The sequence below is a fragment of the Haliotis cracherodii genome, unplaced genomic scaffold (assembly GCF_022045235.1).
Source record: "Haliotis cracherodii isolate W230 unplaced genomic scaffold, xgHalCrac1.p SCAF_40, whole genome shotgun sequence".
NCBI lineage: Eukaryota > Metazoa > Mollusca > Gastropoda > Lepetellida > Haliotidae > Haliotis > Haliotis cracherodii.
In genome coordinates this window covers 2,544-74,632 of record NW_027266298.1, presented here as the reverse complement: position 1 = coordinate 74,632, position 72,089 = coordinate 2,544, and the positions used below count along the sequence as shown (strand labels likewise).

General features: G+C 40.9%; 2 protein-coding genes and 1 pseudogene across 7 annotated transcripts; 1 reads left to right on the top strand and 2 right to left on the bottom strand.

Moving 5' to 3' along the window:
* Positions 1-1,699: 1,699 nt before the first annotated feature.
* Positions 1,700-3,303, bottom strand: LOC139441412 (uncharacterized; annotated as a pseudogene).
* Positions 3,304-20,853: 17,550 nt separating this feature from the next.
* Positions 20,854-49,228, top strand: LOC139441439 (fibronectin type 3 and ankyrin repeat domains protein 1-like). 6 transcript variants are annotated; one of them, XM_071222351.1, is made up of 8 exons: positions 20,854-21,080; positions 33,290-33,340; positions 34,178-34,216; positions 36,105-36,494; positions 39,840-39,938; positions 47,474-47,530; positions 48,003-48,059; positions 48,496-49,228. In XM_071222351.1, the coding sequence occupies exons 2-8, from the start codon at positions 33,322-33,324 to the stop codon at positions 49,095-49,097; spliced, it is 1,263 nt and encodes a 420-aa protein (XP_071078452.1). In that variant the 5' UTR covers positions 20,854-21,080; positions 33,290-33,321; the 3' UTR covers positions 49,098-49,228. The 6 variants fall into 6 exon arrangements, with proteins under 6 accessions (XP_071078452.1, XP_071078453.1, XP_071078451.1 ...); XM_071222352.1 differs by having other exon boundaries at positions 20,854-21,085; XM_071222350.1 differs by lacking the exon at positions 20,854-21,080 and adding an exon at positions 24,969-25,049.
* Positions 49,229-49,550: 322 nt separating this feature from the next.
* Positions 49,551-54,544, bottom strand: LOC139441411 (enamelin-like). Its single transcript, XM_071222330.1, has 2 exons — positions 54,031-54,544; positions 49,551-49,654 (listed from the first exon to the last, which is right to left on the bottom strand). Exons 1-2 carry the CDS (start codon positions 54,542-54,544, stop codon positions 49,551-49,553), a joined length of 618 nt encoding a protein of 205 aa, XP_071078431.1.
* Between the last annotated feature and the right edge of the window lie 17,545 nt (positions 54,545-72,089).

Genomic DNA, 72,089 nt, shown 5'->3' with positions numbered 1-72,089 from the left:
AAGATTCTCAGTGAATTTGTACTTCAACATGAATATCATATGTCTATCACTGTTAGGACATGCACTTGCCAATGATATGAATTATTGGTAATTTAGATTTCAAACAAGGGCGCTTGCTTTACTTTGCTTGCCATATTCGGGTGCGTCCATATTACGATTAATGTGGAAAAGTAGTAAACTTATAATACCAGCACTTTTATCAATGCCTGGGCAGTGCATAGATCTTTTGGATTTGGTGACTTTAAATACCGTTGGAAAGACAATCAACTTGAGTTGCATGTTATACAATTTGGTTACACTGTGTGAAGAAATAAAGACGTTGCAACACTTTTAACTTTTTTTGTAACCGCGACGTCAGCACAGTGCGGCACTGAGCGGTTTGCAAGCTGACTGACGTCCAGGCACCATGAGGGTTAAGGCTTTGCTTTTCAACAGTCGCTCTCACGCCGAAAAAAATGTGCGCCAGTAGTTTGACTGTATATTCCTTGTCACAACATCTAGTGTAAATATATTGCTGGAATATTGCTAAAAGCGGCGTAAAACAATACTTACTCACTCACTACAAAATTACTGAGAGGTGAAGAATATTAAATTTCCTTTTTGATGGTGTAAATGTAACTGCAAATAATAAACCAGTTTTATAAAATGACACTTTGAAGTGTTGTCCGGGACTATATTTTGCTTTGAAAAACTGTAAATTTCTCTGTTTTTATTGTACACCGATAAAAGTACTGTGCGACGATTTTTTATATTTAGAAGCTTTACGGAAACTGTGAGCAAACAAAATACTGCCTAATATCTGAACGACATAACTACATATCAAATGGAGTTATATGCATATGTATAACGACATACATTCAATGCCCAAAATAGCGTGCCGTGAATAACGAAAACTGATTTTTCTCTATGATGTCAAAAGGCGACAGAGAGGTAACACGCGTACAAAGAAAAGGGGGCATAACTCCGCTAAGCTTAGCACTAGCTTATTCTACGGGAAACGTTAATTTTGTAGCATGTATGTCGACAGTTTGGTTTATTTGAAATTTCAAGCCACGCATTTACGGAAACAAAACATACAAATCATGTGCGTGGAATGTTGATGCTTTTCTTTTCCAGCAATAAGAGATACTTCAAAATCGTCTTTATGTAGTTAATTGATGCATATGACCGTTTCTGGTCATTAGCTGACATTATTAAACCATTCATGTGTAATCCGATGTCCTTTTTTTCTCAAGGACTAATTTTCTGATTTTCTTGGTGTATACAAAAGAAGAACTGTGCTGCGGAGATCGTAAATAACAGCATAATAAAAAATATGTTCTGAATATGTTTATTCATGAACAACGACATCTCAATTTAAATGTAATGTGGCTGAATTCCACATTGTACTGACAACACTTTTGATTGTTTGGATGCTCATGTTCACTGGAAATATTTTGAATAGTTATATTCGGTATTTTGAATTAACCCAGTCCCCCGTGTGTTTTATTAAGTCAGTGCACCGCACATAGCCACATGTGAAACGTCTGGTAGCAAAGTCAAAGCAAAATCGGAGTAGTGTGTCGGCGAATTTGCATCAAGGCTGTAGTAGTTTTCAACCGGTTAATGGAATTCAATGTACAGGCGTAGCTCTGGTCACTCATATATTTTGTGTCCCAGGGCTCAAATCTATTCGCGTCTGTACCGTGTTCCACTGACCTCAATAATCTGTTGGATGAAGGCACAGCTCTCTACAGTCACTTGTAGCACGGGTTGCGAGCGGTACCTTTGATCTTACCCGTGCTGTATCATGGTAGTAAGAGCACGGTTTGTTAAAGATCATTACCATTGGCTCATGCCAAGATCAGCAAGCCCCGCCTACTAGCTTGAGAAATTTCAAACTTACAACAATGTTTCTATAGTGTTGTACACAGTGTTCAAGAATAATAACGTAAAAAAAACACACAAAAAAAACCCCAATAGAAATGTTTATAACTTTATTAAGAGATTACAATGTAACTGTCAACTGGACACAGAACGCATTTTGCTAAGGTTAAACTTGATTAGATTAAAAGTTAAAAACACAGTTAAGGTAATAAATTGGTTGATTTTCTTTCTCACCGTTCACAACTGCGTGTGGCTTGAAATCCAATCTAGGATGACTTGGCGTGATCGCCTCCGAGTCTGGGGCAAGTTTGATTTTCTTGGGTGGATCCAATACGTTTTCAATAGATGACAGCATTTCCTGCGACGGTCTTTTGTACTTTCTCACTGCCTTTGTGCTTCTGTGGCCAGTTATACGCATGATTTCCTGCTCTTCGATGCCCTCTTCATACAAACGCGTTGCACAAGTACGTTTCCCGGAGTGGTTCGTGAAATATCCTTCTATTCCAGCACTTTCACACATTTTCTTCATTAAAGTTTTAAGATTGTTCACACTGATCACTTGGCTGCTATAGCGTAGGTTATCATGTCTTTCTCTGGCAGTGGTCGCCTGTAAAATGGTCCAGTGTTACCAATTTTCGACAGGTAAGTATTGTACAATCTCGGCAGATCCCCGGTTGTATGATGACGTATGTTCTTGGCCTCCACTGAACGGTGATAAAGACCGCTTTTGTAATTCTTCGCCGTCGTCCCTCTGAATTCAATATAATCTCCGATTTGATCTTTATCCACGATTATCTGTTCAACTTGTAAACGTCTGTGCTCGTCACATGCACGGAGTCCAAAGAGCTAGCAGTTATAATAGAAGACAGTGTTGAGTAGTCTCTGTGAGGTACTGTCTCCAAACATGTTCTTCTCCCAAAGTGTGTTTTCGGATTCTTCAGTGATTGGTTCGGCTTGTTTGGTTTTGGTTCCAAGACCCTTTGCAGTCAGTCTTTTAATTTCAGCATCCAACACTTGTCTAAAACGCAAACATTCCAATTGTTTTATATCCAAGAGGTTCACGTGAATATTTCCTTCTTCTCACATGTTACGTAACAGTCCTGTTACAATTTGAAATAATGTTTTTGGAGGATATTCATCTCCGTTTTGTTTTCTTGCTTCAAGAACAAATCTTGACATGTAGGTGTTTACATCATTAGCAGTAAAATTCTTCGACGCAGGCACTTTCATTTGTCGAGACCGAATATCTTTACATTCATTGAAAACTGGTAGAGCCCAATTTGTGTTGCTGCGCGTGTCCTTACTTTCACTGTCTTTCAATAAAGATGCTATGTGTTGTTCAGAGACAGACTTAGGGAAGCGTTTTGAATCATTTTCGTCCTTATCAAACGGGTCGTAGTCGATCTCAAAGTTGCCGCTATCAAGATCAATATCCATGTCTTTGCTTTTAATGTCAAATACATTCAAAGCCTGCGATAACGTTAGTTGATCTAGTGCAAAGTTTATTTCGATCACCTCTGCAGCTTGAGACAAAGTGATATCATCAATTTCATCAGTCCACATGGTTACACTTCGAACGATTGCTTCAAAATGACGCAGTTTTTTCGGAACGGTTCGAAGGCTGAAAGCATGTGACGTCATATTCAACGTCACTAAATTTTACACAAACTCGCGCAATTTTGGAATGACCGTCGCAACCCGTGCTACAAGCACAGCAAAAAAATACAGTTTCCGGTATCCGGATACCTGCCGGATACCACCGGACACTTACCCAAAACGCGTCCAGGTATCCGGTGGCAGATACCTTGCCGGATACCAGATCCGTGGTATCCGGCATGGACACCTCACCTGAAAGTATGTCACCTAGAATCCGGGTATCCGGCACCGGATACCTCACCGTATACCTCAATCTGGGTGTCCAGGGATCCGGCACCGGATACCTCATTCTGAGTTTCCCAAAACATGTCACAATTTGGGGGGTGCATTTTGTTCAATTAAGTGTGAAACACCTAAAAATATATTGGAAACTAACCATGAAAATTGAACATTGCTGAAGGTATCCGGCAGGTATCCGGATGCAATTTTTCGAGATGTCTTTCTCCTAGTAAATAATGTTAGCCTGGGCATAGCAGATACCTGTAGTAATATTCTGTGTTATTTTGGTTGTAAATATCCCCTTAAAGTTGAGATCTATGGGCAGGTACTTTTGGTGAAAACATTTTTCAAATTCATATATATTTCATTTTAGATGTTCAGCATATCAAATGAAAAGCATTCAGTCCTGGTATGATGGTATCCTTACATTTCATCTTCATATTCCCAGTTTGTTCTAGCTTCTCGTGGTTGAAGCGCTCAATTCACCACATCGGTACATTGCTTGGTGTCACCCATCATGATATTGTTGGAATTTTGCTCATAAAGTGACATAACACCATATTCACTCTGACAAAAAAAATGAAAGTCATTGGGTATATGCTCACTTGGGCCTTTGTTCATGGTGAGATTAAAAGATTTTTTTGGAACTGTATCAGTACTTGTTATATCTTGACAGACGAGTTTCATTGAAGTTTTAAACAGAATATCATTAACCCAAATGGGTGCATCCACAGAAAACACCTAATAAAGTACCGGTACATAAAAATATCAATGTAATTTTTCTACTGACATGGAACTAAAAACTTCATTCAGTGAGCTGTATTAATTGTAGGAAAACATTCAGGGCATTAGTATATTTGATATATGTTAGCACCTATGTTATGAATGATCAATATCATATTTCCTTAAAGAAGCAAAAAAAATAAAATTGTTAAGATAACAAATCATATTTATTGATTTTTGACATTTCATTGGTTCAGTTACCAAAGGTGTTTGCAAGAACATTCAAAAACAGAAACAGATGCTTCAATGCCATTTTCTAAATAAACAAATCAGTCAAATCTCAGAAGAATTTCAAGGGAGAAGAATATCTAAAGTCAATTATGTTTGTGCAGTAAACCACTAAAGTCATTCAGATTTGTATAGTCAGCGTCAGTGTACACCACATAAACATAGTCTCACTGCTGTGGTATTAATTCCTTTAGACTTGATTAATGTCGTAATAAAACAACCTACAGAATCACACTGATGTGGCATTATTCATTCAGAATCATCACTTTCTGAGGTGAACCTGCTAGTTGTTCTGGGGAGGATTATTCATCACCCTGAGAGTCCTTTGTATGACTTGTCTGATCTGGTGTCATTGTGAAATCCAGGTGCCTGAAAGAATTTATAACATCTTTAAAATCTTGTTATGAAAATATAAGAAACACACATATATTGACAAAGGGTAAAAAGTTGGTTTCTCAATGAGTAAGGTAATGACAGTTTATCAAGCAACTGTTAACCAAACCATGTTAACCAATGTAAAAAAGCCATAGCAAACAGTAAATTTTACAGAAAATACAAAATTGTAATTGATCCTCTGAAAACAATTCCTGTAGTGCCATAAGGCAGGCTCACCTGAAGGGGGGTGCTGTGGTGCGCACCTCCTTTTTTATTTCGAAAATAAATCTTTATTTCTGTATAAATTACCACCAAAGACAATAAATAGCTGTAAAAAAGCTGTATCCGCCCATGATTAGTCATGAGTAAAATCATTATCATATTTTTATAATTTATCCTATCTTTAATTAAGATTAACAATAACGGGAAAAACTACCAAATATATTGGTCAAGTGTAATCATAATTTAAGCAGTTCTATTTGGTTTTGGAACTTTTCAAGGGTCATTGTAAATATATGTGTATTCCTATTTTAATACTCGTTTGATTGTTATAAAGTTACACAGTATTGCATCTATCGTCTGTTTCTAAATACAGTGGAACCCATCTTTGACTTGTGTGACATAATTGAATCATACCCCAAGTGCATTGTTATGCATCTGCACAGAGTGGTCAAAGTCCTTGTCACACACATAGTTTGCTACAAGGCAGAATCCAATAAGTACAGTTGAGACATCAGGTTGTATCCAGACAAACTGTCTGATAATCTCAAGTATGGTCTTGGTAGGATCAAGGGATGTAGCTAATCCTAAATAAACATTAAACAAATGACATAATCTGTTCTACAGAACACTTGATCAAAGCCTGCCCCACCTTTGATGTTTATCATCTTGTTACGCTCACAGCAGCTCATTAGCAAGATGAACTCAATGTCAACTCATGGTGGATTAGGGATTAACAGGGCAATTAGTGTCAGGTGGGTATAATCACTTGCAATTATCTGTTAATTACTTAATTGAGTAGTGACGGCTTAGTTAGTTTCCAACCACACTGACAAGTCAGTTTACCGTTTACTGATAACATGTTTCTGTGGACCAAGGAAATGTATCTTGCCAGATACTTAAAAAGTTCTACTCATAAGTAATAAAATAATGACAGTTTTGATATGCAATTCTCCCTACAAAGACATTTAACATTTGATATACATAAACTGTCTGTTGAAACTATGATGATGCTAATATACAAGTCGCACAAAACAACTAATTCATATACTGGTACCTAGCCAAACATACATAAATTTTATACGTGTATGCACATGCTTTTACATATATACCTCTACTGGCACATCACACATACAAACAATCATTAGATGGATGTAATCGTTCAAAATATTTTACATACACAAACAAGTGAACAGATTCTGTAATAGCATGGTTAATATTGGGAGATGTTTAAGCATTTCCATTTTCACAGAATCGAAGGCATATCCTTTCAGGACTCAGATCAGCTTGTAGTGATTTAAATTCACATAAAAATGATTCATGTGAAATGACCTATCCCGCATGTGTGGCACCTGTTATAAAAATACCATTCATTACTTATTTGTGTGTCCAAATTATGCTATTATTAGAAATAATAGGTATTATTATACAGCATGCATATAAGAAAGCTTTATATGGAATTGTTGAAAATTATGTACAGGAAAACATTGAAATAAATCAATAAATACGTGCATTTATCTCAGAATCTGGTAGATTTAATCAATATGGACTTCTCCTTCATTATCTAATTATAATCAGATGATTACATTATTGCTCAACTGATAGTTTGCAATAGTATAGAATTAGTATTTTATTAATAATTATTTTGTATTTGAGCATCATTTAGATAAGCCAATGAAAAAAATATATGTTTAAAACACATGTAGTAGAACATATTGCAATAGTTAAGACACGAAAAGAAGTTATGTGTAGGATCCTCAAAATGGTATCCACAAGAGCAGGTTGTAGAATCATATTGGTGTTTGTTGTTTAACTCTGCACTCAGCCATATTCCAGCTAAATGACGGTGGTCTGTAAATAATCAAGTCTGGACCAGACTATCCAGTGATTGACATCATGAGCATCCATCCACACAATTGGGATACAATGACATGGATCAACCAAGTCAGCGAGCCTGATCAGCCGATCCATTAATTAGTTATCTCTTACAACTAGCATAGGTTGATCATGCTGATGGGGACTAACTTCAACCTGGAATCCCCATGTGAGTATGTATGCGGCTGTTAGCTTTGTTTGATGTTTAACGCCACACTATGTGGCAGGAATCAAACCTGCATCCCATGGGTCTTCAGCACGAAGAGTGAACGCTTCAACCACTAGGCTACCCCACCACCCAAAATTCCCCCATGATAAAGTTGTCATCATGGTTATTGTTCAGCTAGTTCAAGTGAAAATGTTCATACCCTTAAAATGTCTTATCTTCCACTTCACGATGCAAAACTTCCCTGTCATTAAAGCTGTTCTTGATTCTTCACATCTGGAAAAATATGTTGAGGCTATTAATCATCTCACAGAGTAAAGGGAGTATATGAAATAAGACAGTGAGTCACATTAGCATACAAATTATCCAGTTAAAGTAAACATATTTCTTCATTATATACATAAGCAAATACTAACATATGATAGACAGGCTACTTGTAAAAATATAAAAATATCCTGATACATTTACTTACATAAAAGTTAATGTGTCACATGTGACAGGCTTACATGTGGTAAATTACTTTAATACGTGATCATTGTAATATTCACATATTCCTTACCTTAATGTGTCACTTCAGCTGCCAGCATAACCTCACCTGCAATCTCAATATTTGGCCAATTTTGACGAAATGACCGATCGTGTTCAGTGTATAAGCTTGGCCTCGTCTCTAATATAACTTGGCGCAAGTTGACGACGCGCATAGAGAGCCGGGAACCAGCTTATGTCGTGTTAAACTGGTTCCCGGCTCCCTATGCGCGTCGTCAACTTGCGCCAAACTATATTGTGATATTAGAGACGGGGGCCTAAGCTGGGTACAGGCCAATGAGACAATGGCTGTGAGCGCCTTCGAAATATTAAACATACACTATGTTATGTAATTTTTCATTGGTCGCTATTTTTAGACGAAGCGCTACCCTTCCACAAAAGCCTCCACTGACAAACGTCACAAACTACTTTAGTCATTTTGTAAGATGTGCCACCATCTGGTGCGGGAAAGACCTTCAAACTTTAAATTATAATTAATTGTAGGAAATTAAATTTCCAAAATTATTTTCTTCATATATTTTGCGTAAATGATATCAATATGTAAGAGAAATAATAGTGAATATTGTCTAGCGTATTCATTGCATGAACATTTCGCAGGTTTTCGAATACACCCCGAAATTGTGCTATGCGAGAAAAATATTTTTAATACACTTGTCAGAAAACTTTGAGCGAATAAAATATTCTCAGGTATTTGAACGAGATACGCATGTTGGAAATATATATATGTCGACATATGTAGAGCCACGCATACAATATAAATGTCGCATTGAAAATATTCCTAACTTTGCCTTTCCATTCCATGACGTCAAAAATGTTTATGTTTACGTGGGTTGTTGTTCAATTTAAGGAATAAGGAATAACTCGTAACATATATATGATGTGACTCTTCCGACAAAATAGAAATGTGTTGTACGAATCGTGTTGGGTTGCAATATATTTATTGGATGATTACGTTAAAATGATGAAACTTCTGTTGAAAACATTGAAATTGGAATAGAATAGCAAAAACCATGAAATAAAGGTGTGAAAAGATGTATAAAAGATATGCAAAATCTACATAATAATTACAACTGTAAACAGCATGATACAATGATCGTGTTCACTCTCATTCAACATGTTCAAGGACCTTCACCTCAAGGAAATTAGCAAATATGTACAACAATGTTGGCGTATGACATCACTACCTGTGACCGACTTTATACAAAATGGCGTGTTCACTGTCAACAGTACGCGGGATTTTAAGATGGGACTCAGAGATCGTATATACATAAATGTGACATGTAAGTAATCAGAAACATTCTGACAATCAGTCTGCTGTTATTTGTTGTGATATTTTTCATTTAAACCAACAGAAATAGTCAGAGATTCCGATAAATACCGTTGTCGTTGTGCGTGATTTTGCGTCAGTCATGGCGTCACACGTACAGGACGGAAACTTTGACAATATCTGTTGAAAATACCAACCATTGCCAGGTATCTATTTTTAGTTCCCTAATTCTTCATACGATTCTCTTCCCTTGCATATTCTGAAATTATTGAGCCAATTATTCAATGAATAGACGAATGGTTAGTTCAAAAAAGGAGAAAATGCTACACTGCGTAAAATCTGAATTTTGCTTTGTTTACATTTCAAACAACTGGAGTTTTTCGAGCACTTTATAACATTTTTAGGAATTCTGTAAGCCTTCTTTATGGACAAGGTGTAAATGGACCTCGTTGCCGAAAATCTATAAAATCTTCAAAGATCAACCATCAATAATGAATCAAACGATTGCAGTATACTATTTATATAATATTTACGTTAACTGTTCTTAGGAATTAAGTTGCCCTTTACATTTTCAAGCAAATACAACATTAAACATATGGGTACCAATAGTTTGGCAACTATCATGAAACGTGGTAGCTTTATATATTATGTCAATGGAACATAGATTATTTCAGAGTTGACTTCGATAATTTAGTTTATAGAGGTATTTGCAAACGAAAAGGTTGGGGAGTGCACACTTTGTGTAAATCCGCAAAAAATATAGACGTGAATTCTTGTAAATAAATATGTCAACAATAATAACTTTGCAGCTCTTTTAACCATTTAGAGGGCATGATCTAATTGTTTTACGTTTATGGGAATATAGAAACGCAAACAAAATTATCGAATATCAGAAATGCATTTTTTTATATATTTTCTGTCTTCACTTTAAATTCAACCCATGAACCAATTTTTGTCCGCCGTAGCGCTCCAAAAGATTAGCGATACTGTCAGTTGATTTTGTTTGTCCAGTTTCCACCCTATAAAATTGCCCGCCATCAGATTTTGGTTAACTACAGCAAACGCAAGATGACACGCTTCTCACAGGTGTGTCCCTCCCCTGTATATGGCATTAGCGTAGCCATTTTTGAAAATCACCGGATGTGACGTCAAATAAACACGCTGAGTGTTTTTTATTTTGGCCTGTACCGGCTCCTAGCTTGGCGCAAGTTGACGACGCGCATAGGGAGCCGGGAACCAGCTTAACGGGGGCCCAGCTTTGTGTTAACCCGGAACAAGCCAATTTACCCATATTCCCCTGCGGTCCAGGGCGCCATTTTAGAACATGGATGTAAACAAACCTCGTGTATCGATATACACTGTGATGCTTGATTACGATAAGCCTGGTGTATCGATACATTGTTCTCATTCACCTCCACCACGGAAATGCCGGCCAAAGTTCCTCAGAGCCATCCACAACGCGGGTCAACAGTATTTGGAAAGGCGATTGGCAGCAAATGCGGATGCCAGGTACGTAGCAGGGCTTCGTGACCTTATGATTTCCGTGCAGAGATCTTATGGAACGGATTGATTTAGATATTTTCCTGCTCTACATACTTTACCGTAAACGCCAAGGGTCCTTTTTTTAGTATTATGGTCAACTGTTTTTTATGACGACAAGGATTTGCATAAGGGGCGTAATGGATTTGTGGTCAAAACAAGATGATCCAAATTAGATCCGCTTTTTATAGATAATGAAGAAATGTACAAAGATCTAGGAACGATTGTTAACTCTAAACTTTTGTGGGATGCTAATACAGACTATAATTTACAATAATGGCCACCAAAGACTTTACTTTTTTTACGCTTGACATATTTTTATAATTACACTGTTATGTCCTTGTTTTGTATAAGCTTCATAACTAAATAATTCAATATTTCATGGAATGACTCTGACCTTGGCGAGGATCTTTTTTGCAACAAGTGATTCCCTATGTAAAGTGTATGTTGAATGACCCTGGCTTTGTTGTCAAATAATTGTTTGACAGTTGTTAAATATGGGATTATGTTTTATCTCTGAATGTTTGGGATGAAATATTTTAATAAGGACAGTTCTAAGTTAGAAACTTTTCAATTGAATTCAATGTACAGCATGTACAGTTTGGATATTTCTGTAATGTGAATGCTACTTATTTTTGCAGAATGTCTGGATGAATGAATGAGTCAGTCGTCTGCACAGCATCAATGGAAAAAGGGAAGCAATGAGGAACAAGAGAAGAGTAGCAGTGAGTGGTAAATATTTGAAATTATTCTGTTTGGTTCATCATGTTCATGTAGCTATTCTGCAAATATTTCTTCAGTTTGCTTGTTCTTTATCACCTGTTGGCATGGATGGCCTAATTATTAAAGGCACCACAACTTGCTGTGCATAGTTGCATCTCTTGGGATTGACAGAAACCGATGGTCGTGGGTTTGAATCGAGGGTAGCATCATACACATGCTTGTGGGTTTCATCAAAGTGGTAAACATGTAAGACCTGCATCACTTCGGGCTTTCTTCCCATTTCACTCATTTAACACCACATCCAACAATAGTTCAGCTAAATGACAAGGATTATAAATAATCAAATCTCAAATCTCAACTAGGCAAACCAGTGATTAATGTTATGAGCTCGATCCACCGATGATGACTGTTATGGACAACATCCCACGTTATTGGGTACGATTACGAGCAATCAATGAGCCCAGTTGCTACCTCATCTATTACTTTGGCTTGTATGGCAAGCATTTTTAAGAGATGTCAGTTAATGATTGTTTCAACTCATCAGCATGGAACAATATATATCTTAAATGTTTGGTATATAACAAAACTCAAAGATGATAAATTAAGTGAATTTGCTGCCTTTTATCTGTAAGTACATGTTGCAACAATTCTTTTCTATTGCTACAATCTTTATACATAATTTTGCAGAAACTGAAGTCCAGCTTGAGATACCCGGATGACTGGTTGACAGTCTGGAAGGACCCTTCCAGATATCAGAAGTGATAGGCAGACAGTGATGAGGAGAATCCTGTTATTTCAATGGGGGCCTACCAAGAAGTTATATCCCAATTGACACTGGGACACACTCACAAATGCTGGTCTGGCTAATGTGAGAAGACCAACCAATGCCAAGTCGGTGTCGGACCCTTCAAGGACGTTGAAGAAATTATTGTCTTTGGCCATGTGGTAATCACTTGAAAGGAATGATGTTTGCGACTACTTGTCTATAAATGTGGACCCAAACACCAAATAGAATGTTCACAATTCAACTAACACAATGCAACAGGGATAGAGCCGATCTGGCCTCCCCTCATCCTGGTTCCTGTTTTTCCATGGCAATATAGAAGGGAAAGGATATTTGAGGGCAAATAACTCTGAACTGGTGAGCATGGTCTGCTTATGCTTTCAAGCGAACAGTTATCCCACTCTGTTATGAGTATTGAAGAATAGGAGGTAATTGCATACTGCATCAGGAACCATCATGTGAACAATGTTCAGTGTGTGATATAGGCATATAAATAAAAGAAATTGATAATTTGTTTGTTGTTTATGTTTCTTTAGCCAGGTGTGTAAATGGGGATTTTCCAATATTTTGCCTCAGTTTGATAGCCACAGTTATCGTATGAAACCATGCATTGCTTGGACATCTTTGTAATAACACATTGATCTGCTATGTCAAAGGTCAATGTCATAGCCAGACAAAAAAATTGTTAATGGCCAAACTCTTCCTTAGGGCAGGGATAGAAGTTGGCAACAGGTCATACACTTACTTTTTATCCCCCCCGGCATATAATACGGGGTGATATAGCGATCAGCCAGTCTGTCTGTCCGTCTGTCCATCGTAATCATTTCCTTTTCCGGGGCAGGATTCCCAAACCATTCAGTGTATTTGATCGAAACTTGGCAAATCTATCAGGCACATACTGAAGTGGTGCCTTTTGATATTTTGGGATTTTTCTAAAAAAAAATTAATTTTTTTTTTATGGAATGACGTTGGACATAGACTCAATTGGGGATGGGGTTCGTTTCCGGGGCAGAATTCAAAAACCATTCAGTGTATTTGATCGAAACTTGGCAAAGCTATCAGGCACATACTGAAGTGTTGCCTTTTGATATTTTGTGATTTTTCTAATTTTTATTTTTTTAAATTTTTATGGAATGAAGTTGGACATAGACTCAATTGGGGATGAGGTTCGTTTCTGGGGCAGAATTCGAAAACCATTCAATGTATTTGATCGAAACTTGGCATTCATATGGATGCGACCATGATGGATCTTTTGTGGATAAACAATGTATGCTTCTTAAAGAACATTCAACTGTTGACTCATTACATACAGAATTGCACATTTACCAGTGGTTACTTTACAGACAGCTGCCGGGGGGTTATGTCATCTTTCTGATGACTCTTGTTCTCTAATGTGCCTTTTCCTGCAGAAGTCTAAATAACTCTTATACATATAGTTGTATATCATTGTCATATGTTTGTCAATGTTATACTGAATGAAGCAATTTACAATTGTTTTTGAAATAGTCGCAACTGATATTGAAGGTCAAATTAGCTTTCAATGTCTTTCAGTAAAAATGTTCACAGTAACTGAGGAACAGCTCTCTGTAGTGTGATGAAATCTGGTACATGTCACCCTCAGAGTGAGGCATATTGTGTTTCAAACTTAAATGAAGCTGGTATGCTCGTAACAAGTACTTGTACCTTTACAAATAATCCTATTATCATCTCACTAGGACCAAAGGCCCAAGTGAGCACACAGTCGATGAGTTTATACTTTCACTCAGAACTATCTGGAAGTCTGAACATGAAATTTAAGGATATCATCATACATGTATTAGAACTGATGTTTGTTCATTAAACAGCTTAACATCTAAAAAGATTGAAAACATTGTCTTCTCCAAAAGTACATGCCCATAGATCTCAACTTTAAGGGGATATTTACAACTAAAATGACACAGAATGTTACTACAGCTATCTGTTATGCCCAGGCTAACATCATTTACCAGGATTAAGACATCTTGAAAAATTGCATCCGGATACCTGCCGGATACCTGCCGGATTCCTTCAGCAATGTTCAATTTTCATGGTTAGTTTCCAATATATATTTGGGTGTTTCACACTTAATTGAACAAAATGCACCCCCAAATTGTGACATGTTTTTGGAAACTCAGAATGAGGTATCCGGTGCCGGATCCTTGGACACCCGGATTGAGGTATCCGGTGAGGTATCCGGTGCCGGATACCCGGATTCCAGGTGACATACTTTCAGGTGAGGTGTCCATGCCGGACACCACGGATCTGGTATCCGGCAAGGTATCTGCCACCGGATACCCGGACGCGTTTTGGGTAAGTGTCCGGTGGTATCCGGCAGGTATCCGGATACCGGAAACTGCTTTTTTTTTGCTGTGAAGTCACTTACAACGCACCCACCTACTCGTTGTGTGGGCAGTAAGAGCACGGATTGGCTTGGCATTTGATTGACAGACAAAAGGATCACATCGGGGCTCCGCCCCTCGGCCCTTTAGTCTGTCAATCAAATGCCAAGCCAATCCGTGTTCTTACTGCCCAAACAACTCGTCTTGGTGTGTTGTAACTATAACTGACAAATATCCAAAGTGAAAATAATTGTGTTAAAAAATGTATAACAAATATGCAAAATCTACATCATAACTGAAACTGTAAACAACATGATACAGTAATCGTGTGCACTCTCATTCAAGGACTTTCACCTCAAAGAAATTACCAAATATGTACAACAATGTTTACGTATGACATCAGTACCGGTGACCGGCGTTTACAAAATGGCGAGTTCACTGTCATCAGTACGCGGGATTTTACGAGGGGACTTTCGTTGATTCAGGGATCGTATATACATAAATGTGACATGTAACTAATCAGAAACATTCTGACAATCTATGTACTATTAGTTGTTGTTATAATTTTCAGTGAAACCAACGGAAATAGTCAGAAATTCCGATAAATATCGTTGTCGTTGTGCGTGATTTTGCATCAGCCATGGTCTCACACAGGACGGTAACTTCGACAATTTCTGTTGAAAATATCAAATCATTGCATTTATTTAAAATTCACTAATTCTCTTCCCATGTATGGTGCAATGTTGAGCCAAAATAGACGAATGGAAAGCTCAAAATAGGAGAAAATGCTACACTGTGTAAAATCTGAATTTTGCTTTGTTGACATTTCAAACAAGTGCAGTTTTTCGAGCAAAGCGTTCGTTTTCACACCTAACTTATTTGGCTTGATTTCGTCTAGCTTTGTATCGGTGACAAAGACCATTGGTCATTTGATTCTAAAATGTATGAGGAACTAAAGGACGTATGTATGGCAGTTGAGTTTGAACTATACATGATGTTACAGGCGTCTCATAACCGGCGTGCCTGAAACGTGATTTTGTAAACACTTTCCAATATGGCGGAAAGTTCACTTCGGCGGTCTTGTTTGCGTATTTTCCGAAGCATTCGAAACGATTCTCGGGTTATCGGAGACGTTTTGGAATGATCAGTGGGGATTGGGGATAAAAGACAGATACCCGTGATCACAAATATGCTATTTTTGAAATTCATTTCTCTGAGTAAATATCCGAAATTTAGATTTTAAAAAATGCTGTAAATAACGCCGTGTTTAAAAAATGACGACATTTACGATGTACCTACTTTTCAGAGGTTATTTTCATTACTTTCGCCTCGCCTAAAATGTCAGTGGATGATATCACAGAACAGGAAATGTCTCACCTTATTCAAACTGTGACATGTATTTGTGTGGGTGATGTATTTTGAATTTTATTCGACTTCAAAGTGAGGGATGTAGAGAAAGGACATATATGTCCCTGTGGCATCAAGGGGGTTAACGTCAAGACAGGCACCTCTATGTCTCCACTGCAGTAACATATACAACAGACTTTAACACCAAGACAGGCACCCCTATGTCTCCACTGCAGTAACACAGACAACAGACATTAACACCAAGGCAGGCACCCCTATGACTTCACTGCAGTAACACAGACAACAGACATTAACACCAAGGCAGGCACCCCTATGTCTCCACTGCAGTAACACAGACAACAGACTATAACACCAAGACAGGTACCCCTATGTCTCCACTGCAGTAACACAGACAACATATTATACCACCAAGACATACACCCCTATCCAGGCGAATACGGGAATATCAGGTTGGAACACAGTGGACCTCAATCAATAATTGCTGTATTTGTCAGGACCTTTGTATCACGGCACGTGGTAAATGATACAACTTTAAGTGTATGACAAAGTAGACACAATTTATGGATAACAACTTGTTTAATTACTGGAGAGGCGACATTTCGGTATAGATCCTTATACCGTTGTCAAGCTCGGATTAACATGAGTAGGTTAAGTAATTACAACAGAAGGATGGACAGAGAACACAGGAGGTGGATGCCAATAAGATAGGAAGCCAATTAAACAGGATAAGATGTGGTGCTTATGGCTTGATGAGTTCATAGTAGGCAGATGGGATGAAATAGCCTTGATCTCTGTTGATTAACCGCTTTTGGCGGCGAATGTGGACTGCTTCTGTTAGTTTTCATTTAGTGAAGTCATGGAGGTTGTTGAAGACGATTTGGACGTTTTCCTAGTTGATGTGAGTGGGGCAGATGCTGATATGGTTCGAGATGGCTGATCTACTGCCTGATTTGATGGTTTAGGTTATGTGGTCTTTAATTCTGGTGTTGGTGGGGCGGGATGTTTCGCCTATGTAGGATTGTCCACAGCTCCACTCATTGTATTAATAACAATGGTTGTTTCTGCCGTTGCTCTCTGTAGGGTCTTGAGGGAGGTGGAATTGATAGAGTAGGTGTCAATATGGGCTTGCTGTTTGAGGAGGCGGCTGATGATGTGGGAGGCTTTTTCTACGAATGGGAGGGCTGCTCATGTTAATCCCAGTCATGTATGCAATTGCTGTTACTGTTGATCCTCCCCTGTTAATCCTCCACCTACTAAACATATTCTGTACCATGTTCATCATTCACTCGTGGGGGAATGGGTGGCCCAGTCGTCTGAGGCGCCGCGATTAGTTTAGCAGAGTTGCGTCCCTTGGACACGCCAGAAACCTATGATTGTGGGTTCGAGTACCGCTTTGCCCCGATTATGTTTTTAGGTTTATCAGCACCATACCCGTGCTCGTGGGCTGCATCAACGTGGTAAACGTCCGAGACCAGCATCACTTCGGGCTTTCCTCCCACATAAAGCTGATACACCGTGATATAAATGAAATACTGTTAAAAGCGGCGTTAAACGCAACTCACTCACACATTCACTCGTGCTTGACAACTGTATAGGGATCTGTACCGAAACTTCGACTTTACAATTATTAAAAAGTTGTTATCCATAAATTGTGTCTACTTTGTCATATGTCAACTTCTAAGTAATGCCTATCAAACAATTAAAGTATACTGCGTGTGATTGATGACAAATCTTAAAATATATGGTTTCAACACGATTGTATCCCCGTTTCTTCGGATTAATACTAAATCTTACACGTGACAATCTGTGTTAGAAAAGGTCTTCTGCAACCCATGTTTGTCGTAAGCGGCGACTATTCTTGTCGTGATAGACAATTAATGGTATCAGGTGGTCAAGTCCGCTTACTTGGATGATGCATGTCATCGTATCCCAACTGCGTCGATGGATGCTCATGATGTCAATTGCTGGTTTGTCACACGGGACACTGAGGTTAATCAACAAACAAACAAACATTAACCTTAAACAATATGGTTTCAACCCGATTGCATCACTGCATATGATGAATAATAAATCTTAAAGCACATGGTTTCAGGATGGACATTTGTGTCGGAATAATTGGTGAAGAGTGTAAGTGAATAAGTAGAAAAGACCCAACAGTGTATAGTTCAAGTGCACATGACAGCCCAGTGACAATGGCATGTAAGGCATTGCGGAGTTGTGCCCCTTTGCAAGCATGGTGATAGCATTAGTGAGATCCGAATATCAAATGTTGTTTTTGGTCATAAAAGGTCAAATGAATTAGACAAAAGTTGTCCAACTTATAACGTCCTATCCATAAACATATATAAACAGACAGATAATAATAGTGAGTGAGGGAGGGAGTGAGTTGGGTTGAACGCCGTTTTTAACAAATTCCAGTTAATGTGGGAGGAAAGAAAAAGTGATGCAGGTCTCAGACGTCTACCACTTCGGTGAAAGGTAGATTTTTTAGGAAATTTATTGTACCTAATAAAGTCGATATATTTATTTTAATATCATAGATACAAATTATAATTTTTGAGTGCGATATTCACATGTTGTCGTTGTACAAAGGCATTGAAATCTTTTCATTGTCATGTCACATAAGGCCACAAGGTTACGCTGAACTCAGTTTCCCGTGTGATCTCCCCTGGCAGAAATCTCAGCTCTGCATCTCCTCGGCACTGACTGGATAAGTGCAAATATCGCGTTCATCCCAGAGGTGTTCGATTTGGTTGAGATCTGGAGATCTCGACGGCCGGGGCATGACGTTGATGTTGGCATTATGAAGGTATTCTACCGTGACACGAGCTGGGTGCGGTGGAGCGTTGTCCCGTTGAAACAGCTCCCCCTGTTGGTCAATGATCGGAAGAAGGTGAGGGTGAAGACGTTGATTCATGTAGCGATTTGCTGTCCAATTTCCCTAACCACAACGTGGGCACGTACTTATCATAGTTTATCATAAACCCAAGACTTGCAATGAGTTTTGTTAGGCACTGTGCAGCTATTTCACACTCAGATTTAGTTGCAGCTATGATCAGAGCCAAGCCCCCTACGATTCAGCAAACGGGTTATACTAGAGCTAAGTCTTTGAAATATTTCTGGGCTTTTAGCTGCTCTGAAAAGTAGCCTAATATCTACCATATACGTTATGCCCAACCGAACTTTAAGCCGTGAGCATCATAACAGTCTGGATGGAGGAGCACACTGTTGTAGGCATTTCTAAGGTCAATCTTTGCCATATATCCGTCTCTAGGGAGCAGTTCTACAGCTTTGTCAATACTATCATAAGTCACATGATTGGTACTCACTTAGGCAATGACACTTTCTCCAGCAGGTCAGCTGCAGTCGTGGATCAAACGTATGCCGCTAGAGCCAGACTTGGGCACAGATCCGAGGCTTCGACGATCGTAGGTTTCTCGGCCCAGATAATAAAACTTCCAGCCTCAAATTCGCTGACGAATCTTTTGTGGTACCTCAGAAGCATTGTCAATGCATACCGCCGATTTGGAATTTTTGGCAATCACAGTAATTGTACATATGGACATCATGGCAATTGGATGTATGATATTTGACCCTTTGTAACAACCACTGGCGAGTGTAATTTAATTCATCTTAAAGGACACATCAGTCTACGTTCAAATAATTTATGTCTCTTTCTGTCCTACAAAACAGTGATAGTCTTCTCACTGACGACACAGTGATAGTATGTCCGTGTGGATTCGCCAAGTCATGATGTCAGTGGACCAAAACTACAACGATCTTACAATCAGGTCGTGAGATTCGCTTCTTATCCGACCAGGGGATTTCTGTTGACACTTGAAACTGAAAATGTTGAAAGAGTCCCTTACATGACAGGCGACACTGCCAGTGACATCTCTCCAATGGTTTCCGATACCCAACCGAGTATCCTGTTTATAAAGGCTGGAGTGAAAAGGCCGCAACAGGTTAGCCGCGATCAGACTTCCATTTACCGCGAACATGGCATCATGGCCTCTTATAAAAATATTCTGTTTGAAAACAAAGCTACTAAAACACACACACATACACTACTACAACTACACACACACACACACATACACTACTACAACTACACACACACACACACACACACACACACACACACACACACACACACACACACACACACACACACACACACGAATACACAAAACACACATATTGTATTCACACATTGGAGAGTTTGAGACAACAGCGTTTGACTGTAGTTGATTCAGTTTCGTTATAATGTGGTGGTCACGGGTTGTTTGTATCTGGCTCATATGGATGTATCAGGTTGATTTGGGGGTCGGGGTGATATGGGTGTATCGGGTTGATATTTGGGTCTTGGGCTGATATTTGGGTCTCTGGCTGATATGGGGGTCTTGGACTGATGTGGTTGTATTGGGTTTATATGGGATTCTTGGGTTGATTCATCTGTATCAGGCTGTTTGTATTAAGCTGATACGGGGATGTCGGGTTGATATGGGGATCTCGGTTTGATATGGGGGTCTCGGGTTGATATGGGAATCTCGGATTGATATGGGGATCTCTGGTTGATATGGGGATCTCAGGCTGATATGGGGATCTCTGGTTGATATGGGGGTCCCGGGTTGATATTGGGATCTCCTCTACAAACACACCCCACCCCCCACACACAGGCACCCTCCTCCCTCCCCCACCCCACCCACCCCCAAAACACACCCACACACCCACACAAACTCACACATACACATATATACACACATACACACCACACAAATACACGTGCACATTGTTACGGAGAGGGCCAAGCGGTGACGAATGTATATTGAGCGTCGTACCCGGAAGCTGTTCAGTGTGCAGTGGGGGACCAGCTCTCCGTGCCACTGTCTCTCTAGATACACACCGGTCTCACTTCTTTCAATCCTCAGCAGCGTGTTGCTGTAGTGGGACAGGGCATACGTCAGCCAGAGTTTTACTCAGGTTGTGTGCACTGGACCTGTGTGTGTGAGGCGGTCTGTGTACACTGTACCTGTGTGTGTGAGGCGGTTTGGGCGAACCACCCGGATATAGAAGACTGGGAGGAGAAATCTGATACGCGCAAGTCAGGTAGTGTATGTTGTCATGTTAATTCCATACTTCAAGAATAATTTGTAAGATTATGGAATGCTGTTACATAGGAACCTTCCATCTTTGTTTGACCGTTTGACAACAATTCACGTGAGGTACTAACAGTCGAGAGGAACCAGTCTATCACTTGTTCTAGTTTCGGTTTGAGCTGACGCTCTAATGACCTCATTTCCGAGGGGAATCCCCGAACGTTCGTCACACTCAGATTGACGAATAAGATCTTGTTGTGTGGGGGCTGTATTCAAGGGGTTCGTGTTTTTCTCGATTACCGATGATCCAAACGACGTTAGCTAATCAGAATGCCCCTCAGAGTTGCAGTACTTCGATCCAGAATAGTAAAATCAATTATGGTTACATGAGAAATTGAACATTTGGTAGCACACATCACAACAACTTAGAAATCTATAAGAATATAGACTGTTGGTGTATTATACACTGATGATATTCCTTGTGAGACCATGTATGATGATAGATTCAAATACACACGTTCATCTCTGTACACCCAGGATACCACACCCACTGCGACATCCTTTACACCCAGGATACCACACCCACTGCGACATCCTTTACACCCAGGATACCACACCCACAGCGACATCCTTTACACCCAGGATACCACACCCACTGCGACATCCTTTACACCCGGGACAACACACCCACAACGATATCCTTTACACCCAGGATACCACACCAACTGTGACATCCTTTACACCCAGGAAACCACACCCACTGCGACATCCTTTACACCCAGGATACCACACCCACAGCGACATCCTTTACACCTGGGATACCACACCCACAGCGACATCCTTTACACCCAGGATACTACACCCACAGCGACATCCTTTACACCCAGGATACCACACCCACAGCGACATCCTTTACACCTGGGATACCACACCCACTGTGACATCCTTTACACCCAGGATACCACACCAACTGTGACATCCTTTACACCCAGGAAACCACACCCACTGCGACATCCTTTACACCCAGGATACCACACCCACAGCGACATCCTTTACACCTGGGATACCACACCCACTGTGACATCCTTTACACCCAGGATACCACACCCACAGCGACATCCTTTACACCTAGGATACCACACCCACTGCGACATCCTTTACACCCAGGACAACACACCCACAGCGACATCCTTTACACACAGGATACTACACCCACTGCGACATCCTTTACACCCAGGATACCACACCCACAGCGACATCCTTTACACACAGGATACCACACCCACAGTGACACCCTTTGGACCCAGGATACCACACCCACAGCGACATCCTTTACACCCAGGATACCACACCCACTGCGACATCCTTTACACCCAGGATACCACACCCACAGCGACATCCTTTTCCATTGAGTTACAAGTCTACTTGGCTTTCCAAACCAAAACCAAATACGGTCTAATTTCAACGTCCAAGATTATTGCACTTATATAGCGGCGTGCATGCACGTGTGTGTGTGTGTATGGCTGCTTGTACTAGACCGAACTGATTCCGATGTTATAGTGCTAGCTCACTGAGATACCATGCCGTAGTTTAACATGAATACCCCACTCAGACACAGTATACTGACTCCGAGCCGACCAGTCCTTGCTTTAACCCCTAAATGATGAGCGCCAGACAGAGTAACAACAAGTACCATCTTTTAGAGTCTTTTGGTATGACGCGGCTGGAGATCGAACCCCGGACCTTCCGCTCTCCGGAGGCGGTTTATAGGTAGTGAAATAAGCATCGTTTTACATACTTTATTTTTGTGAAAAGGAGTATAGGTGTTTGTGTGTGTCTGCGTGTAAGCGTGCCGGTCCATGTGGCTGTTTGAGTGTGCCTGTGTGTGCCTCTGTGTGTATGAGTAAATGTGCGTGTGACTGTGTGTGTGACTGTGTGTGCCTCTTTTTGTAAGAGTGAATGTGCGTGTGACTGTAAGTGAATGTGTGAGAAGTTCCACCAACTCCTCCACACAAATATACACACATACACACAAGAACGAGTTGGTGGAACTAGGTAACAATTAGCGTTTGTGAGCCTGTCTGTTTGTGTAGTGTGTATGTGTGTATATATGTGTGTGAGTGTGTGTATGTGTGTGTATATGTCTGTATATATGTGTGAGTGTGTGTATGTGGGTGCAATGTGCGTATGTCTATTTGTTTTGTGTGTATGTCTGTATATATGTGTTAGTGTGTGTGTGGGGTGTGTGCAAATGTGCGTATGTCTGTTTGTGTTGTGTGTATGTGTGTATATATATGTATATATATATATTTATATATATGTGTGTGTGTGTGTGTGTGTGTGTGTGTGTGTGTGTGTGTGTGTGTGTGTGTGTGTGTGTGTGTGTGTGTGTGTGTGTGTGTGTGTGAAGAGGAGTTGGTTGAACAAGGTAATAATTACCGTTTATTAGCCTAAATCTGAAGTCAATAAGATTGTTATTTGTGTTGAAACATATCAGTCAAACTGTTGTTATCCATCAACATTACATGCTTTAGAAAGGGGGTCAAGGATCCACTATGATTATCTTCTCTATCCATGTAAATTAGAATGTATTGCACAAACACTCAATACAAAATATTGTGTTCACATTTCAGTCCATATATATTATTTATGACTTTGTTTGTAATATACTAAGAGAATGAATGCTCCTGTAAAGAATAGAACCAATATAATATATGCAAAATGATATTACCGATTAAACCGTATAATTAGTTTTACACCTGTTTCAGTCAGGTTTCACAGAGTGACTTTAACATCACCCAGTTTTGACAAGGTATATACAGTTTATGAATTATAACCTCTCGTCTTCACTTTTCTACAATGTTGAGTTACATATCGTTAGGGAAATCAGAACAATCACGATCGTAACAACAGTCAGTTGAGCCATTGTCTGACACAACAAGTCCTATTATGACATTCATAAATCTAATATCGCCTGGGTCGTGTCGGTAATCACAGCTAAACGTGGCATGTCCAGGGCAAAATCATTGGCTCTTCCTCTGTCTATTGTTGTCCATTACTATATATGTGTTTACATGTAAACTGTTAGTCTGTCACGTCAACGCCAGAGATTATTTCTGAATAAAATTCAGTTGGAGGGAAAGACAAGACAATGAAGAACAGTATATGAATGGAAATCACTATGAATCATTGATGACAAGAAGTCATTTTTATACTTACATTACGTGAAAATTAATATTTTTTTGTTGTTGTGTTGAAAGACTCGTATTTGTGTTGTGGATATATAACTATTAATAGAAGAAAAGGTTGAACTTCTACAGTCATACTGTTCTCTACAGCGTTAGTTGAACATACCAAATTCATATGACGGGTTTGTCAGCTAAGCTGAGTTTAGGAATGGTGTACCCTTTTCTAGCTTTTGTAACTAGCTTTTCTTTGTAACTCTATCAACAGAACTGAAAGTTGAAGCAATTCAATGTCTGCCATCAGACACTTCACACTGTTGTTACCTGGAGACGTGTCGATGTAATTTCCAACTTGTTCACAACCAGGATATTGGTACATGTTGATCAGGGAACCTCCCCTAAATAAGATATGGAGGTTATATACAGTGGCAGTGTAACAGTGTGGTGTGTTGCTGTAGAGTGGCAGGAGTTACCTCCCCTACATAAGGCACGGAGGTAATATACAGTGTCAGTGTAATAGTGTAGTGCCTTGCTGTAGACTGACATGAGTTACCTCCCCTACATAAGCTATGTAGGTTATATAACGTGGCAGTGTAACAGTGTGGTGTGTTGCTGTGGAGTGCCAGGAGTTACCTCCCCCACATAAGATATGTAGGTTATATGACGTGGCAGTGTAACAGTGTAGACTGACTTGAGTTACCTCCCCTACATAAGGTATGGAGGCAATGTACCGTGGCAGTGTAACAGTGCAGTGTGTTGCTGTTGAGTGACATGACAGAACTCCCCTACATAAGGTACGTAGGTTATAGAACGTGGCAGTGTAACAGTGTAGTGTGTTGTTAGAGTGACATCAGTAACCTCCCCTATGTAGGTTATGTAGGTTATATACAATGTCAGTGTAACAGTGTGGTGTGTTGCTGTAGAGTGACATGATAGAACTCCCCTACATAAGGTATGTAGGTTATATACAGTGGCATTGTGACAATATGGGGTGTTGCTGTAGAGTGACATGAGTTACCTCCTCTACATAAGGTATGTAGGTTATATACCATGGCAGTGAAACAGTGTAGTGTGTTGCTAGAGTGACAGAAGTTACCTCTCCTATGTAAGTTATGGAGGTTACATACGGTCCCAGTGAAACAGTGTATTGTGTTGCTGTAGAGTGACATGAGATACCGTAGGTTATATACAATGTCAGTGTAACAGTGTGGTGTGTTGCTGTAGAGTGACATGATAGAACTCCCCTACATAAGGTATGTAGGTTATATACCGTGGCATTGTGACAATATGGGGTGTTGCTGTAGACTGACATGAGTTACCTCCTCTACGTCAGGTGTGTAGGTTATATACCATGGCAGTGTAACAGAGTCGTGTGTTGCTGTATACTGACAGGAGTTTCCTCCACTACATAAGATATGGAGGTAATATACCGTGGCCATGTAACAGTGTAGTGTTTTGCTGTAGAGTGACATGAGATAACTCCCCTACATACAATATGTAGGTTATATACCTTGGCTGTGTGACAGTGTGGTGTGTTGCTGTAGAGTGACATGATTTACCTGCCAAACATAAGGTATGTAGGTTATATAACGTGTCAGTGGAATAATGTGGTGTGTTGCTGTAGAGTGACATGGATTGCCTCCCCTACGTCAGGTGTGTAGGTTATATACAGTGGCAGTGTAACAGAGTGGTGTTTTGCTGTAGACTGACATGAGTTACCTCCTCTACATAAGGTATGTAGGTTATATACCATGGCAGTGTTACAGTGTAGTGTGTTGATAGAGTGACAGAAGTTACCTCTCCTATGTAAGTTATGGAGGTTACATACAGTACCAGTGAAACAGTGTATTGTGTTGCTGTAGAGTGACATGAGATACCTCCCCTACGTCAGGTGTGTAGGTTATATACCATGGCAGTGTAACAGCGTCGTGTGTTGCTGTGGACTGACAGGAGTTTCTTCCACTACATAAGATATGGAGGTTTTATACCATGGCAGTGTAACAAAGACGTGTGTTGCTGTAGACTGACATGAGTTTCCTCCACTACATAAGATATGGAGGTAATATACCGTGGCCATGTAACAGTGTAGTGTTTTGCTGTAGAGTGACATGAGATAACTCCCCTTCATAAGGTATGTGGGTTATATACCTTGGCAGTGTGACAGTGTGGTGTTTTGCTGTAGACTAACATGAGTTACCTCCCCTACATAAGGTGTGCAGCTCATATACAGTGGCAGTGTAACAGTGTAGTGTGTTGCTGTAGACTGATATGAGCTACCTCCCATACATAAGTAATGTAGGTTATATACAGTGGCAGTGTAACAGTGTAGTGTGTTGTTGTAGACTGACATGAATCATCTCCGTAAGTAAGGTATGTACGTTATATACAGTGGTATTGGATCAGTGTAGTTTGTTGTTGTAGAGTGACAAGTGTTACCTCCCCCACATAAGGTATGTAGGTTATATACAGTGGCAGTGTAACAGTGTAGTGTGTTGCTATGGAGTGACATGAGTTACCTCCCCTATATAAGTATATGTGTTACATAACGTGGCAGTGAAACAGTGTTGTGTGTTGCTGTAGAGTGACAGCAGTTACCTCCCCCGTGCAAGGTATGTAGGTTATATACAGTGGCAGTGTAACAGTGTAGTGTGTTGCTGTTGAGTGACAGCAGTTACCTCCCCTATGTAAGGTATGTAGGTTTTATACAGTGGCAGGGTGACAGATTGGTGTCTTGCTGTAGAGTGACATGAGATACCTCCCCTACGTCAGTTATGTAGGTTATATAACGTGGCAGTGTAACCGTGTAGTGTCTTTCTATGAAGTGACAGGAGTTACCTCCCCTACATAAAGTATGTCGGTTATATACCATGACAGTGTAACAGTGTAGTGAGTTGCTGTAGTGTGAAAGCACCCTACATAGGTATGGATAGATAGATATTCTTTATTTCCTCTAATTGAATGGAGATTACAATATACAGATATGATTATGTTACATGTTCAACATGAATTGGGGGTATATTCACACATGCGCATAAACATATGCCCACACATCTCTTTCTAGTTCCATAATACATTCTATTGGACATCCACCAAGTAAAAACGCAAGAACAGCATAATCATCTTTCTCCCAAATCTTAACAAAAAAAATTACATCCAGGATATCACATATGGTGATAAAAAGTAAATTTCGGTCATCAATATTGATCGGGCAGGACATAAACACGTGCTTTACAATATCATTGGCAACAGTTTTACAATAGCATTCCTTAGAGACAATTTCAGCTGATCCATAGAATACAAGCCTTGCAATATTAGTTAAATGGTCATACTTCTCCAGGGCTAGTTTCAAGAGATAGTAATCATTACTTGATCTTATTCTAACATATCTTGACAGACTGACTCTTGAATTAAGATGGACATAAAATACATCATCTCGATGAGATTTAATAGCACCATTCACGGCCTTGGACCAGCCTTTCTTTTTAATAAATTGACAATTATTGACATAGTTAACAAGTGTATCACTTAGGTTATACTTCTGTACAAGTTGTAGCATATTATATATCGGAGATTTTCTACTCCATACATTGCATGTAAAACTATCTGTACACATACATTGACCCAGGCGAACTAGAAACATAACTTTAAAAACACAGTTATACTTTGCATTGCATAGCTTTCCCAAGAAGTAGAGTGCTATGTATCTATGTATCTATGTACTACTGTAGTGGCATGATGCCGATAGCATCCAATACAACAATACTGTGAGTGCGCCTGTGTAGTCCCTGAACTTTTTTACAAAATTGACGTTGTACAACTTCAAGCATTTCATACTTTTTAAGAGGAAGTTTACTCCATACGCTGCATCCATAGAGGCCACATGATAAGATTACCCTCTCCAAGATACGTGCAGCACGTACCACCAAAGTACAACCCATTATTATGGTTAGTGTTGATGTGTACACGTAACTTTTCACATGCAGATTTTGTACGTTCAACTGATGATTTATCTGTACTAAGATATACACCTGCATATTTAATAGATTTCGTTTGTGGAACATGCATATCGCCAATTGATACATTAGTGGTTTGAACCTCATTGTTTGTGCATCCAAAGTATAGAACTGCACTCTTGCTTACATTATATTTTAGCTGCCACATATGAGCATAGTTTTGGACGACATCAAGAAGATTTTGCAGGTCTGTAATTGAGATACTTAATAAAGTAGTGTCGTCAGCAAGAAGGATCCCAGGGCATTTACCCCATGGCAGAATTAAGCCAGAATCTGAGTTTTCAAGTTCATATAGAAGGTTATTGATAAATAGCGTGAAAAGCCAGGCGGACATTACCCTACCTTGACCTACTCCTTGATTCACGGGGAAGGCATCCGACTTAAATCCTTCAAAACATACAAATGATTTCATAGAGCTCTAAGAGAGCCTTATTCTCCATAGTTTACCCGTTATTCCTATATCATACAGTTTAATAAATAACCCATCAAGGCATAACCGATCAAATGCTTTTTCGTTTTCTAAGAATGCACAGTATACAGGCGACATCCTTTCATTGTAATATGCAATATTTTCTGTTAACGTAAGTACAGCCGTTTCAGCACCATAGTGACGTCTAAATCCAAATTGCAAAGGATGGGGAAATTCTATGTAATTATCTACCCACGACTCTATTCTGTTGAGAAGAAGTATTTCAAAGAGTTTGCTTAATACAGGCACAAGTTTTATTCCTCTACAATTGGCAGGGTCATATTTTGGTTTACCATGACCTTTGTGTATAGGAAGAATTTGACCTATAGAAAATGATTTTGGAATGTATTCAAAGTTAATCATGGCATTGAATAGTAATGCAATATGATACAGCAGAGATCTACCAGCCTGCTTTATATGCTCATTTACAATACCGTCAGGACCAGGCGACTTTCGAACTTTAAGTCGTTTTACTGCACAATGGATTTCATCTTTAGTGAATGGACAATGCAGTGGAGATCTGGTGTCGTTATCTATATCCTCTATTGTTTCAATATTAGCAACTCGCTCTTTAACATTCTGAGCATGTGCATAGTCACATTTAACATCAGGGCAAGGAGTAGCTAGTGTATGAAAATACAGTCCAAACAGATTGCAAATATCCTTTCCCTTGTAACAAGTGCCTTAGACAAGCATTTCAGTATTACCTTTATAGCGTTTGTAGCGTTTTGTCGTTTTGCAGAAGTCTTTGACATCTACTTCTGCTGCCGCGTATATTTCATTAAATAAATTTATCTTTAGATAACTGGTGTTTTGCATGGCGATGTTTCTTACGGAAGAGACGTTTACTTTCTTAATATTTTGCATAGGCAGCATCGTTTTTGTCTCTAACTTTACCATTAGTAACCCATTGTCGGCGATACTTTCGCATTTCTTTGTGTAGATTATTAAGACCATCTTTCTTCCAGTAAGGTTTGAAATAGGTTCTAAAGCGTGTGGGTGGAATACTACCGGCGGCAGAAGCATGTAGAGAACCTGTGATAAAGTCACAGTAGTATTCAATGTATTCTGCATTATTGCTATCAAAGTGAGCGTTGTTAATTTGAGTGCCGCGGAAGTAGTTTTCCGTTTCGTATCGATATAGCATTAGGTCAATTTCACTGGCCTTAGTCCAGTTTAGGTTCTCTCCATGATAATTCCCAATATTTACAGGAAGAAGAATACAAACAGTATTGGTAGGTGATCTGAGATGTTATATGGAATGCTAGTGTCTATGGCATATCCAGTAACACTGCTTAGTGAATCAATATCTATAAAGACGTAGTCAATTACTGTTTTTACTTTGTTACATTTACTATGGAAAGTGTACCTGTATTCATCAAGTGAAACCACCGAATAAAGGTGACGTTCGCTAAGCAGTCGTAATAGGCACCTAGCCCTGGGTTTCATATTGATATCATGACTGATATCAGTATTAAAGTCTCCTAGAAGATAGGTTGGATATTCTTGAGAGAGAATATCATAGAGTTCCATAACATAGTACAGTTCTTCATAGTACACACTGTTTAGGACATTTGTTGATGGCAATCTAGTCCCAAGTACATACACATGGCTAGTGCCGATGTGTAGTTTAATGCACAGTACGTGGCGGCTGTAGTGGGTGTCAATAGGAGTAACTTTGCGCCAGTCACCTTTCCGAACAAACATGGCTACACCTCCAGAACCTCGCTGATGCTGGTTAGAATCACAGATGGATTTCGCATACACATTAAAGTTGTGGTGGAATGTTTCCAGTAACTGTCAGTTTTCCCTGTCTAGCCAGTGCTCTGTAACAAGCACGACGTCACATATGTCGAGTTTATTGCACAGCTCAGCCGTTCCATGTTTGATCCCACGAATGTTCCATGTTGCTAGGTTGAGTAGGGTCATCAGTGTACATACGTTGATGGCTAGAGTTGCAGGATGAGGCATCACAGTTAATACTCACTTTCACCTTGTTTATCATTAGAGTACCATGAGTTACGGGGAACCCATTCTCTACAGTTCTCATTCTGGGGCCAGAATGTGTTGTCGTCCAATATTATCTTGGCACACTGTACAGGAACTGCAATACGGATGGTACAGGTTGGGTTCGAGCCTTCCCAGTGTCATAGGAGAATTATATTTGTAATGGTCACACCCCGTTCTTGACGTAGTCGACGATAGGATCTTTCACTATGTCAAGTGGTTCATCTGCTCTCACATATGACATCACGAGTCTCCTGTTCTTGTATTTAGCAACACCTGTGAAAGATAGTCTCCACTGATTACCAAACCGCACAGATCTTAAATAATGATGTTCCTTAGGATGGCTAGATACATTGTCTTGGGTTGAAGTTGGCTTGTCCCTCTTGTTTTCAGCTTGTTTCGTTGTGTCGGGCATGTGCTCGTGGGGTTGGCTATCATCCAGAACGAGTGGTTATATACAGTGGCAGTGAAACCATGTAGTGTGTTGCTGTAGAGTGACAGGAGGTTCCTCCCTTCGTAAGGTATGTAGGGTATATACAGTGGCAGTGAAACCATGTAGTGTGTTGCTGTAGAGAGACAGGAGGTTCCTCCCTTCGTAAGGTATGTAGGGTATATACAGTGGCAGTGTAACCGTGTAGTGTGTTGCTGTAGAGAGACAGGAGGTTCCTCCCTTCGTAAGGTATGTAGGTTATATACAGTGGCAGTGTAACCGTGTAGTGTGTTGCTGTAGAGTGACATGTGGTACCTCTCCTACGTAAGGTATATTGGTTATATACAGTGGCAGTGTAACCGTGTAGTGTGTTGCTAGTGTGACATGAGCTACCTCCCCTACATAAGGTATGTAGGTTATATACAGTGGCAGTGTAACCGTGTAGTGTGTTGCTGTAGAGTGACAGGTGGTACCTCCCCTACGTAAGGTATATTGGATATATACAGTGGCAGTGTAACCGTGTAGTGTGTTGCTAGTGTGACATGAGCTACCTCCCCTACATAAGGTATGTAGGTTATATACAGTGGCAGTGTAACCGTATAGTGTGTTGCTAGTGTGACATGAATTACCTCCCCTACATAAGGTATGTAGGTTATATACAGTGGCAGTATAATCATGTAGTGTGTTGCTATTGTGACGTGAGTTACCTCCCCTATGTAAGGTATGTAGGTTATATACAGTGGCAGTGTAACAGTGTAGTGTGTTGCTAGTGTGACATGGGTTACCTCCCCTACGTAAGGTATGTAGGTTATATACATTGGCAGTGTAACCGTGTAATGTGTTGCTGTAGAGTGACATGCTAGAATACACTGTTGCAGTTGGCTGCAGTTGGGAGGATGTGTGGCAGGAGAATTCCGTTGATGTATCTTTGAGCCGTAATATTGTCATGGATATGGATCAAACCTGTCTTTTCCATGATAAGAGATATCCGCCCATATCATAACGCTACCCCCACCAAACCTGTCAACTTCATATACACAGTTTCCAGCATAACGTTCTACCTGACGTCTGTAGATCTGTGCTCGTCCATCCCCTCGACGGAGGAGAAATCTTGATTCGTGCTGAACCAGACATCTTTCAATCGCAGTTGAGGCCAGACCCTGTGTTGACGACACCAGTGCGGATATTGTTGACGATGATGTCGACTTAACATGACGCGTCCAACAGGACGTGTTGCTGTAAACCTGCCGCTCTTCTTTCGCGTAGGTGGCACAGTCGGATGTAGCGATCATGGGCGGGGCTGGTTACTCTTGGTCGTCCCGACCTTGGCCGATCATGTGTTGACCAATGCTGTTGAAACCGATCCTAATGCCTTGTGATGGTGCTGGGTGCGACATTGAAAACCAGCTGATCGGTTCGATTGACTGTCACTGGTCGTTTGATGCAGATGCCATGCAATCAAAAGCCCTGCACTTTAATACTGTCAATAGTGCTGCTGGACATGCAGTACGTGCAGCTCCCTGACCCTGCACTGGAAGCGTTTTTCCGAATCGTACATCTTTCCCGACTGATGGTTTGCATGTCCTTGTTGCGATCATTTGGTTCCGGGAAATTTGTCATTGACTCTATAACACATGAAACCTCTTCCTTGTGCCCCTCTTGATCCGCTAATTTTGCATTTATGGCCAAAAATATTCGTTTGCGATTCTTATTTAAAAAGTTTTCGTACGCTATTCGTACCCTATTCATTTGCATGACCTGACTTAAACACGGGGAAGTATAAATACTACAATCATTTTATGAAACTCTTGAAGATGTTCTGCTTTTTCTGGCTCCCTTTTGTTCGTCAGGTACCAAACCTATACAGTCACTTCAGATCTATGTCACTTCAGCCTTTCTAGTCCGTATATTACTTATATAAGCGAAACTCACTCACCCGGTAAATAGGAAATATAACTAACTGTGGAGAAATTGTAAATTTGTCAGCCACCTTACATTTCGGAGAAGCGTTAAACAAATAACAAATAACAAAAAGTGTGGATGTAATTATATTACTTGTGTAAACATACTGCATTTAATCATACATGCTGTTTTGTTTGTTTTATATTTTTTCAGGAAAGCAGAAAAAAACAGGCAAATCAGGGATTATGGCATCAACGACAGAAGGTTAAAAGTTTTTTTTTAATTTGTCCGTTTGTATAGTGTTGACAAATGTATTGGTCGAACTACATTAGTTTTAGCACAGTGTATTACTGGTCAGATATTCCCAGACATTTCAGTTTTAAATTACATTTTATCTGGTCATAAATATTGTTACAATATACAAAACGTTGACGTCATGTTACTGCTTGTTGTTTTCATCTTACGCCAACATTTCTTTGAGAGGCATCTAGAAGTTGTGATACTAAGTAAGAAAATATTTATTGATAAACAACTTCTGTATCACAATTAGGAGCGACGTTTGAGTGTAGGTTCGAACACTGTTATCAAGCAAATGATGTACACAGTATGGTTGACAAGTATATGTACAGGTAGGAGGCAATGTTAAAACAGTAGAGTAGATACCAGCTCCAGCATTTTAAGGTACACTGGAACACTCTTTCTACCAAGATTTCAAAGAGCGTCTACGACTTTCACTTAAAGTTGTTTAATCAAGCTTACAACATTCAAGGCCACAATAAAGCTGTTAAAACGTTCATGGCAGACATGTTAGGACATTTCCAAACTTGACGCATTTGTGACAAAAGTTATGTCTGATGCAATGCGTGTTTTTTTTTCAAGGGAACAGTTCACTTGCCTTTGCATGTGTTTGTGATGACTGCCACCGGTGGAGGAGGATACGGTCACCTTCTCGCGAGCACCTGGTATTGTCACTGTTTGATAGTCATAAACGCATGCTCATGAAATAGTCAGGCTCGTATAGTCGACGAGATTTCTTATGAATATTGAAAGGGTTGTGTCGCATTTATGTAATGAATAACGTGCATTTTGTTTTTGTTGTAGAAGATGGTGCCTTCGAAGCATATTTCCCGGATAATAAACGTGAGCTACTTTCACTTCACGTTTTACGTTTCCCAGGCCTGTCCTTGATGGAAGGATGTTTACTAACACTGTGTTCAGTATAATATACACCGTCGACGCAGGAGAATATTCAGTCTCATTTATCTACGGAAGATGTTTCATTAAAACCTCATTGGCAATGATGTATAATATATAAATAAAAGAAATTGATACCCGATAATTCAAAATGCGTGACTGATGGTCTAAGACCCTTTAAAAAAGTAGGGGATACTCGGAAACAACTTAAAATTTTGAAAGAAAAAACGTTGACAACAAAGGGTGTCAGTATGTTGTCCCGATAGTATTGTTTGGTGGCCATTCCTTGCACAATATGTATTGGGATGGGGTCAGTCGTAGTGATGCCAGGTCGCAGGTTCACATTGACTTACGTTCACTTTGATGTTCACTTCCTATCAAGGAAGTTCAAAGCCAATCATGACTCACTGAAAAACATGGCACATGGCCAGCGATCATTACCCATGATGTGACGGTGTGTACACCATTGACGTCTGTCAGCACTATAACGATGTGTAATACCCCCAATCTGCTGGGCGACGCTCTTCTGTGCTCTTCGCGCTCTGAGGGAGCGCCATAGGTTTCCTAACTTTTCGGCTATCTTGGGGTTACGATCTGATTATGATCAGATAGCGACTTGAAGACCCTTGACATAAACAACCCAAAATTTTCGCGATCTTGCACGATCAGTTCCAAGTCCTTTTGCGATCCAAGGCAATCAGGATGCGATCCAGTGGCTCTCTATCATTGCGATCTAATGCACTCTACTCCCATCCGAGAGCGTTCTACGCGACATGTAGAGATCCACTGGCACTCAATTAGCGCTCTATGGGATCCTATAGCGACCCCATTGCCGAATTTTGGGTCCAATCCTACAAAAACTCGTAACGTTCTGAGGCACTCAGTTCTACGCTTGGTAGCAGAGGGACAGGTCCTTGTCTTCCGTGGCGAGCCGTCGAGCATGGAGATGAGCTGCATGTAGACGATTTCTAATCACCTGACCCATGACTTGCACTCTAACAGCCTGATGCAAGTTGGCAGCTATTTGATTCGCCGTTTGAGATAGATATAGTATGATTTCGGATCAACTGACCCTATACTCTTGTCGTTGACCTTGGATGCCCGGATGTTGGTTACTGTTCCATAGTCTGCTTGAGTGAGTAAGTGAGCATGACACTTACACACAAGGCTGAAAGTTAACAGCACACAATGATTGTGTAACTATTCGATGCTCATAAAAATACTTTTGTTTCACCGCTTATACAATGCCACAGCTTACTGGAAATAAATGTCTACGCGCCATGGGCTGGCTGCAAACAGGAATTACGCAAAACGAAGATGCCAAACATTTCAATGTTCATCAAAACACGATATCATCTTTGTGGAGACGTTATGAACAGCAAGGAAACATTCATGGCTTGCCACGGACCGGTTGTCCACGTGTGACGTCACGTCAACAAGACAACCCTATTCTGTGGATGCATCAAAGGAATTGATACTAAACTGGAACATTAACAGCTTGGACAATTATTAGGTTCATACCAGTTATGGCAGAGCCGTATGCAAGAAGTTGAGGGGCCACAACATCCTGGGGGGATGAGATGTTGTCTATGACAGGAGTATTTTTCACCACCCCTTTGTTAGAGCTTGTCACTCTTCTTCTTCTTACCAGGTGTGGGTTTTATCAATGAATTATGATAAAACATTGATTAGACAAATGATCAAATATTATGTTGCTATTTTCAAAAGCATAACATTTACACCACTTTATATGAAGCAAATCGTTTTCCATGAGTAGATATAAAATTTATCCTGAAAGTTTACTTGACTTTTCCTTCTTAATGTGTTTTCACAGTTACGCTGTACTTGGCAAAAAAGGGAGGACGTGTGTTGAGAGTTACCTTCCATGACACCTCCTCATGGTGTCATGAAACATCCTGGATCTGTACACTTATACCCGACAAATACTCCCCCGATATCAACCATCACAAATTCCGACAACGGTTATCTGCGTTGAAGGAGCAGTTTGCAACTCATGGACGCCTGACCAGCATACAGTTCGACCGGTGGATGTTTGTCTTCGGACATGAGACAGAGGATATAGCCGATGATATGCTGTGTAGATATACAAGTCTTAAAGAAATCATTTTGAAGTTTATCCAAGAATTTGATGCACGTGTCACGGATATCACAATGAAGTCGGAATCAATGAAAGTAGATGCAGCAGCAGCGAGGAAAGACCAAGGTATTGTATTGTACTTGTATACTTAGAGTGTATCATGTTTGTATTTGTACTGATGTCTGTGTAAGGACAGACTATTGATATTCAACTTGTATAGTTGGATGTTGTTTCATGGCGCCAAACGCTGGTCTGTATGTGTATGTAACTTGTGTATTGATTCAGGTTCATATCAATCCAATTCAGTATCAAGCGCTTATAGGAAACGAGTTGTCTGCAAGTTACTTGCACTTAAATTTGAAACATTATATGTGTGAGGATATTAATCACTGCTGACGTTTCACTAAATTGGAGCAAATATCCGGAAGTAATCACGCGAGTGTCTTTTGAGATGGTTACTATCCTGGGGCAGTTTAAAAATTGGTGCTTCTCGAGATGCTAAAAATTGAAGAGAACCGCTTTGGGGTTGATGTTTCGTAGTTTCATGTGCTGTGTCATTTTTTAATGTAAAAAAGGTTATCACGCGATTGTGCTTTGGGATTGTTTATATCCTAAATTTAGAGTGAGTGAATGAATATTGCTTAACGCCGCATCAGCAATTTTGCAGCTATTCGCGGCGACCTAAATTTAGAATGCACATTGTATTTTGCAAGCTTTGGAGAGCTAAATACAAAGTGTTTATTCCTAATACGTCGTGTTGTAGTGGATGGAGCGTCTGCCCGGAAGAATGTCGATGGTTTGATCCCTCTCATACCAAAAGACGTCGACACATGTGCTTGTTGTTACTCTGCCTAGCGCTCGTCATTAAGGGGATAAAAGAAGGACTGGTCTGCTCAGAGTCAGTATGCAAGGGCGTTCATGTTAAACTGTGGCATGGTATCTCAGTAGGCTAGCACTATAAAACTGGCATTAGTCCGGACTAGTACAAGCAGACACTCACATATGTGTACTTACACTATAAAATATGTGTTTAGAATATAAACACATACAAGACATGTTCCGATCTAAACATGTTTAGGAATGTATTTAAATGCAAAACGGTATTTAAATATTAGATAGACAGCTTGGACCATCTATGGATACTGGAATAGATAGCCAGTGTAGAGCAGCTATGTCGGAAACTGGAATAGATAGCCAGTGTAGAGCAGCTATGTCGGAAACTGGAATAGATAGCCAGTGCAGACCAACTATGTCGGAAACTGGAATAGATAGCCAGTGTAGACCAACTATGTCGGAAATGGGAATAGATAGCCAGTGTAGACCAACTATGTCGTAAATGGGAATAGATAGCCAGTGTAGAGCAGCTACGTCAGAAACTGGAATAGATAGCTAGTGTAGACCAACTATGTTGGAAACTGGAATAGATAGCCAGTGTAGACCAACTTTCGGATACTGGAATAAATAGCCAGTGCAGACCAACTATGTTGGAAACTGGAAGAGATAGCCAGTGTAGACCAACTATGTCAGAAACTGGAATAGATAGCCAGTGTATACCAACTACGGATACTGGAATAGATAGCCAGTGCAGACCAACTATGTTGGAAACTTGAATAGATAGCCAGTGTAGAGCAGTTATGTCGGATACTGGAATAGATAGCCAGTGTAGACCAACTATGTTGGATACTGGAATACATAGCCACTATAGATAAACTTTGTTGGAAACTGGATCTGTCTCGGAGACAGCGGAACGAATTCGTGTGTTAAAACAACGAAAGGTAGCAGCCAAATCTGGTTGTGCAAAAGCTAGGAATAATCTTACTACTTTGATAGAAAGTCAGGATCAACCATCACAGAAAGAGGGAAGTAATGGTGTCGACCAAATGAATGCTCATTTTGTGAAAGCAAAGGATGTTATGGTATATTTTAAACTGGAAGAATGTGGTAATGTTAAAAAGTTGGATCAAGAAATAGATAATTTTGAGGAGGAAAATAAATTAACTCTTGAATCTGTAAAGGGATATTTGCAAAGCAGATCAGGGTCTAACTGTTCAGGAAATAGCTCTGTGTCCAGTAGAAGGTTAGGCAGGCTATATTGCATACCAAGAAGATCTCAAATTATAAAACAACAAAGTGTTGTATCTCAGCAGCTATCTGAAGTAGCCGACCATGAACATTTGGTCTTTGAAGGACACAATCATGGTCAGAAGGATGAGCTAGCATTGCATGTTGGTAGAACAAAATGCCCAGGTAAGTCTGATAATAAGGCCATAGGGAATGACATGTGGAAACAGTTGAAACGTGTGTCGATACCTGTATTCTCAGCTGATATAAAAACATATCAAAGTTAGAAGGCTGCTTTTATGATTTGCATTGATCAATACCAAGCCACACTTGAGTACAAGTTGTTGCAATTATGCCAATTTCTCTCGGGCTAAGCGTTGAAATCAATTCAGTCTTTAGGCCACAGCTCAGTAGCTTATGATGTTGCACTAGAACGTCTTGAAAGAAAGTTTGGTGGGAAGAGGCGGCAGATTGCAATCCGAATTGAGGAAATTAGTAATTTCAAGCCAATTCCTGAAGGCCATGTTCAGGATCTAGAAAAAAACTGCTGTCATTTTGGATGTTGCAGTCGCAAACATCAGAGACTATTACAGACTATGCATAATGAAAACTCTGGAAAGAATGGGTTCATTGACAAAATGTCGCGTACCTACCAAAACAGAGATATAGCTAAACCACAAGTTGATAAGTCAGTGGTAAATTTTGGTCACGATGCAGAAAAATCAAAATCCCAAAAACGTGATCAAACTGAAACATCTCATGCGACAATGCCACCGACGTCAAACACTTTGATAGTTCTTCGCACTGTCCAGTGGTATTGAAAAATGGGACCATTACAGTAAACGCTTTGTTGGATGATGCGAGCACAAAGTCTTACATTAATGCCGACATGGCAGTTGAGTTGGGTATACAGGGTGAGCCAGAGAAGATCTTTGTAAATGTTTTAAATGGTCACACAGAATCGTTTGAGACAAAACCAGTAGAATTTAAGCTTGAAAGTATCAGTGGTGATCTTAGTATTCAGATGTCTGCAATGGCAACTAATGCTGTGACTGGCAAGTTGGAAGCGATTGACTGGCAAAAGCATAGCAACAAATGGACACATTTGTAAAGTGTACCATTCCCAAAAGTATCAAAGCCTTGCATGGTTGAATTGCTTACCGGAGTTGATCATTTGGATTTGCACCAGTCGTTTAGAGAGGTGACTGGGCATCCTGGTGATCCAGTTGCAAGACTTACCCCACTTGGATGGAAATGCATAGGTCGCTTATCTGATCAAGGTAAATCACTACTGACCTGTCTTTTGTCGGAACTCCCTAAAATGTTTTTGGATTGTGCTGTCACTGGCATGCGAATGCATCTAATCTAAACTGACATGATAGATTTTCTCTTGTCATCATGTGTTCGCAGAAACAGCGCCTGGAGGGACGACTGATCATGACGTACCATGCAAAGACAAACCTGAGGTCGATGAGGACGTCTCTCACTCACATCCCCAGAAGAAGGAAGGTGACGATGTCTTCTCTTCTCTGTCACATTCCAATACTTACATGTACATGTACATTGACTCACTCCAGTGTTGACAGTGAGTAGATAGAGTTGACATGTACATTGACTCACTCGAGTGTTGACAGTGAGTAGACAGAGTTGACATGTGCATTGACTCACTCCAGTGTTGACAGTGAGCAGATAGAGGTGACAAGTACATTGACTCACACCAGTGTTGACAGTGATTAGATAGAGGTCAGATGTACATTGACTCACTGCAGTGTTGACAGTGAGTAGATAGATGTGACATGTACATTAACTCACTCCAGTATTGACAGTGAGTAGATAGAGGCGACATGTACATAGACTCACTCCAGTGTTGACAGTGTTTAGATAGAGGTGACATGTAGATTGACTCACTCTAGTGTTGACAGTGAGCAGATCGAGGAGACATGTATATTGACTCACTCCAGTGTTGACAGTGTGTTGATAGAGCTGACATGTACATTGACTTACTCCAGTGTTGACAGTGAGTAGATAGAGCTGACATGTACATTGACTCACTCCAGTGTTGACAGTGAGTAGATAGATGTGACATGTACATTGACTCACTCCAGTGTTGACAGTAAGTAGATAGAGCTGACATGTACATTGACTTACTCCAGTGTTGACAGTGAGTAGATAGAGGTGACATGTACATTGATTCACTCCAGTGTTGACAGTGAGTAGATAGAGGTGACATGTACATTGACTCACTCCAGTGTTGACAGTGAGTAGATAGAGTTGACATCTACATGGACTCACTCCAGTGTTGACAGTGAGTTGATAGAGGTGAATCTACACTGACTCTCTCCAGTGTGGACAGTGAGTAGATAGAAGGTACACGTACATTGATACACTCCAGTGTTGACAGTGAAGAAATAGAGGTTGACATGTACATTGACTCACTCCAGTGTTGACAGTTAAGAGATATAGAGAGGTGAAATGTACATTGACTCACTCCAGTATTGACAGTGAGTAGATAGAGGTGATATCTACACTGATTCTCTCCAGTGTTGACAGTGAGTAGATAGAGTTGACATCTACACTGACTCTCTCCAGTGTTGACAGTGAGTAGAAAGAGTTGACATCTACATGGACTCACTCCAGTGTTGACAGTGAGTAGATATAGTTGACATGTGCATTGACTCACTCCAGTGTTGACAGTGAGTAGATAGAGATGACATGTACATACACTCACTCCTGTGTTGACAGTGAGTAGATAGAGGTGAGATGTACATTGACGCACGCCAGTGTTGACAGTGAGTAGATAGAGGTGAGATGTACATTGACTCACTCCAGTGTTGACAGTGAGTAGATAGAGGTGACATGTACATACACTCACTCCAGTGTTGACAGTGCGTAGATAGAGGTGACATGTACATATACTCACTCCAGTGTTGACAGTGAGTAGATAGAGGTGACATGTACATTGACTCACTCCAGTGATGACAGTGAGTAGATATATTTGACATGTACATAGACTCACTTCAGTGTTGACAGTGAGTAGATAGAAGGTACACGTACATTGATACACTCCAGTGTTGACAGTGAGTAGATAGAGCTGACATGTACATTGACTCACTCCAGTGTTGACAGTGAGTAGAAAGAGGCGACATGTACATAGACTCACTCCAGTGTTGACAGTGAGTAGATAGACTTGAGATGTACGTAGACTCACTCCAGTGTTGACAGTGAGTAGATAGAGGTGACATGTACACAGACTCACTCCAGTGTTGACAGTGAGTAGATAGATGTGACATGTACATTAACTCACTACAGTATTGACAGTGAGTAGATAGAGGTGACATGTACATGGACTCACTCCAGTGTTGACAGTGAGTAGATAGAGATGACATGTACATACATTCACTCCAGTGTTGACAGTGAGTAGATAGAGGTGAGATGTACATTGACGCACGCCAGTGTTGACAGTGAGTAGATAGACTTGACATGTACATATACTCACTCCAGTGTTGACAGTGAGTAGATAGAGGTGACATGTACATACACTCACTGCAGTGTTGACAGTGCGTAGATAGAGGTGGCATGTACATTGACTCACTCCAGTGTTGACAGTGAGTAGATAGAGGCGACATGTACATAGACTCACTCCAGTGTTGACAGTGAGTAGATAGAGGTGACATGTACATACACTCACTGCAGTGTTGACAGTGCGTAGATATAGGTGGCATGTACATTGACTCACTCCAGTGTTGACAGTGAGTAGATAGAGGCGACATGTACATAGACTCACTCCAGTGTTGACAGTGAGTAGATAGACTTGAGATGTACGTAGATTCACTCCAGTGTTGACAGTGAGTAGAAAGAGGTGACATGTACATTGACTCACTCCAGTGTTGACAGTGAGTAGATAGATGTGACTTGTACATTGACTCACGCCAGTGTTGACAGTGAGTAGATAGACTTGACATGTACATATACTCACTCCAGTGTTGACAGTGAGTAGATAGAGGTGGCATGTACATTGACTCACTCCAGTGATGACAGTGAGTAGATATATTTGACATGTACATAGACTCACTTCAGTGTTGACAGTGAGTAGATAGAAGGTACACGTACATTGATACACTCCAGTGTTGACAGTGAGTAGATAGAGCTGACATGTACATTGACTCACTCCAGTGTTGACAGTGAGTAGAAAGAGGCGACATGTACATAGACTCACTCCAGTGTTGACAGTGAGTAGATAGACTTGAGATGTACGTAGACTCACTCCAGTGTTGACAGTGAGTAGATAGAGGTGACATGTACACAGACTCACTCCAGTGTTGACAGTGAGTAGATAGACTTGAGATGTACATTAACTGACTCCAGTATTGACAGTGAGTAGATAGAGGCGACATGTACATAGACTCACTCCAGTGTTGACAGTGAGTAGATAGAGATGACATGTACATACACTCACTCCAGTGTTGACAGTGAGTAGATAGAGGTGAGATGTACATGGACTCACGCCAGTGTTGACAGTGAGTAGATAGAGGTGAGATGTACATTGACGCACGCCAGTGTTGACAGTGAGTAGATAGAGGTGAGATGTACATTGACGCACGCCAGTGTTGACAGTGAGTAGATAGAGGTGAGATGTACATTGACGCACGTCAGTGTTGACAGTGAGTAGATAGACTTGACATGTACATATACTCACTCCAGTGTTGACAGTGAGTAGATAGAGGCGACATGTACATTGACTCACTCCAGTGTTGACCGTGAGTGGATAGAGGCGACATGTACATTGACTCACTTCAGTGTTGACCGTGGGTGGATAGAGGCGAGATGTACATTGACTCACTCCGGTGTTGACAGTGAGTAGATAGACTTGACATGTACATTGACTCACTCCAGTGTTGACCGTGAGTGGATAGAGGTGGCATGTACATTGACTCACTCCAGTGTTGACAGTGAGTGGATAGAAGCGACATGTACATATACTCACTCCAGTGTTGACAGTGAGTAGATATATTTGACATGTACATTGACTCACTCCAGTGTTGACAGTGAGTAGATAGAGGTTGACATGTACATTGACCTACTCCAGTGTTGACAATGAGTAGATAGAGGTGACATGTACATTGACTCACTCCAGTGTTGACAATGAGTAGATATATTTGACATGTACATTGACTCACTCCAGTGTTGACAGTGAGTAGATAGAGGTTGACATGTACATTGACTCACTCCAGTGTTGACAATGAGTAGATAGAGGTGACATGTACATTGACTCACTTCAGTGTTGACCGTGAGTGGATAGATGTGACTTGTACATTGACTCACTCCAGTGTTGACAGTGAGTAGGTAGAGGTGACATGTACATTGACTCACGCCAGTGTTGACCGTGAGTGGATAGAGGCGACATGTACATATACTTACTCCAGTGTTGACATTGAGTAGGTAGAGGTGACATGTACATTTACTCACTCCATTGTTGACAGTAAGTAGATAGACTTGACTTGTACGTAGAATCACTCTAGTGTTGACAGTGAGTAGATAGACTTGAAATGTACACAGACTCACTCCACTGTTGACAGTGAGTGACTGTACTACCATGCAACCTCTTGGCCCACACCTAGGCGATTTTTCCTTCAAAAAGTGTGCAAATATATCTGTATAGCTGCACATTTATGAAACTCCGCCTCGTTACCTGGAAGGTGATTTGTCATTTGCCAGTACTGACCACGCGTCTCCCGCCATGTACACCAAAAACAATGTAACACAAAAAGAACTTTGTTTCAGGTCAACATATCAGACTATATCAAAACATAACCATCACAATGAAGTACAACGTTGATGTAACAGTTCGCCTCTTTAACAAATACCTCAATACGAAACAACATTCTCCCTCGCCGTTATGTGGCTTATATATTTCCGAAACGGCCTCAAATTGAATTCTCTCACACAATAACTCACTCACTCTTTCACTCACTCACTCAGTCAAGGTATAATTAGTCCTCGCCGTTATGTAGCTTGCATATTACCGATACAGCTTCAGATTGAATTCTCTCACTCACTCACTCACTCACTCACTCGCTCACACACTCACTCACTCATTCACTCACTCACTCTCTCCATCACTCTCTCCCTCACTCACTCACTCACTCACAAGCGAAAGTATTCTTTTTTCGAAAGGCGTCTTTTAACCACAATATAGATTTTTTCCAAAATAAAGACGCACAGTGATAAGGTAAATTTGGTTAACCAATGCAGTAGGCTTAATTTAGACCTTAGCCTGCAATTTGGATCAAAATGAGGCCAGTTTACATATTATTTAACTGTCAGCTAATGATCGACGCTCCTGTGATGTTTACACAAACAAACAATTAGGAATATTATTCATGTTCACTTTATTTTTATTCCCTGTGATATGTAAGTCAATCTCGTCATTATTAAGTCTATCTTAGAGTGGCGATTGGCTGGGTGGTGTCAGGTTTGGGCCTAGGTCAACTAGCGCTTGATCTGTACAAACAGTCGAGCGCCAAACTATGCCATGCTCCTAGCCAGACACGTCACAATGACGTCATAGGTCGCACCTTGGCGGCCGTAGTGTCGCCGGTCAAGGCACTTCATGACCGGCAGTGAGATGTGTCACTCGTGTTAGGGCGTAATCAGTGGGTAAGTTATCTATTTCTACTTTTAGGAAATTAGATGAAACAGAAATTGTACATATAGTAAGATTGATGTACAGCAGAATGAATGTTGTAGGAATCAGGTGCTTGCTTCACACAGTGTTTACACCCAGACAGTTGTTCAGCCTGTCACCGGGGAGAAACAAACGTCTGGATGTAAACATTTCTAAATAGCGTTTCAACCGATAGGCTTGTTCTATTTTATCAGTTCTGTTTTATTAATCTTTGTCACCTTATTTTGTCACATATGTGTACCCTTGTTCTTTATCAAAACAAACACTGTCTAACACATGAAGTACTGTTGTGTGGGCTGCAGTTTCGGCCTCAGATAGTAAGCTTATCTGTGATGATTGTACTACCGCCATCGCTCGGTCCATGATAACTATGACAGCGCTACATAGGAAAGTTTGCCCGACATAGAATTACAACTGTGTTGCACAAGCTCCGAGTCAAGTAGACCTGTTCCTCTTCACGTTGCTTTATCATTACATTGTCATAACTGAAATATTAATCTGTTTACTGACGTATGTCGACATTTGAATTTAAGGAATTACCGAAAACACCATAAACACTGCAACCCGACACACCAATCGATGTAAAATTATGCCCTGAGTAAACGCCGCATCTAACGTAAAAATAATGTTTTTATTACATAATGTTCCCATGTCAACAGGACGATTATTTGTGTCGTTAGAAAATAGAAATTGGAATTATTGCAGTGTTTTCATAGACATGCCAGAGGTATCGCCTTAAGACGAGAGTAGATTTAATTGCAACAATTTCAGTATAAATAATGCAGTATTAAGTTAGAGTCTCTGAATGAACATTATCTTCTGATTAAGACAGACGTTGAAATGCACCACAAATTTATTACTACACTGGTGGGCGCCAGTCCGTTCTGGTCAAAATCTATAACAGTGTGCACTGATTCCCACACCTAGCAACTATACATCTGATTGATGGTTTTACATATGCTTGATTTTCAATTGAAATTATCTCAAGGTAGAGATATTGTACTAACGCTTTAATAGTCAGCAATTTAAGAATACTTCTGCATATATCGATCTATATTATTTTTAAAACATTCCAAATCAGATTGCCCCAAACTGCTGATGTCTTACTTAGACATCTTAGCTTCAAACATGGTAGGAGTCTGTCATGTCTTTCCAAATTCATTCCTTAACCCTGTTTTCATTGAACCAATTCATTTTTACACAAAATAACCCAACCACAGATTATATTCGACAAACTGTTGCAGGAAACTGTGATTGTTAGAAAGACATTATCAAGTTTCTTGTATCAAGAATCAGTTCTTTTAATTTTCAATCAGACATCATAATACAAACTCATAATACATAATACAGACTTTCAGTTTGTTTCTGTTGTATGTTTGTGTTCTGAAAGAAAATAACAATATTTTCAGTTACTCAAACGTTTTAACGCAGAGAATCGAAGCAATAGATATATATCTCAGTAAGTAAGAACAAAGGCAGTGGATATTCAAACATAAGAAATTGGATTCATGACGTGTTTCATGTCATGATGTATAAAGACACACGGGGCAGATGAGCAACAATCTCGGTGTGTGTTGTACGAGGGATTTATCCAGGATTCTAAACTGAGACAAATTGGGAGCAAAGCATTATTTCGTTCAAAATTTGGATTATTAAGTTGTTAGTTTCTTAAATTCAGTGTTTTTTGTAACATTGTATTTAACAATTGTAGGATCAGTGTAATAATATAAAACAAAGCATTAAAACTCTTCCTGTGTGTTGTCCTGGTATCAGTGGAATACAGCTTACCCCCACAAAGCCGTACGGTTAGACGAATAAGTGATAGATATATTAACATGGATCGGGACTGTTTTTATTCCGATTTGGGAATCTTTACGGACATTTGCTGTCGAATATCGGCTTCTTAGCAGGTCCATATTTATTGATAATAATGCCTATGTTACTTTTTATCATGTCATTTATATTATGTCATTTATATTATGTCATTTATATTATGTCATTTATATCATGTCATTCATATTATGTCATTGATAGCCTCGGTGTAAAATAGGTTTTCGGCAACCCATGATTGCCGTAAAAGGCGACTATGCTTGTGAGAGGCGACTAACGGGACCGGGTGGTCAGACTCGCTGACTTGGTTGATGCATGTCAACGTATCCCGATTGCGTGGAACGATGCTCATGATGTCAGTCGCTCGATTGTCTGGTCCAACCTCGTTTTTTTACTGACCGCTGTCACATACCTGAAATATTGCTGAGTAAACAATATTTGTCGAATGGCAATAGGTTATCTGAGGCCAGTATTGATTATGCTTTTCCTATGCTATATATAGTTTTCTGACCACCATATTCTGTTTCAGCCTCGAGTGATCCGAGTTTGAAGCCACTTGTAAAGGGACAAGATTCTGATCGACGAGGTAGGTGGGGGAACCCAGCATGTGGTAGATCGTGTCATTGTCCAACTTTGTATGATATTTGGTAAGATCATCATGTCAGCCAAGGCTAGGGGGATTCTACCCCGAAAATGTCCTATAAACAGTTTCTGCAATTTGATACATGTTTTATCCTATTAATTTATCAACAAATCAACAATTGCACTAATAGTATCATCATTGTTTTCATAAAGGTCAATTCAACAAGCAGGTGTATTGACACGCCGGATAGATGAACAACAATGTTGTATTTTTATGAGAGTCATTTAATCTATTTGACAATCACAAAACTATATATTTACACATTTGCTATAATAAACGTATTTCGAATCTAGTTCTGTAGTAAACGTTTCAAAAGGCTTCAAACTTGTGGAATGGCAATAACTGGTCTGTGGCCAATATTTATAATGCTTATGTGTTATATATAGTTTTCTAAACAACATATTCTGTGTTTCAGCCTCGAGTGACCGGAGCCGGCGCAGGAGGTATCCACGGCTCTCCACTGCTTCACACGGTAGGTGGGAGAACCCAGCAGGCAGAAAGCTCACTCCTAACCCTTCATACATACAGTGTATTCAATGAACAAGCTCATGTAAAGCAGTGTAAATATAAATATCATATTATCTTAATAATTTGAGACAGCAGTTGTACTGACAGTGTCTGACTAATATCTTATAAAGCAAACAAACGTTAACATTCCCCAGCCCTACACAGAATATTGTTACAACTACTGGATGTAGAAGAAAGCACTTGAACAAATGTCACGTGAATAGATTAATCTTAGTTCAATATATGAACCACTCCCCTCATTGTTATAGTGTTGTCATCCACACAGGAAGTGGTTCATCATGTATCGATGTTCCTGTCACTTATCAACACTTCGAGGTGTGAACACAGTAGATGTAGGACAAAGATGTCTGGATGAGTACAGAGTTTACTTTGTGTTACAGTGACTCCATCACGAGCAGACCGCGAGCACCTCCACTACGCCAGCTTGGCCGGGGACCTGGAGGAGGTGAAGCGGCTCCTGTCTACACCGGGAGTCGACGTCAACAGTAGAGGAGAGTGGAGCATGACACCGGTGATGGAGGCAGCACGGCGGGGACACAGAGACGTGGTGGAGCTCCTGGTGAGTGAAGGGGCTGATGTGTCACTGGTGGACGAGGACGGTGACAACATCCTTCACCTCGCCTGTATGAGAGGAGATGTGGAGACGGTGAAGTATGTGCTGTCTCTGCACGTGGTGGACATCAACAGTAGAGGAAGGGGGAGCAGGACACCGGTGATGAGGGCAGCATACTGGGGACACAGAGACGTGGTGGAGCTCCTGGTGAGTGAAGGGGCTGATGTGTCACTGGTGGACGTGGTCGGTAACAACATCCTTCACCTCGCCTGTTGGGGAGGAGATGTGGAGACGGTGAAGTATGTGCTGTCTCTGCACGTGGTGGACATCGACGCCAGGAACAAGTGGGGGCAGACAGCGGCGGACTGGGCGAGACTCTGGGGACGTCAGCCAGTGGTGGAACTGCTGAAGTCCCGCGGTGCTCAGTGACGTCAGTGTCGTGTTTGTGTAGACGGTGAAGGAGGACATGTTGTTACAGACAGTGACGTGGTGTGCCGTGCACGTCGTCGTGTTATATATTCCCGGATTTGGTGAGAATGTTTGTTGTGTTTGAGGATAAATAAAACTTGTTGAAAATATTTTGAGACATTTTTTCATTTGTTGTGTTTGGAACTTCGCATTATAAGGTAGGTGAATTGTTAACAGAGTGTAAATATTGATGATGTGTGATTATCATGTGAACACTGCATCTCGTGATACAATTAGTCTGTGATAATTGTATGTGAGGAGTTTATAATTAATCATGAAACACACAACAAACTGTTTGTTTACATCTCGCTGCACTCGGTGACATCAGACTGAGGCGAGGTTCGCCCAGCTGACGTGGCGCCAAATGTACAATGGCGGTGACGTCACACTGTCCATGACGTCACGGCATTGCGGTCAAGGTCGTGCACCAAAGTGACCGGCTGTTTTCTCTGCCAAAACAGGGCGGCACAATGCAGGCTTCATGGCATATGCATACAACACTTTGTGGTAGATAAAGTCTAACAAAGGCAGATATATACATCTATATCTATGGTGTTACTTTTAATGTGCAAATTATTGCTGTTTGAATTTAAAAAAAATAAAAGCGGCAAAACCTTTTCCATATTCATAAGAAATCGCTGTCGATTTTACACTTCCGTCAATATCATGAGCGTGTGTTTATCCCTCGTGCTGCCTGGCCGTCAGTCGCAGTTTCCAAGTCGTAACATTGTATCAAAAGTGTAACAACGTTCTTATTTCTTCACACAGTGTAACCAAATAAAATAACATGAACTAGCGTTGACTGCCTTCACCGATCAGTCATCGCCATTATTTCCATGGTACATTTAATTCTGAATTATTCCTTGTACAAATTTTACTGTACCAATAAAAACATTTTTTTGTGAAACTTTGAGCAAATGCACTTATTTCTATCATAGGAATATGATTCACTTGATTTCTGTTGTAACGGTACGATGGGGAATCAAAACAGTGGAAATTAAACTTTCACATCGATTACCAGTTATCGCCATCGTCTTAACAGCACGTGCCACGTGATCACGCGCACCGTTTCAGTTATACAAATTACATTACTTAGTATCTCGGGCATCCAACTCAATTTTGTTATTCATCAAAATGAATAAGAAATGCTAATAATAACTTGTCTCCAAACTGACAAAACACAACATTCCCCAAATTCGATCTAGATCCTTAACACTGTATGTACTGTGGATTTCGCGATTTTTATAGGGTTATGCAGCAATAGAAACTAACAGTTTTACTCCGCTAGACCTTAAAATGATAGCATATAGCACAACCCTGGGACAGACAATCCAGTGATTGATATCAGGAGCATCGATCCACGCAATTGGATACGATGACATGCATCAACCAAGTCAACGAGCCTGACCACTCAATCTTGTTAGTCACCTCTAAGACAAGCATGGGTTGCTGAAAACTTATTACAGTTATAAGCTAGGTTGACTCGTGATAATCCGTGGTGTGGTCGCAACACACCATCCATGTTTGTTTGTTGTTTAACGCCGCACTCAGCAAAAGTCCACCGGTAGGAAGGCTGTAAAACCAGTCTGGACCAGACAACCGAGTGATTCTGAGCATCGATTACGCAATTGGGATATGATGACATGCATCGACCAAGTCAGCGAGCCTGAAAATTCAATTTTTGTCTCGTTATTTCGATTATATTTTCGTAATTTCACTTAATTTATCGGTATTTCGATTATTTTCTTGTTGCTCCGAGGTTTTTCTCGTAATTTCGATTATGTTCTCTTTATTTCATTATTAAAGAGAAGTTTCGAATTTAAAATATAGATATTCTGCCAAAGTGGCATATAATTTGGCTTTCGTAAACACATGTGAACGCTGTGCGAGGATTGTGTTCACAGCACTGGGGCTTGTCACGTAAACATAAGCAGCAAGAGCACTGGCGGGGTTATCGGGTGGTCAGACTCGCTGACTTGCTGGATGCATATCATCGTATCCTAACTGCGTGGATCGATGCTCATGATGTCAATCACTGGATTGTCTGGTCCATACCCGATTATTTATAGACCGCCGTCATGTATCTGGAAAACATAATTATATTGCTCAGTGCGGCGCTAAACAACAAACAAACAAACATAGTGTAATAGTACTGACCCCTTACTGACCGTATATATCTTGCTGCTAAAGTTTGCCTAACAAGCCCCTATGGCACGACACGTACTGGGTCTACTAGCGACACTTAACTTGCGCAGGGATGGAGGTTATTAAATTACCTGATTGAGTAAGTTTAAGTCTAATACTGCCTAAAATGTGAGCGACATAGATATATATCAAATAGATGGGTTTATTTATTGAGACAATGTATGCAACAAATAGACGAATGGATCTCTCAAACTATGAGCAACTGCAACAGTGTACAATCTTAAGTTTGCTTTGTTTACATTTCAAACCAGTGTAGTTTTCCTAGCACAGCCTTCGTGTCACACCAAATGTATTTCAGCTAGACACTTTGTATTGGTGACAAAGACCATTTGTCATTTCATTCTAAAATGTATGAGGAATTCAGGGAAGCATGTATCGTAGATAAGTTTGAAATATACGGGTTTTTAATAGGTATCTTATGACCGGCACACTATCCAATATGGCGGAAAGTTCACATAATATTGGCGTTCGTGTTTGCGTATTTTCCCAAACATTCTAAACGATTCAATGGTTATAGGCGACATTTTAGAATGATGAGATTTGATAAAATCCCGATAGCCGTGATCACTCATATGCTTTTTTTTAAACTCATTTCCCCGAGTAAATACATCCGATATCCGACATTTAGGCCCTTATCGTGATTAATTAATATGTGTCCAAAATGGCAAGACTTACGATGTACCAAATTCTCAAGGGTCATTTCAGTAATGTTGCTTTGCCTTAAATGACAGTGGATGATATCACAGAACGGGGCCTTGTATTGTCTGCCTGATATAGTGTGACTTTTATTCGTCTTCAAAGTGAGGATTGGGAGGAGGGACATATATATGTCCCGTTGTCATCCAAGTTCACATCGGGCCGTACGTTTTGCAAATAGCTTCCATATAGAGTTGGTAACGCAGGGATATTATCGAAAAACAAATTGTCCCCGAATTTATAAAAAAATATATAATTATGCTTCAAATAACTGAAAAAAGTAACGATCTATTGCATTGTTCCAAGGTGTGTTTACAATGGTAGTATTCAGGCTCAACGTTTTAATTGAAACAATATCTGGTTTTGCTGTTAAGCTGAAACACATATACAGTAATCTCCCGAAGTTACATTTAGTCAGTCGGATCCGATAGTCTTTTTTTACCGTTTTGATTCGCTTTCGTGGCATTATTATTATTATTAAGAGTTATCGATTCGAACTTTTTCCGCTCTTTTATAAATGTTTTACAGAAAAAGTTGTTTCTAAAGTCAACTTTGTACACGGAATATTTCAGAAATAACACGACAGGTAAGGCGAAAACCAGTCGGTGGCACAACAACATTCATTTCGCTCTCTTTAGCATAACGTTAGTGTTTTCAAATGTTTCATTTCTTTGTCAAATGTTAAAATGATTTGAACTTTTTGTGTGAAAAGTAATAAAGACACATTACTACAATGTTTTGAACCGGCGCAGAAAGAAAAGAAGAAAATTAAAAACGAATAAGATGTGTCTTGATCTGTATTATTACTGCAGCATATAAACAATCGTGTGTGTAATATGCCGTGTTTGTGTTGTGTTTATCTTAATCCTCTATAAGCTTCCTGTTTAATTAATATATTTGTAGCAAATGTCGATGCCAACAGCAACTCAAACATCCTCGAATGGTGTAGAATAAGACTTTAGCAATCCATGCTTGCCGTAAAAGGGGACGATGCTGCATGTTACATCCCAATTGCGTGGATTGATGGTCATGATATTAATCACTGGATTGTCTGGTCCAGACTCGATTATTTACAGACCGCCGTCATGTAGCTGAAATATTGCCGAGTGCCGCGTTCAACAACAAACAAACCAACTGAAGGAAACTGAATGAAGCAGTGGTAAAATCTATCCATATATACAAACCTTGGATATCCTTTGGGTATACAAACTATACACAATTGTCTATTTTGGTTGAATGAAATATATAAAATTGTATATTGGGATTTTCCCTGTGTAACCACCTGATTTAGCCACCTGTATCAAACTTGCTCTTTCTACCACGATTTCAAAGAGCGTGCAACGCTTGGTCAGAAGTTGTTTTATCAAGGTTACAACATTCAAGGTCTCAGTGAAGTTTTCAAACAGTGCTATGGTAAAAATGTGGAGGAGAGTTCCAAATTTGACACACCAGTGCCAAAAATGATGTCCGATGCAATTCCCTAGTTTGACTTGTATCATACGTTCCAATGTTTCTTCAGGCGAACACTTGACTTGCCTGTGTATGTGTTTGTGACGCCTGTCACTGATTGGGCAGGATACGCTCACCTTTTCGCGAACACCTGGCATCATCACTATTTGATAGTTATTCATAAACACTTCCTCATGATATGGTCGGAATCGTACAATCGGCTCTGCTTATGGCAGATATTTCTTGTGGATATGGAAAGGGCTTGTCGCTGTTATTCCAAATTTCACCCAGAGATAAGGCGTGCCCGACGGTGACGTGGAAGCACAACTGGGCGAATGGCTGGTCGTCGGGGCATTGGTAAGCGTTTTTTAACGTTAAACTAAAGTGTTTTTATGAGGACGAGATAGCTAACCAATCATTGTGCGCTGTTCACATTACAAGAACAAGTGCTCCCAATAAACAAACAAACATCCAAAGAGAGCGCCACGCATATTGTAGTGTACATATTGTAATCTAAACAATAGCGAAGATCTGTATCTTTCACCTGTCCGACCCACACCTAGCCAGCTGCGTTCCTGTGATTCGTTCACACCTAGCCAGCTGCGTTCCTGTGATTCGTTCACACCTAGCCAGCTGCGTTCCTGTGATTCGTTCACACCTAGCCAGCTGCGTTCCTGTGTTTCGTTCACACCTAGCCAGCTGCGTTCCTGTGATTCGTTCACACCTAGCCAGCTGCGTTCCTGTGATTCGTTCACACCTAGCCAGCTGCGTTCCTGTGTTTCGTTCACACCTAGCCAGCTGCGTTCCTGCGATTCGTTCACACCTAGCCAGTTGTGTTCCTGCGATTCGTTCACACCTAGCCAGCTGCGTTCCTGCAATTCGTTCACACCTAGCCAGCTGCGTTCCTGCGACTCGTTCACACCTAGCCAGCTGCGTTCCTGCGACTCGTTCACACCTAGCCAGCTGCGTTCCTGCGACTCGTTCACACCTAGCCAGCTGCGTTCCTGCGACTCGTTCACACCTAGCCAGCTGCGTTCCTGCGACTCGTTCAAACTCATCCCTGATTCAGACTCGACATTCACTTCAAACACACACTTACTTCCCGTTATCTTGCCATTAACCACTTGCATTGGCCGCTTTTATCAAGTAACTTTTATTTCTAGACGTGTATTTCGGAAAGGCATTTCTGCTGATCACTCCAGAAATAGACATGAAGGAATATCCCTACAAGCAGTTGATCATGTTGACCTCGGTCAGAGGGAGACACCTCTTCCACTGATCTTCACAAGTTTAACGGCTAGTGCTGTTTGTAGTGCCATGGCAATCCCATGACGTGACAATAGGACCATGGCATTGTCCAGCTTTAAAAGTTATGTGACGTCCATGGGTAGGACTGATAACTTGGTCACGGTACCGTACACCTGTCAAATTGCCATCGATGACCAGTATGTGCTCTCCACATCATTACCCTCCCACCGACGCATGCGGAACGTTGACAAAACACCCTCACTGGACATGTGGACATCTGGGCATTGCACATCTTGTCTGTACCTAGCTACCGTCCCTCACTGCACATGTGGTCATCTAGGCATTGCACATCCTGTCTGTACCTAGCTACCGTCCCTCACTGGACATGTGGACATCTGGGCATTGCACATCTTGTCTGTACCTAGCTACCGTCCCTCACTGCACATGTGGTCATCTAGGCATTGCACATCCTGTCTGTACCTAGCTACCGGACTCACTCACTGCACATGGGGACATCTGGGCATTGCACATTCTGTCTGTACCTAGCTACCGTCCCTCACTGCACATGTGGACATCTGGGTATTGTACATCCTGTCTGTACCTAGCTACCGGACTCACTGCACATGTGGTCATCTGGGCATTGCACATCCTTTCTGAACATAGCCACATCCTGTCAGTATCCATAGACTGGGTAGTATGTATATCTGCAACCATATTACTAATTCATTCACCCGAATGTCAACAGCAATGGAAGCCAGGTTCTGCAGACAATTGCGTTGTTTCATGCAGGTGACATATGCTTTTGTTCTACCTGTTCCGTTTATTGAATTAATGGTAAGCAATAGATTGAATGATTGAGTATGGTTTAACGCCGCTTTTAGCAATATCCCAGCAATATCACAGCAGGGTACACCAGAAATGGGCTTCACGCATCATACCCATGTGGGGAATAGAACCCGGGCCTTCGGCGTGACGAGCGAACGCTTTAACAACTAGGCTACCCCACAGCCCGTAATCAATAGAGATGACTTTGGAATCTATATAACTGACTATTTGTGATATTGTGTAGATTACGTTTATAGTTTATTCACTTCAGGAGATAAGCAGCACGCAATAAACATGAAAGGCATTTCTCTTTACAATGAATGAATAAAAGTAGTTCCCCGACATGACCTCGGGTCATCGCCATGGAGCAGCCAATCAGAGTCGGGCCTAATACTATCCAACAAAGGTGGACTACACGAATCTGTCACAGTTCTCTGGACAAAAGGTGTGTAGTGGACATTGTGTCCTGAGCAACACCACAACGGACACATGGTGTCCATGTAGGGATTCGAAACTCGCTGTGATGGGTCAACACTTTCACAACGCGGCTACTCCACCGCCCCCGTACAGGTAATAAAACAAACAAGGACAAATTATCTGATAATTTTATTGCAACAATATATCCCCTTTGTGAACAGATTTAGCAATAAATCGAAGATGCATTATATCAACAAATCTTGTGTGTCCGTCGGAGTACGGTCACTTCTCTGGTACGAAGGTCATTCAACTCCATTAGTTACAGTCTTTGTATGACGTGTACACAACCCCACCAGTAAGTACTTTAACACAGTGGGAACTACACGGGCACCGGTAACCATACCCCACCAGTAAGTACTTTAACACAGTGGGAACTACACGGGCACCGGTAACCATACCCCACCAGTAAGTACTTTAACACAGTGGGAACTACACGGGCACCGGTAACCATACCCCACCAGTAAGTACTTTAACACAGTGGGAACTACACAGGCACCGGTAACCATACCCCACCAGTAAGTACTTTAATACAGTGGGAACTACACGGACACCGGTAACCATACCCCACCAGTAAGTACTTTAATACAGTGGGAACTACACGGGCACCGGTAACCATACCCCACCAGTAAGTACTTTAATACAGTGGGAACTACACGGACACCGGTAACCATACCCCACCAGTAAGTTTTTTAACACAGTGGGAACTACACGAACACCGGTAACCATACCCCACCAGTAAGTACTTTAATACAGTGGGAACTACACGGACACCGGTAACCATACCCCACCAGTAAGTACTTTAACACAGTGGGAACTACACGGGCACCGGTAACCATACCCCACCAGTAAGTACTTTAACACAGTGGGAACTACACAGGCACCGGTAACCATACCCCACCAGTAAGTACTTTAATACAGTGGGAACTACACGGACACCGGTAACCATACCCCACCAGTAAGTACTTTAATACAGTGGGAACTACACGGGCACCGGTAACCATACCCCACCAGTAAGTACTTTAATACAGTGGGAACTACACGGACACCGGTAACCATACCCCACCAGTAAGTTTTTTAACACAGTGGGAACTACACGAACACCGGTAACCATACCCCACCAGTAAGTACTTTAATACAGTGGGAACTACACGGACACCGGTAACCATACGCCACCAGTAAGTACTTTAATACAGTGGGAACTACACGGACACCGGTAACCATACGCCACCAGTAAGTACTTTAACACAGTGTCAACTACACGGACACCGGTAACCATACCACACCAGTAAGTACTTTAATACAGTGGGAACTACACGGGCACCGGTAACCATACCCCACCAGTAAGTACTTTAACACAGTGTCAACTACACGGACACCGGTAACCATACCACACCAGTAAGTACTTTAATACAGTGGGAACTACACGGACACCGGTAACCAAACCATACCTTAACCGTTTCCTAGAAAAATATATTGATAGAACTTCAGAATGTATAGAACTTCCGAATAATAAGTTAACGTTTCACATCAACATTTATTTTCAACTTTTTATAGGCATAAACACTTTACACCTGCAACATATGGAAACACATATCAGTGAGTGAGTGAGTTGGGTTTAACGCCACTTTTAACAGTAGCCCAGTTATATCACGGCGTCTCACCTTAATTTGGAAGGAAAGACCGACGTGATGCAGGTCACAGACGTTTACCACTTTGACTAAACCAACGAGCACAGGTATGGTGGTTAATAATATCAAAAATATTAGTTTCTCGTATATGTTGATTTAAATCCTACGTCAGTGTCAGTGTGTCAGGGACCACCCGTATACCACAGTCCTAGTGTCAGTTTATCTGGGACCACCTGTATATCACCGTCCTAGTGTCAGTTTGTCAGGGACCACCTGTGTAACACAGTCCTAGTGTCAATGAATCAGGGACCACCTGTATAACACAGTCCTACTGTCAGTGTATCAGGAACAACCTGTATAACACAGTCCATGTGTCAGTGTATCAGGGACCACCTGTATAACACAGACCTAGTGTCAGTGTATCAGGGGCCACCTGTATAACACAGTCCTAGTGTCAGTGTATCAGGGACAACCTGTATAACACAGTCCTAGTGTCAGTGTATCAGGGACCACCTGTATAACAGAGTCCTAGTGTCAGTGTATCAGGGACCACCTGTATAACACAGACCTAGTGTCAGTGTATCAGGGACCACATGTATAACACAGTTCAATGTGTCAGTGTATCAGGGACCACCTGTATAACACAATCCTAGTGTCAGTGTATCAGGGACCACGTGTATAACACAGTCCATGTGTCAGTGTATCAGGGACCACCTGTATAACACAGTCCTAGTGTCAGTGTATCAGGGACAACCTGTATAACACAGTCCTAGTGTCAGTGTATCAGGGACCACCTGTATAACACAGTCCATGAGTCAGTGTATCAGGGACCACGTGTATAACACAGTCCTAGTGTCAGTGTATCAGGGACAACCTGTATAACACAGTCCATGTGTCAGTGTATCAGGGACAGCCGGTATAAAACAGTCCTTGTGTCACTGTCTTGCATCAGTACACAATTCAAACGATAGATAATCCTCAAGCTGACATGCCATTGTACACTTCATATGTCATGTATGTTGTTATACACCTGGAAACAATTCGTTCAATACAAGGACACGTATTACCACACACAGCAACTGTGTGAGTCAAACAAGTGAAATCACCCCAGGCTTGCCATACTTTGATAAGGCAAAGGGGTGTTTCTGGCTCTTGTTTCTATAGTGACTGGGATAAATGGGGTGATACAGCACCTGTGTGAGTCAAACCAGTGAAATCAGCCTTCGCTTGCCATACTTTGATAAGGCAAAGGGGTGTTTCTGGCTCTTATTTCTGTAGTGACTGGGATAAATGGGGAGATACAGCACCTGTGTGAGTCAAACAAGTGAAATCAGCCCAGGCTTGACATACTTTGATAAGGCAAAGGGGTGTTTCTGGCTCTTATTTCTATAGTGACTGGGATAAATGGGGAGATACAGCACCTGTGTGAGTCAAACAAGTGAAATCACCCCAGGCTTGACATACTTTGATAAGGCAAAGGGGTGTTTCTGGCTCTTATTTCTGTAGTGACTGGGATAAATGGGGAGATACAGCACCTGTGTGAGTCAAACAAGTGAAATCACCCCAGGCTTGACATACTTTGATAAGGCAAAGGGGTGTTTCTGGCTCTTATTTCTATAGTGACTGGGATAAATGGGGAGATACAGCACCTGTGTGAGTCAAACAAGTGAAATCACCCCAGGCTTGACATACTTTGATAAGGCAAAGGGGTGTTTCTGGCTCTTATTTCTGTAGTGACTGGGATAAATGGGGAGATACAGCACCTGTGTGAGTCAAACAAGTGAAATCACCCCAGGCTTGACATACTTTGATAAGGCAAAGGGGTGTTTCTGGCTCTTATTTCTGTAGTGACTAGGATAAATGGGGAGATACAGCAACTGTGTGAGTCAAACAAGTTAAATCAGCCCTGGCTTTGTTTTGTAAAAGATGTATTTATACACCGAATTCCCGAACCCCTATTTTCTAATTGATTTCGAACATCCTGCATATGTGACTTGGAGTCGTACTGTTTTCAAAGCAATATTTTATCATTCTTTAAAGTAAAGCAACGGAACTGGAGGTTTTTAATACCTTTGCTGGTATATCATCTATTGCAGTAAATGTATCATTCCTTAACCGGAGCACTGCTCTCTCAGTTTCAGTTCCAGAAATAGGTTTATTTAACATATAAGTGTCCAGACTATTTGCTGGTGACAATCACTTGTACAGTCAGTGAGTGCAACCAATAAAAAGTGCTTCATATGTATATACCATTTTAATAACAAATACTCATGGTCATAGCAATCTGTCGGCATCAACAGCTTCTTGTGGAATTTGACGTTGCCTCTCAGTTGCGAGTCCAAATAGCCCAATTTGTTTCCAAAAATTATTTTCCTTTAAGCTCAAAATGTAGAACAGTAAGTTTATTTTGCTGATTCGGTGCATGGTTACGTTTGTGTGACGATTTATACGATCCATGATTTACTATGTGATCCCATCGGTCTCCTTTTCTCTGCAAGGTTTCCTTTTACCTTAACCACTGTTTTTCACATAGGCAAACAACATTCGCGATTGCATATGAACAGCTGTGAAATGTACAGTGATTTGATATTGATGGACATGAAGAGAAAGCTGACCATTGGAAGTCAAAGTAGAAGTCATCCCTCTTGTCATACAGTCTTGTGTGGAGTGTTTTGTCACTCTGAATCTTTATGAACAGATCTAAATATGAAACAGATGAGACGATCGTACTGGTCTCCTTTATTTCTGGTTCAGCTGGGTTAATCAGTGGAAGGGAATTGGCTATTTGATGGTTATTGAATGATATCAGAACATCGATATACCAGAAGCTTAAGCTACACTTCCTGGGTAAATTAATTTGTTTTGACTTTGACAAAACGAGAAGAAATTCTGATTCATATGCATAAAGAAACAGATCCGCTAGAAAGGGAGCACAACTGGTGTCAATTGGGATGCCTACTTCTTAACTAAATGTCTCTCCTCCAAATTTCGCGTAGATGTTATCAACGAGGAAGTCCAGCATTTCGCACATTGTTTTCTCAGGAAACTTCAGATGGAATTTGCTTTCATTTTTTATGAATTGTTCTGAACATCTGAATATAGATACGAAACTGTATCTGTGGTCACGACGTTTTGCCAATTACATGACATGGATGAAGGAATGAAGTTTTCCTTAAGTTTGCCATGTGGGATAGTGGTGTACAAAGTTGAAAAATCAAATGATTTGACAGAATTAAGAGTGCGGCGTTGGACGAACGACCTACCAAGTGTAAACAGAATGTTTTCGTACACGAAAAAGGTTTGCTTGAACACATAGAGTGAGTAAGTCGAAACGCCACCTTGAACAGTATTTCAGCTTCATCACGGTGGCGTGTCAGATTGATGTGAAAGGAAAGACACTCGTGATGCTTTTGTATGGTAAACAGTTCCAAATTTGACCCATAAGTGGCCAAAATGATGACAGGTGCAATTCCTTATTTTGACCCTACCTTAACAACCAGGGGAACACTTGACTTTCCTCTGCATGTGTTTTGGATGAGTACTGCCATTGGGGCAAAATACTCTCACCTATTTCATAGTGCTGCATTGACTTGCTAAAGAAGCAGTCCCAATCGTAGAAAGTTTCCCTGTGAATATGGACTGGGTTTGTCGCTTAACATAAGCTACGCTTTCTTTACATAATCGACACATTTGCCACATTATTGCATCGGGGGCACGGGTGGCCCAGTCGGTCTAAGGTGCGCTGTGCAGATTAGCGGCCCTTGAGCATGCTAGGAACCTATGATTGAGGGTTAGAATCCCGATTGGCGCCGATTTTGTTTCTAAGTTTGTCAGCACCATACCTGTGCGCGTTGGTTTCACCAAAGTGGTAGTCTGAGACCTGCATCAATCGGCAATTCCTCCCACACGTCGTGATATAACTGGAATATGTTAAAAGGGGCGTTAAACCGAACTCACTCACTCACTCTTAGATTGAAACAGTATTAGGATGTTTGTGTATACTGCACCTTCATCTCCGTGTCTCAAGGCACAAAATATCATTCTATCAGATGTATTTACTAACCTTCAAATTTTCATCTTCACCCTCTTTTCATAAATTCAGTATACTCTTGTCAACGAAAAAATGAACCACCATTAAAACAGTTGTACATTGTATATAACGCATTATTAGTTAGAAAAGTTTTAACTGAATACAAAATGTTTGGTTCGCATGTTATTGTGACGGGAGCTACCGGTGGGGCAGGATATGTGTGCCTTTTCGCAAACACATTGTGTCATCAGCATAATTCATAAGCACGTGCTCCTGACATAGTCTGAATCGTACACGTAAATCTTCTTTTGGCATTCGACACATTTTATTTTCACAAGAAATGCAGAGGAATGTCTGTTTGGTGAAATCCACAAGCACTGGTATGGTGCTAACAAACCCACAAGCATAATCTTGGCGAAACGGGGATCGAACTCACTAGGGTAGATTCTGTAGGCGTGTCCACGGTACCTTACTCTGTACTGCGAATTGTTGCGCCTTAGACGACGAATCAGCCACCCGTTCCTCCGGGAGGAAACGAGTAGTGCAAATGGTCAAGTTGATATAATCAAATTTCCCTTATGTTCACTGTAATTCCTGTTTTCTGAACTGGTCACGTGTTATTGTATTCATTTCCCAATGAAACAGCCGCCTTCTCCCTGACATATTTGTTCAGGTTCGTTACAGTCTGACTGTTGCAGTTCTTCTCGCTTCTGCCTTAATTGACAGGTCGTATGAACTTTGTTTAATGTTACTAGTACTCCACTGATTGGCTACTGACTTTGTGGGTGTGTCAAGTTATGTGCATAAATTAAACAATCACCTGATTCATGTCACGCCTCAGAAAATATCTCTCCACCTGGAATGTTTATCAATCTCATAGTTTTTCTCTGCGTTGATTAATATAATTGCTTTTGATTAAACACTTGTAGATAACACGTGTCTTCGTTGTAGAATGTAGTTGTTAGGATTGAGTGTGTGTTTGCTTGGTTCATTGAAGTATGAATCACAAAACAAATGTGAAAGATTTTTGCACAGTCAATCTTTAAAAAATTACCTGAATACATGATTGTAGGTGTGTGAGTGCTTGGGTGAGTTTGGTGATTGGCGAGTTCGGACAGGTGAGTGAGTGAGTAAATACAGTTTGAGATAGTGAGTGAATAGGGTCTTGGTAAGTGAGTGAGTGTTTCAGTACATTGCAGTATTTCAGTACAGTATTTTAGTTATATCACAACAAAGCAACATGACTGGAAGTAAATCCCATAGGGGTGCACAACTGAGACATGGAGATTGTGCTGGCACACCAGATATATGATGAGGCCGAATAAATATACAATGCACCTGTCCACAATGCATTAGCTTGCATTACACAGATCAGAATCACGAGATGGTTCCGCTACAATAACTAGACCAGTTGCTCGACTGCCTGTGAATAGGAGGGGGGAACTTGATCTGCTCACATTGCTTTGTTACCTGATGTTTACGTCAGTGTTTTCTGCAGGGTCGAGGTGTGCCTTGCAACAGTGTACTGCGCAGAACGTCGGAGGGTCGGACAGATTACACTGACTGGACTTTTGATCCTGTCATGATGGCAAGGGAAACTTAACAAGTAAGTGTATTTTCGGCTAATAACTACGTCCCTTTCCGTGGTGATTACACATTCGCCTTCATGACTGCATCTAATACAGAAGCCACGTACTTTCAATTGCAAGAAACTATTTGAGTCGTCTTTCAGTATAAAACATCTAACACAGAATAATCTGGATTATGTACACATTCATGGGAAGATCTTGAGGAGTTCGTAGCAAGCGGATGGTATGAACTAGCTGTGATTTCTGTTGTTTTATGGCTTGTGGTGGCGAATCTGGATATGCTACCAGTTTATTCGATCAACCATTGTATGTAATCCTATTAGGTTGAAAATTCAATATGTGTACACCTGCTGCACATGCGTTGACGACTGTGCGGGAGACGGCTACTTTACATAAGATACAACTTTATCATATAATGGGTAGGTTTCTCGGCAGGTCAAGTAGGGACTACTTTCACTGTTTATAAACAAACATGGCTTCGCCCTTGTCATTCGGCGATCGAGTCAGAATTAACCATCGGGAATCTGGATAAACTACAGAGATAATTGTTATCATTATCAAAAGGACTGTCTTATATACTGAAAATCAGTGTCTAACTGTGACGTAGCGAAAGCATTTTATAAGTTTTGGCAACTTTGGAGAAACAATTTTGCGAGGGCAGGAGGCCTAGCGAAGCGGGATCAGTTGCCATATATGTGCTTGAAGACCTCTGCGGCTTGAAACCTTCTCCACAAATTAAAATAGTTGGATTTGGACGAAATATGTTTGAATTGTTACCTTGTTTCGTTTTGTCGCTGTGTGTACATCTGACTACACTGCTTAACGTTATGACAGGACAGACCGACTGTCAACAACGTCTGACTGTGGCCGTGACGTCTCGTAAACTAGGTTTAGAGTAGCTTCCCTTTGACAAAGGGCAGTTACTCTAGCGGACAGACCGATGGATTGCCGCGAAAGGCAATTAAAAACAATTGTTGTTTTGCGAATATGTTGCTTCGCCACTGTATAAGAAACAGATTTCAGTTGGAACTATATTGGCTACAGTCACTGTCCGACTGCCACATCACTTACCCTGTGCCGTAATAAATATTAATGCGCGCATTCCAGGAAAACTCGCAATGTTTAGGTAATGTTTATGAGAGAGGGAAAGCGATTTTGAAGCACAGAATTAAAGAATGACATTATATGATAAAGAGGTTATCACGCTTGTGTGTTTGGGGATGGTAAATATCCTGCATTAGGAATAAACACTATGTATTTAGCTCGCCAAGGCTCGCTAAATATAATGTTTATTCCTAATGCAGGATATTTACCATCCCCAAACACACAAGCGTGATAACCTCTATATATCAAGTTAGTGGTGGAGTGCGGTGCGGTGATTTGGGGTTAAACGATGCGTTGAACATTGTTGTACTTACAAAACTACGTGTTTTTTGGTGTTTTTTTCGTTTTTTTTAATTCGTTGTTTTTGTGCGTGCGTGCGTGCCTGCGTGCGTGTGTGCGTGCGTGTGTGTGTGTGTGAGAGAGAGTTAGTGTGAGTGCGTGCGTGTCTGATTGTACTTGTCCCGACTAATTCTGATTGTATCGTGCTGGTACACGGAGATACCGTGCTGCAGTGTAACGCGAATACCCTACTTAGACACAGTAGACTGACCAGTCCTTGTTTTGGCCCCAGGGTAGCAACCAGTACCATCTTTTAATGTATTTTGGTATGTCACAGCCGGTGTAGTGTGGAGTGGGGGACCAGCTCTCCGTGGCACTCTCTCTCTAGATACACACCGGTCTTACTTCTTTCAATCCTCTGCAGTGTAGTGTGGAGTGGGGGACCAGCTCTCCATGCCACTGTCTCTCTAGATACACACTGGTCACACTTCTTTCAATCCTCTGCAGTGTAGTGTGGAGTGGGGGATTAGCTCTCCGTGCCACTCTCTCTCTAGATACACACCGGTCTCACTTCTTTCAATCCTCTGCAGTGTAGTGTGGAGTGAGGGACCTGTATGTGTGAGGCGTGCTGTGTACACTGGACCTGTGTGTGTGAGGCGGCTTTGGCGACCCTACCAGATCTAGAAGATTGGCAGGAGAAATCTGATTCGCGCTGGAATGCTGTTTGATAGGAACCTTCCATCTGTGTTTGACCATTTGACAACAAATCACATGAGGTACTATCAGTCGAGAGGAACCTGTCTATCACTTGTTCTAGTTTCGGTTTGAGCTGACGCTATGATGACCTCATTTTCGAGGGGAATCCCCGAACATCCGTCACACTCAGATTGACGAATAAGATCTTGTTGTGTGGGGGCTGTATTCAGGGGCGTTCCTGTACATTGTAGAAGGCCGAGGTGGGTGTAAGTGAATGACGTCAGTAGCAGTATAACAGTGACAGAGTTACCTGTGACATAAAAGGTGTATTGTACCCAGTATCCTCCTAGACATTCGTCACCACTCGCATCTTTCCGTAGACTTCAAGGGGTCCGTGTATTTCTCGATTACCGAGGATCCAATCGACGTTAGCTAATCAGAATGCCCGTCAGAGTTGCGGTACTTCGATCCTGAATATTAAAATCAATTATGGTTACATGAGAAATTGAACATTTGGTAGCACACATCACGACAACTTAGAAATCTATAAGAATAAAAGACTGTTGGTGTATTAAACACTGATGATATTCCTTGTGAGACCATGTATGATGATAGATTCACATACACATCCTTTACACCCAGGATACCACACCCACAGCGACATCCTTTACATCCAGGATACCACACCCACAGCGACATCCTTTACACCCAGGATACCACACCCACTGCAACATCCTTTACACCCAGGATACCACACCCACAGCGACATCCTTTACACCCGGGATACCACACCCACTGCGACATCCTTTACACCAAGGATACCACACCCACTGCGACATCCTTTAAACCCAGGATACCACACCCACTGCGACATCCTTTACACCAAGGATACCACACCCACTGCGACATCCTTTACACCCAGGATACCACACCCACAGCGACACCGTTTACACCCAGGATACCACACCCACAGCGACACCCTTTGGACCCAGGATACCACACCCACAGCGACATCCTTTACACCCAGGATACCACACCCACTGCGACATCCTTTAAACCCAGGATACCACACCCACTGCGACATCCTTTACACCCAGGATACCACACCCACAGCGACACCGTTTACACCCAGGATACCACACCCACAGCGACACCCTTTGGACCCAGCATACCACACCCACAGTGACATGCTTTACACCCAGGATACCACACCAACAGCGATATCCTTTACACACATGATACCACACCCACAGTGACATCCTTTACACCCAGGATACCACACCCACAGCGACACCCTTTGGACCCAGGATACCACACCCACAGTGACATCCTTTAAACCCAGGAAACCACACCCACAGCGACATCCTTTACACCCAGGATACCACACTCACAGCAACATCCTTTACACCCAGGATCCACACCCACAGCGACATCCTTTAGACCAAGGATACCACACCCACAGTGACATCCTTTAGACCAAGGATACCACACCAACAGCAACATCCTTTACACCCAGGAGACCACACCCACAGTGACCTTTTTTACACCCAGGATACCACACCCTCAGTAACACCCTTTACACCCAGGATACCACACCCTCAGCGACATCCTTTCCATTGAGCTATAAGCCTACTTAGCTTCCCAAACCAAAAACAAATTCGGTCTGATATCCATTTTGATGACATGCCTGGATCTGAAAAATTATTTAATGCTATTGAATTAAGCATCGTTTTACAAACTTGTGTGTGTGTGCCCGTACCCAGGCGTGTGGTGAGGAGTTGGTAGACCTGGGTAAACATTATCGTTTGTTAGCAAAAATCCAAAGTCAATAAGTCAATAAGATTGTTATTTGTGTTGAAACATATCAGACGAACCGTTGTCTGTCAATATTGCATGCTTTAGAAAGGGGGTCAAGGATCCACTATGATTATCTTCTCTATCCATGTAAATTAGCATGCATTGCATAAACACCCAATACCAAATATTCTGTCAAATAGTCATATACATATTACTTATGAATTTGTTTGTAATATACTAAGAGAATTAATGCTTCTGTAAAGAATAGAAAACAATATGATATATGCTCTTATCATCCAAAACTGGCTTTCACAGGAGATATCGCTTGGATGAGATCAAGCTTTATTACCCACGTGGTGAAGATACAGGTGGTAAGATACTAAATCCGTACGTCACACGTGTGTCGTACAAGGTTGACCTTGTTTTATTCGTTTTGATTGGATAACCGTGACCTCTGTCACACAGGGACTACTTTTTTTCATTCATAAAAAATCGCGAGACATCATTCATTTTGCAACTAGCCTACAGGGCAGAACTGAAGAAATTAATAATGAGAAAGAGAGATATTTACAAACACTTTATTAAACCCAACAAAATAGTCACACGCATCAAATTCGGTTTGCATTCTAGCTTCTACAGACATTATATTCAGATATCTAATCGAGTTATATAAATAGAGCGAGGGTCCCCCATGAGCGTGACACACCCGACCACTTTCGCAACTTTCAATTTGATTTAACGTAAAAGGATAAGCGTGGTGAAATGAAGTCTGTTTAACTATCCGGACAGATATCTAGACTTACTTGGGATGATCTGGTTGTGCCATCAGTGTCCCCTTCGAAGCGTATTTTGTGCCGGTGTTTCGGGAGATGTTGTTCATGAATGAACGTACCCGACTGCACGACCAGATACAAATCTTTCGAAAAATCCGTGGAAGTGTGCCTTACTTCTGATTTTGTGGCCCCAAACATCCCAAATGTGAACAATAACATTCCCTATCTCTAGCGTTAAAAGCTGTGAGTAGACCACGGTTGTCTTTTCTTATTCCGGTGGTGACCTTGCCCTTCGATCGTTCGAAGCTGTCACTGACATGCAAGCAGACTTGAGTTTGTTGATTTTCACGTTTTCAGTAGGGTGGTACAGTTAACATGAATGTCTTTGGCGAACACTCTGATTTCCCTCTTCCAAATGTTACGAACATGATATAAATTCAGCTGATAGATCAACGAAACCGAATCATTTTGATTGCACAGTGGCGGCAGTGCGAGTGACCGACTGTTGGTCCGATATTCAAAGCGCGGCGCTTATGTGACTTTTCAAATTTTCTTATAGGTGTCCTTCGTACTAACAACATGGCGCTTGAATTCTCATAAGTTGAAGAATTTCTTCCAAAAGGATCTTAAGCGTTGGTGCTGTTTTCTTTGCAAACACAACTGCAGGCGCATGTTGTTAATGCGTATGCATAGAAATGTCAACAATGCCCATATTTGGGCATATATCAATATTCATACGCAACCAGATTTTGCAACCGGTTACAGTTTGGTCTGTCAACAAACGAAAGATGTTATGTATTTACACTTAAATATATATTTAACGTGGGTAATAAATAAAATACCACACTCATTCCCGTTTGATACCATTCTTACGAAACGAGTGGACTTTCTGTGGTATCTGACCGAGCGAAAGCTATGTAGACACCGTAGATATCGCTGCAATGAAATTACATCACAATGCTTTGCAGACTATTGTGACGTCACTGGTTACCATGACGTCACAATCAAATGACATCACTAATGACTCTGCTTCTGAAGCTCTTAGCAGTACTTTTTACACTGAAGACACTGCTAATTACTGTCTACAAATTGAAAAAGTTGAAAGAATGATGTTGAATGATAAATAAAATCTCACCCTCGTGTCTTTTGATAGCAAATACATCAACACTCGTTGATAAAAGTGGCCTAAATCCTCGGCAAGCCTCGGAATTTTTCCTCTTTTATCACCTCGTGTTGATATATTTGATATCAAAAGACACTCGGGTGAGATTCTCTATTTACATATTACAGGCAAAACGTATAATTAGTTGTAACACCTGTTTCAGTCAGGTTTCACAGAGTGACTTAACAGCACCCAGTTGTGACAAGGTATATATAGTTTATGAATTATAACCTCTCGTCTTCACTTTTCTACAATGTTGAGTTACATATCGTTAGGGAAATCAAGACAATCAGAATCATAACAACAGTCAATTGAGCCATTGTCTGACACAAGTCCTGTTATGACATTCATAAATCTATTATCGCCTGTGTCGTGTCGGTAATCACATCTAAACGTGGCATGTCGAGGGCAAAGTCATTGTCTCTTCGTCTGTCTATTGTTGTCCATTACTATATATGTGTTTACATGAATACTGTTAGTCTGTCACGTCAACGCCAGTGATTATTTCTGAATAAAATTCAGTTGGAGGGAAAGACAAGACAATGAAGAACAGTATATGAATGGAAATCACTGTGAATAATTGATGACGAGAAGTTATTTTTATACTTACATTACGTGAAAATTAATATTTTTTTGTTGTTGTGTTGAAAGACTCGTATTTGTGTTGTGGATATATAACTATTAATAGAAGAAAAGGTTGAACTTCTACAGTCATACTGTTCTCTACAGCGTTAGTTGAACATACCAAAATCATATGACGGGTTTGTCAGCTAAGCTGAGTTTAGGAATGGTGTACCCTTTTCTAGCTTTTGTAACTAGCTTTTCTTTGTAACTCTATCAACAGAACTGAAAGTTGAAGCAATTCAATGTCTGCCATCAGACACTTCACACTGTTGTTACCTGGAGACGTGTCGATGTAATTTCCAACTTGTTCACAACCAGGATATTGGTACATGTTGATCAGGGAACCTCCCCTAAATAAGATATGGAGGTTATATACAGTGGCAGTGTAACAGTGTGGTGTGTTGCTGTAGAGTGGCAGGAGTTACCTCCCCTACATAAGGCACGGAGGTAATATACAGTGTCATTGTAATAGTGTAGTGCCTTGCTGTAGACTGACATGAGTTACCTCCCCTACATAAGCTATGTAGGTTATATAACGTGGCAGTGTAACAGTGTGGTGTGTTGCTGTGGAGTGCCAGGAGTTACCTCCCCCACATAAGATATGTAGGTTATATGACGTGGCAGTGTAACAGTGTAGACTGACTTGAGTTACCTCCCCTACATAAGGTATGGAGGCAATGTACCGTGGCAGTGTAACAGTGCAGTGTGTTGCTGTTGAGTGACATGACAGAACTCCCCTACATAAGGTACGTAGGTTATAGAACGTGGCAGTGTAACAGTGTAGTGTGTTGTTAGAGTGACATCAGTAACCTCCCCTATGTAGGTTATGTAGGTTATATACAATGTCAGTGTAACAGTGTGGTGTGTTGCTGTAGAGTGACATGATAGAACTCCCCTACATAAGGTATGTAGGTTATATACTGTGGCATTGTGACAATATGGGGTGTTGCTGTAGAGTGACATGAGTTACCTCCTCTACATAAGGTATGTAGGTTATATACCATGGCAGTGAAACAGTGTAGTGTGTTGCTAGAGTGACAGAAGTTACCTCTCCTATGTAAGTTATGGAGGTTACATACGGTCCCAGTGAAACAGTGTATTGTGTTGCTGCAGAGTGACATGAGATACCGTAGGTTATATACAATGTCAGTGTAACAGTGTGGTGTGTTGCTGTAGAGTGACATGATAGAACTCCCCTACATAAGGTATGTAGGTTATATACCGTGGCATTGTGACAATATGGGGTGTTGCTGTAGACTGACATGAGTTACCTCCTCTACGTCAGGTGTGTAGGTTATATACCATGGCAGTGTAACAGAGTCGTGTGTTGCTGTATACTGACAGGAGTTTCCTCCACTACATAAGATATGGAGGTAATATACCGTGGCCATGTAACAGTGTAGTGTTTTGCTGTAGAGTGACATGAGATAACTCCCCTACATACAATATGTAGGTTATATACCTTGGCTGTGTGACAGTGTGGTGTGTTGCTGTAGAGTGACATGATTTACCTGCCAAACATAAGGTATGTAGGTTATATAACGTGTCAGTGGAATAATGTGGTGTGTTGCTGTAGAGTGACATGGATTGCCTCCCCTACGTCAGGTGTGTAGGTTATATACAGTGGCAGTGTAACAGAGTGGTGTTTTGCTGTAGACTGACATGAGTTACCTCCTCTACATAAGGTATGTAGGTTATATACCATGGCAGTGTTACAGTGTAGTGTGTTGATAGAGTGACAGAAGTTACCTCTCCTATGTAAGTTATGGAGGTTACATACAGTACCAGTGAAACAGTGTATTGTGTTGCTGTAGAGTGACATGAGATACCTCCCCTACGTCAGGTGTGTAGGTTATATACCATGGCAGTGTAACAGCGTCGTGTGTTGCTGTGGACTGACAGGAGTTTCTTCCACTACATAAGATATGGAGGTTTTATACCATGGCAGTGTAACAAAGACGTGTGTTGCTGTAGACTGACATGAGTTTCCTCCACTACATAAGATATGGAGGTAATATACCGTGGCCATGTAACAGTGTAGTGTTTTGCTGTAGAGTGACATGAGATAACTCCCCTTCATAAGGTATGTGGGTTATATACCTTGGCAGTGTGACAGTGTGGTGTTTTGCTGTAGACTAACATGAGTTACCTCCCCTACATAAGGTGTGCAGCTCATATACAGTGGCAGTGTAACAGTGTAGTGTGTTGCTGTAGACTGATATGAGCTACCTCCCATACATAAGTAATGTAGGTTATATACAGTGGCAGTGTAACAGTGTAGTGTGTTGTTGTAGACTGACATGAATCATCTCCGTAAGTAAGGTATGTACGTTATATACAGTGGTATTGGATCAGTGTAGTTTGTTGTTGT

What these genes read in the sequence shown, in the direction of transcription:
- LOC139441411 (XM_071222330.1), bottom strand. Translation starts at nt 54,544, where the DNA reads ATGAGTTTGAACGAGTCGCAGGAACGCAGCTGGCTAGGTGTGAACGAG. An exon ending in GCTAGGTGTGGGTCGGACAG is followed by an intron (nt 49,655 to 54,030) that starts GTGAAAGATACA and finishes TGCCTTTGTTAG; the next exon opens with ACTTTATCTACCACAAAGTG.
- LOC139441439 (XM_071222351.1), top strand. An exon ending in AGCAGCGAGGAAAGACCAAG is followed by an intron (nt 36,495 to 39,839) that starts GTATTGTATTGT and finishes ATGTGTTCGCAG; the next exon opens with AAACAGCGCCTGGAGGGACG. An exon ending in GCTCTCCACTGCTTCACACG is followed by an intron (nt 48,060 to 48,495) that starts GTAGGTGGGAGA and finishes TTTGTGTTACAG; the next exon opens with TGACTCCATCACGAGCAGAC.